The sequence below is a fragment of the Argiope bruennichi genome, chromosome 6 (assembly GCF_947563725.1).
Source record: "Argiope bruennichi chromosome 6, qqArgBrue1.1, whole genome shotgun sequence".
NCBI lineage: Eukaryota > Metazoa > Arthropoda > Arachnida > Araneae > Araneidae > Argiope > Argiope bruennichi.
Window position 1 is genome coordinate 86,289,857 of NC_079156.1, and position 67,106 is coordinate 86,356,962.

Here is a 67,106-nt window from a genome sequence, read left to right on the forward strand (position 1 = left end):
ACTGAATTTATTTGTCATCCTTGGCGAGATTTTGACGTTTAATTTCTGGCATGTATTAAATAGTATCCGAAAAAGGAATTTGTACATTAGACATGTTTTTTTCAACTAATTGGACATGAAACTGCACTTGTAGCCACAAAATTTGATGCATTTACATCATTTAGTTTTCGAACTATAGCTTTTAAATGTTTCTGAAAGTAAAGATTGGCAGACAATAAACGAGTAGTTGGATTTGGCTCAAAATTTGATTGCTGTCTACGTTATAGATTATAAAACTGTATACCGAATCTTATCTATCTAGATTTCTTCGTTTTATAGTTATTGTGTTAACTTATATTCGAGCTGACGGACTTCCTCTCAACAGATTTTACTCTTAATGTAACAGAAATGTGCCAAGAAAACCGTGTACCAAATTTCAACAGTCTAGCTCAAAGCGTTTTGGAGTTATCTTTGTCACAGGCGAACATTTTCTAAAAATGTGTTTTTCGAATTAAGGTAGGCCAAAAATGTAAAGATTCGTAAAAATCAAGAGTTCAAATTTTTTACTATTAATGTGTTTTCACTATACTACTTATATGAGAAAGTAATAAAGGGTAATATTAATTTCAATCAATATTTTTCTGTGGAGGAGACGGCAAAAATTTTAAGTACAGATCTTTAAATTTCTAATGTCTTATTCTTTGTGATGGCACATATCAATAATGTATACTAAAATTCAATTATATTGGAGATTTAATACAGGATTAGGTAATTATAATTAGATAAGAATTTGGTAAAATTCAATCCTTTATGTAATGTTAACATAAACCGATAGTCCAATGTCCATTCTGCTACATCTGTCTTAAAATTTGGACCCTCATCTTTACAATGAAACCATATCAATTTCGAATTGTAGAAATCCGAGGAAGTTTTGGTCGAAACATCCGATAATATCAAATAAAATTGTTACAAAAACTACTTTAGATTTCTTTACTCGCTTTTTCGGAAAAACAAATTTCCCTAAAAAGATGGTTGATCACCAGTTCTTATCCTGATATTGGTGATATCAGAAGAGTAATTAATGTGAGGATTATACAAAGGTAATCAGCAATCATGTCCAAAGAAAATTCTGAATGAGAAACAAATGATTATCTATTTGCGTGCATCATATAAACACTGGAAAACGCAACGCTCTTCTAACATTATCATTTTTCTAGTATTATAAATCTGAACTGGCATTATTTTGTAACCACTTATGCCATTACATCATTAAAGATTTTCGCTATAATTTAATAATTATGTGGGGATTAAATCGAAAATGTTCATTCCAGTGTTATTATATGGTTCAATAACATTCATTGCTCATATTGATCTTCAAATAATTTATCTAGTGCCGTAATTCTTCTGTATTATATTTAATCCTAAATAAATCGAATAGAGTGATTCTTTGAAAGTCCTAATCCATTGAAATCTGTTCTGAAAGATAGGTGTTTAGGATAAAAGGAATGGGTTTGATTTCAAAATAATTTTACTAAGTAATTTCCATTCTAATTTAAACTCTAAAATTTTCAAAAACTTGATTTTCTCGCAATTTAACAGGCTTAAAAAATTTGTAATAACAAAATTTCTTATATTCAGGTAACAAACAATCTTATTAAAAGCTTATTTTTTAATGGTTTTTCTAACCTCTACTGTAATATACAAGTTTATTAAAGAGTGAGGGAGTAATTTATATTCGAAATTTTTTTTAAAAACTGCTTTTTAGTACTTTTGTTTTTGGATTTTATTTCAACTTAATGGTCGGAGTTGAGGTGTCGGTGCACTTTGATCGAGCTTTTTAGGCATTTTCAGCCTTAGACGCCGGTAAGTTTAAATTTCATAGTTACACCTGTATTCAGGATTAAGTTTAGTTTTTCTCCTTTCGATTTTAAAACAAATCTTTTGGAATAATGTTTATATTTTCCTTGCATGTTTCCTTTACAATTGTATTTGAAATTCAAACTTACGGTATTTATTAGTTTTAGGGTTTGATACTGACCTCTTGTATAATTTTATTATACCTTCGCATTTAGCTTTAATTGTTTAGATTTGGATTTGAATTTTTGAAATAGTTTGTATAATTAATTAGTAATTTTGTGTTTTAATGGTTGACTTTAATGTCAATGCATTTATATACTAATTCTCGTCTTCGAAAAACCTCGATTTCTTGAGATTTTCGGATCACGAGGTTCAATACTTTCAAGAAAGTTGAATCCTACACAGATAAAATCCCTGAATTAAATCCCTCTTGAAGGTGATCCTTCAGGCCATATTCATCATTTCATTTAATTTTTATTCCATTTTATGTAATTTAAACTTAAGGTTATTGATTATTTATAGTTTAGACAATCGAAATTAATGGCATAGCTTTATACTGTCAGAAGTAATTTTTTTTAAACGTAAACGTAGAAAAATATCTCATCTGGCAAAAAAAAAAAAAAAAAAAAAAAAATATAATCCTATTAAATTAAGTGCCACACTTGAGGCAATATCGAATAAGAATTTCCAACCGTTGTCTGAGTTATTTTCCAAAAATCCATCCTTGTCGAAAAATGTCTAAATACTTTTCTATCTAAAGGAACTCGCAGAGAAAAGAACTCGGTTCTAATATAAGTGTTTTTGCCATTCCAAATGACACCAATAAAACACATTTCTAAAAAAGTTGAGAAAATTAAGGTTGAAATTAATATTTTGTTTCATTTATTATATCTGAAAGAATTTTTCAAAGTGGGAAAATAATTCCATGGCTCAATTCAATTCTATTAGGCTGAATTAAGAATTTTGCTTACAAATCCATGGATTCGGAAACTTTGTTTAATCATTTTTCTTCCTGCTTCTATTTTTTACAAGTGACTAAAAATTTAAAACTTAGAACAGTTTACTGACAAATTATTTATTTCCAGTAAGAAAAGAAAAATAGTTATCATGAAAACAGACGGTGTAAGTGTTTGTGGCCTTAGGCAATGAACATCTATTGGGGACATCTTTAAATGAGTCGTTTTAACTATACAAATTACTACATTTTTATCTTAAGCAACATATCAATTATGGGTGTTTTTTCACATCGGAAAAAAGGAATATCTTATTACATATTCATTCATAACTTATATTTACGAGACAACTATGTTCGTACACAATATTATTCAAGTAACAGCTGGATATTTATAAACAATATATGGTAACTATATGAACGGAATAAAAAAACAAGCATCTGATTATTTACATTTGGCAAAGTGTTAATAATATCTTAATATTTTATAATTAATAGAATTTGTATTTTTTATAAATATATTGATTTGTAAGCTAGATCAATAATGTCTTTTAAATGCATCTAGCTGCGGTGCGTTCTTAACCTAACGATCTTAACAGCTGCTTAGACTACCTAGTTGGAAATCCACTGCTAATCATCAAATAAGTAAGTAAACTCTATATTTCAAATACATGTTATGAAGAGGATTAAATACAATTGATATTCAGAAAAATGTTGTTATATTTCTAAAATACACTCTTATAGGCTTAGAGATCACTAAAATTTGACAACTAATCAATATGATTTAAGAATATTGCTTATTCATTGATATCAGAGAATAAAAAAATGAAATTTTCTGATAAGCTATATTTTATCAGGTTTTGCTTATTCTTACTTAATTTTTTGTCGAAACATAAATTTTGAAATATAATGTTGATTTAGGTTTTTTTTTTTTGTTTTTTTGTATTTTATCTGTTTTTGCATTATTTTTTTATTTGATAAGCATTATCGACGATTTTATCGAATAGTTCTCAATATGTGCAAATAAACTTTAACGATTAAGAAATGTCTGTATGACTTAAAATATGGTGCCTTCTATATCCATGGCACCAATAATTGTTTTTGTTCGAAAATGGTGTGGATTTTTTTTTTGTTATAAAATATTTCGAGTAGTTAAAAATAAGAAGTAATTGCAAAGTTTTATATTTCAAAAGTATATGAAAATAGTACTTTTTATTAAGTACATATATTAAAGTAAGTAAACATTATTTTTACACAGAAATTTGTAATCCATATTCTATATGTATTGGAACGCGTATTCTTAGGTAAGAGGTAGACATATGCGAAATACGAGAAAGCAATGTCGGTAAAGAAAGGAAAATGCAAAACATTTGGACTTAAAATGAAAAAAGAATTCGAATCTTGTTTCCTCATGTTCTCGCTTTTAAATAATAAATATTTAACACCTGTCATGAACACAAAATTTCGCAGAATGAGGAAATGATGAGAAAAAAGGATTCGTCTATATTCGAAATTTATTCAATAAAAACACCTTACCGGATTTAAGGATTGCATTGAAATTGTCTTCAATTTGAATAGTTGATTATCACGATGAATAAATGGTAGCATTAACTGAATTAATGTCAAATTATTGCAATGTTGTTAACATTTGCTGTCAAATGAGGTGATTGTTTTATACAAACCAAATGGAATAAAGTATCATATGAAAAATATATTCTACAAATACCATAAAGTTAATTTAAGTCGTTTAACTCAGACTAGACTAGATGTTATTAATGAAAATGTCTTAGTGCTGATAATGCTTAAAAAATACTGAAAAATAAAAAAAAATAAAAAATGATAAAAAAAGAACTGATGTTCTAGTAGCTATCCGTCATTGTTGCAAAATTGAGATCTTCCCGTAACGCTTACATTACCTTTATAGTTCATAAAATGAGAAACCCAGAAATTATAACCGCGGCTTTACACTTGTTACTTTTGCAGTAGTATCGTCTAAAATTCTAATGTTTAGTGACAACAAGTAGAAGTTTTGCTTCTGTTTAATAATCAAACACTTTTTGTGTACAGCCGATTATTCCGTCACCACTGAACGAAGGAGTATCGACATATAACCAAACACTGTAAGTAATGTTGCTGCTTTCTCCATTCTGCAATAATTCTAAATATTTTTAATGATAGAGAGTTTCAAGAATTACAATAAAGAGAAAACATCGTAATTTACAAACTGAATGGTGAAATAGTTCAATAGAGTAAGTTGAAATACAATACAGTTCCAAAAGAAGATGACTGCGAGGAATCTATTAAGGTGTGTTTCAAATTTTTAGGGACACCATATGAAAACATAAAATCGGAATAATTTTCACCTAATATCTGTAAAAGCTTCTTTGAAAAACATGAAAAATTATATATAATAAAAAAAATCTAAAATAATTAAATAAATATCAATTCTAATAAAAGAAGAAAATAGAAAAAAAATGCCAAATTTATGTTTCAAATTTTTAGGGACAGCTAGATGAGATGGTATATAAATTCAAGTTAAATCTTTATTATTGCTCATTTTCATTTACTACCAGTTGTTTTAATAACTTAAAAAGCTTATATTGAAAACGTCCACGTTAGTACTTAATTTTTTGCCGAAGAAATATGGCTAAAGGTAAATGGTTATCAGATCTTGAAAAAGGCCAAATAAAAGCTTATTACAACGAAAAAAAGTCTTTGAGAAATATTGCAGCCCTCATAAAACGTTCAAAACGTGCTGTGGAAAATTATGTGAAGCAGTTAAATGGGAAATAAACTGCCATTCAAAAGCGAGGACCTAAGCCAAAGCTCGATTCACGTACCCGCAGGAGAATTATTCAGAAATGTGTAAATGGAAAATCATCAGTACGAAAAGTAACAAAAGAATTGAAACTGAGATGTTCTTACACTACTGTTTGGAAGTCAATCAAGAGCAATAAAAACATGAAATATTCGAAAAAGGCTTGCAAACCACCACTTGCCAAACAACACAAATTACAACGTTTATCCTGGGCAAAGGAATACATGCATTTCAAAGATGAGTGGATAGAAGTCATGTTCAGCGACGAGAAGAAGTTTAATCTAGATGGGCCAGACGGTTGGAGATATTACTGGCATGATCTAAGAAAAGAACCAGAGATTTTCTCCAAAATGCAAATGGGTGGTGGATCTTATTACGATTTGGGGAGCTTTTAGTTTCAATGGTACATGCGAACTGGCATTTGTGAATGAAAGAATGGATTCTGATCGATACCAAGAAATGTTACAAACACATTTATTTAATGCAGGACCTGAAATATGTTGTACAAATTGGACTTTTCAACGGGATAATGCATCTATCCACAGCTCAAAATCAATAAAAAAGTGGTTTAGAGATAACAATGTGAAAGTTATGGATTGGCCAGCTAGAAGCCCCGATCTAAACCCCATTGAAAATTTATGGGGTCTTTTGGCAAGAACAGTTTATGAATGAGAGCGCCAATTTGATTCGAAAATGCATCTTCAACAAGCAATAATGGATGCTTGGTATTCTCTGAATCCAACACTTCTTCAGAACCTAATATATTCCATGCCAAACAGAATATATGATGTCATCAGAAAAAATGGAGCTAATATTGAACGGTAAAAAAGTTTAATTTGAAGTTTTGAAGCTTTTAATTCCACTGTCCCTAAAAATTTGAAACACAAAATTTGTGCTACTCGTTTGTTTAGTTATTTCAAAGTTGAAATTTATTTGTTTAATCTTTATTTATTTAATCTAAAGTATCTTACAATATTTATTTTTGTTATTTATCTAACTTGTTTCAGAAATAAATGTCAAATATTTATTATTTACGCTTTTATTTTCATTTTTACTGGTGTCCCTAAAAAATTGAAACACACCTTATCTTAAAAACCAACTTAGTCTGATTGATGAGAGTCTGAAAAATTTTGATTTATCTTCTGGGTGATGATGATATCCATCTAAGTATTTTAAAATCACAAAAAAATATATGCCTACTATAACAAGGCAATATATGGATATCACACCTCTAACAATTACCAAGACCGCAATTATTATAATTATCACTTTACTATTTTTTTAATCAATGTACTTTAAGACACATTTAGCTTCGCAGTTCTGTTCGCTATTTTGAATAAATAAAGTAAATATAAAAATATACACATTTTAATTCATATTCTAAAAGTCGAATGATTTGACACAGAGCAACATTGATTTAAATTTACTTGTTTAGGAATAATTAAGATTCACCCTCTGGGAGAGCTTCTGGATTTATAATTAAAAACTGTAAAACTGACTAATAAAACTTCCATAAAAATGCATGTTAAAAATGTACATATCTTTCTTACAGAAAATCACCAATGACCTTGAATTCACAGAATCAATATGAAATTCTCTGATTTCTCAACTTATCTTTCCATAAATTAATTTAGAATTATCGTTGTTCGGAAACAAGAGATTAAACCTTTGCTCACTCAACAGCACAAAACATGCTCCTTTCGTTATCCGTCATTTTGAGATATGTAATGCCTAAAATAAATTATTTTCTTCCTTTTAATGACTAATTCTCAACAGAGCTTGAACTGCATTGGAAGGCTGAGGAAGAAAAAGTAAAGGAACGGAAGAAAAAAATTTAAAATATCTTTCTTATCTTCCCCGTTTGTCATTGAAGAGCATAGTTTATGTTTCTTAAAATTATACAGTTTCAATCTTTTCAATATTTTGTACGTTCACAATACTATGAATACTTAATTGATTAACAGAAAATATTATTTCAAAAATGACAATACGGCATCGATTAATCTTGGAAATATTTTTAAGCAACAATGTCGTATTCAGACATGCTATTCAAATAGGAATTTCAGACTTGGAAAATAAGGCTTTGCTTTATTATATGTTGTATGGGCATCACTACTGCAATGGTGCAGTACAAATGGGAGAGCATGTGTTACATTCCAAAAAGGCCAAAGTGAAATATTTCTTTACTAGTGTACTGCTTTAAATCTCTAATGGGCATATATATACACGGTTAGCTATTAGAACAGGTGTACTTTCTCTATGGACAACAGATTTTTTTAATTTAGTTTAGTTATATTAACGTCCCGTTGTAAAGAAACACTAGGGCTATTTTTGGAATGGACCTCGTAATTTTGAACCGTGGTCAGATGACGAGGACGACACCTCAGCTGACACCCCCCCCTCTCCACACCACACCAGCGGGAGGACGATTGGCATGACGGATTTAACGTGCAACAGACCCCCTTACACAACGGTTCTTCGGTGGAATCGGGTCTCCAACCTGAGACCCTACGGCTCACAAACCGAGACCTTACCACAAGGCCATCGTGGCCTCCATGGACAACAGATTAAAAGCAGTGAGTGACTGAAAAGATAAACCTATGTTCTTTGAAAGTAGTAGCAGTATCTAAGTAGTCAGCTTTAAAATAATGATAGTGATTGTGATATCTCGTGCAGGCTATTAAGGTAATTAAGTCAAGAAGTGTGATCCAAGTTTGTCCACCGAATAAGAGTTTATACTGAAAGGAAGTTAATTTTCGGACTTTTAAGAAAGACATTTTAAACTACAGTTCACGTGTGATTTGGTGAAACTCACTGTCACTCAGACACTACGTTGTTGATTTTTTTCCTTGAATTCTAAACGCATTGACACCATTGATGAGAACTGCATGCATTTTCCATCAAAAAATTTTTCCACTTCAGTAGTTGAAACTTTTCCTCTAAGTTACAATTTTTTTGTAAAATGGATAAGTAAATGAAAATAAACTGAGAAAAATTTGATTTCAATGATGATCAGCTAGTCGCAAATTATATATGTTTGGTGATGATAGTTGCTTAAATAATCACATTAAAGTTGTGCATTACTGAACGAAATACTCTAATCAAATGCCAGTATTTTTATTTATCTTTATCCGATATTAAAATTTAAATTAATCCATAAATTTTTGTTCTAATTTAATTTCTTTTGACCTTTTAAACTTGTAATTTTAGGGAAATGTCTAGATCTAATAAACATCGTTATAAAAAAACGTATATTAAATTCATATTATCTCCAGTAATTGTTTTTGTTGTTTTAATATTTATAACTTTGTATTTGTTCACTAATATAATATTTCATTTTCGCATGAACAAAAAAATCTGGAACAATGAACTGCCGTTGTTTTTGTTGAAAATTGCCAAATTTTGTATGCCGCTCCTTATCAACGATATCACATTTTCAAATTTGAACAAGCAAAAAAAAAAAAAAAGTTTTCAGAACATGATAATATGAAGTTATCTCCGAATTGAATATCATGATTAACATATTTTTTTAGAGATATCACATAAAAGAATCATTGATATTCCAACAATCATTTATTCTTTGAAATTTGATAATAAAATCTTAGTTTTTGAAGAACTAACAGCTTCTGTACAGCACCATTTTAAGAAAAGAGTTTGCTTATACAGGGAAAAGCATCAAGTAAGTGATTTTATTATTACATTATATTTTTATTTACAATAAGCGTAAATTCGAAAAGAAAAATAAATTATAAATTCAGTTGGAAAGATTTCTTGTTTAATTATCATTTTTTGCATTTGACCCTCAAATACTGAATAATCTACGAATATTTATTTGAAAATGTCCCAAAGAAATTTGATAATTTCATTGGCGTTTTAACCATTAAGTTTATTCGAATGTTAATTTAATAGAATCTATTCTTTCTGTATTAGAATAAATAAAGGATAAAAATATTAAATTTTTTTACTACCTCAATATGTTTAGTTCTGTACATAAAAGATTTGTGTTATACAAAGTGTTTACATTCACTGTCAAAAATCTAAAAGGTTGTTAAAGTGTTAGTAAAAAGAAAAAATAATAATGAAACATCTAGCTGGTGAAAATAATGAAAATTTGCATGCAATGGGTATTCCAAAATTTCTGATTTAAAAAGGCTATAAAAAATTGTTATATATATCATCATTAGGAAATAAATGACAAAAGCGTTTGAATATTACCTATCGAAATTAAATAATTAAAATAATGTTTACCTTGAGTGAAAACAACTTACTGTCAAAATGTGCATTTTGTCTAGATCACAGTTTCATATGATCATAAGAAAATGAAATTTATTCAGTTATCATAGATATTGCTTTAAATGTCTTTAAAACACATCTCATAATGTTATTTAAAACAATTTTGTTTTTTAAATCTGAATTTTGGAATTTCTTTTTGCCTAATTATTTTCCGATTATATGCCGCTTATACTGTATAATAAATAAACTGATGACTAACAATTCCTTGACTTTGTGATTTTCAAATTTGAATAACTATAAATAAGATAATATACATAAAATTAAAATATAATTCGAATTAATTTGATTTAATAATGATCATGCATCGATGCTGTATCTTTCAAAATTATTTTAAATTACTTTAAAATATTTTCGAAAATTCGAAATTATGAAAATAGTTTTATTTTATTTAGTTAATTTTTGACATTGCGAGTTCGATGGTCTTTGAAATCAAAATAATAAAATAAAAATGAAAGAAAAGAAAGAAAATGCGTCAATTAGTAGGTAAACACTGAATGAAGCTTTACAACCAATAGAATTAGAAAGTAGCAAAATTCACTCAATAGACAATAGCTAAATAATGCATTAGAAAAGCGAAAAGCGACCTTTAAGCGACAGAGGTAACAGAAATTTTCGGACAACAAAGATTGAGCAGATTCTAATGCTAGTTTTGATTTATCGGCTGATGGATTGTTGCCCCTCCCATTTTCTCCCGCTGTTATTTTTTATTTGTTTTTCTATGCTTTTCCTCTTTCCTATTTTTTTAAATTGGTTTCGAAAATACAATTAAAATTTCGGAACTTTTTAGAGGTAATTAAAGTTTAATTGTATTTTCTCGCGAAATATTTTTTCTCCACTGATGATTTCTGATCTGACCAGCTACCTTTGAGTAATAAATTCAGGTAGCTTTACCCATTTCAAAAAAAAAATTAATTTGCATTCTCCATTAAAATTATTTATGCAAGTCTTCCAAGAACAAAAGAATTTTAGAACTTAAAAAGCAAATTTTTATTTTGACTTTTAGCATTAACCGGAGCAATCGCGATACGTTTAATGCTCATTTCAATTTCTATATACAGATGTAAATTTATCAATTAAGGTTTGATATGTAAATGATTTCTGATTAATATGATGAAATATAGCTTTAAATTTCTCTTCAAATGATATATCTCCCTCAGATTTAGCACACTTTTAATTTTAAGATGTGTAGAATATAGTGCAAAAATATAACATATTTTGTTAACAAAGTATATGGTATGTAACATTTAAAATCGATTAAACAAACTCCTGATAAAAACCATCTGCTAATTTAGCATTTGGTCGAAACAGACAATGCTCTGTCTTCAATTTAATCTTACATTTCTATGTATGGACGTTAGTTATGATATATGTACTCAAAAACTTTTATTTTTTTTTTAAAGTTTACCGCAAAATATTTTTGATTTTGAATAAATTTGCTCAAAAAATCTCATAAATTTTCTTTAATGTTGACGATGGTTTAACAAAATTGCTTTTTAGCTGCATAATTTCAATATTTACTGGAAATAACTTCGGAAATTATTATGAAACAAATCATTTTTACACCAATCAAAACAAGAAAGCTATGCAATGAGTCAACTCAAATAATGATTCAATAGCTAATTTCTAAACTTTTAGAGATAGCTTTGCGCTTCCAAATGGAAAATTCCTTTAAAAGATGCAAATAATTAATTTTTTTTGCTTGAAAATTTATGTTAAAATTAATCGTACTCTTTAATTCACTCTGAAAATTTACGAATTCTAATTTTTTTATATATTTTCCCGGTCCTATTAATTTAATAAAGTAATAGTAGTAAATTTAATAAAGTATTCTTGACGCATTTACATTTTAAACGAACACTGTTCCACTTATCTGCGACCAAAGTTCACCGAGTTATGAAACTAAGAAGTTTATTATTTTAGAATAATCAATAGACACTCCGAGAGAAAGCTATTATGTTATTTGCCGTATTTATCTCGAGGTATCCAATTAAATGTCTAAAATTTGCCTTGAAAAGCAAGATTCAAACAATTCGATCGCTTTTAGTTGGAAAAGAGTGAAGCTTTGTTTCGGAAAAAGGAATAGGATGAGAGATCTGTATATGAATAAGAATTGTGAATTCGTAATTTTTACAGAAGTACATTTCTTGAGTCAAACAGCCTAAAATATAATTATTTTCATAATTTAGATCATTTTTCCAATTAGCAGTTTATACTTATCTCATTAACAACTGTTCCTCGATTAAAATGAACACTCTGTATATTCAGCGAAAATTTGATTGTAGTATTATATTTATCCTGTTTTTAAAATATATTTAAAAAATTTTATTGTGGAACAATGATTTGAATGTAATTAAGTATATTTGATATTTTCAATTGAGGTAATGGAATTATATATGTACAGAAATGCAAGAAATTAGAATAGTAATAAAATATCCGTGAAATTCTCTAGGTAAATGCAACTATCGGAACGGTATATAGTATTTTCACTTAGTTTGAATTTCAAAATTTAGGCTAATTGAATACAAACTGAGAATTTTTCTAACATTGCCCAATTTCGCCTTACTTCGTATGAAACAAAAAAATGCAGTGTTTCAGAAATCCTTTGTCGTTGACTGTTTTGATCAAGGGTGGATATAATTTGTTGCAGAAGTCACATCTGATTTCATCAGTCTCATTGGATATTTAAGTTTTTTTTTTTTCTTTTCATATAAACACAGTCATATAGACTGGTCAATTATATATGTTGTAATGTTAGGTACAACATATATAAGATGTTTGATGCGGACAGAATCAAAATAAAGTAATTTGTGCTCGCTAGGTAATTTATAGGCGTGACAAACTAAATAAATAACATTTGATATTTGCCCTTTACATCAAGTAGCGATCTAAATAAATAGATCAATGGAAAGAGGTATTGTTAAAAAAGGCATATTTCATTATTTCTTCTACACGATGAATCCGAGTTCGGAATTTTTGTAATATGACCAAAACTGACTTTTATGCCATTCATTCAATACAACTAGCCTAATTTTAGAACACACCATATTCTGAAATAAGATTAATACAACAATAAATGAAAGAGAGAATAATCCAATTGGTCTTTTTTTATTATCTATACTTATAATAAAGCTCAATGTGTGTGTGTGTGTGTGTTGGCGCTCTACAGGCCAGACCGTTTGACATACAGCTACCAAATTTGGTGCATGTATACCTTGGAGGTTGGGAATGTGCACCTGGGGTTTCTTTTTTCGAATTTTTAATTAGAATTTTAATTATTAATTAAAAACTAACTTTCACGCCAAAAAAATCTTCCATTTTCCCCACCGCCAACTTTTCCGCCAAAAAAATCTTCCATTATCCCCAGCGCCAAACGAGAAAGGCTTCAGTTTTTTTTTCTCCCAACAGTAATGAGGCTAGGGTTAAAATTTTTCGGCGGATTATTTCAATCGGTTCTGTTTATTTTCTTAATGTTTGATGCATTTAAAATTAAACATTGTTAATGAATCAATCTTTCAGATTCATTCTGAAGTACTTTTGAATTAAAATAAAACAGAATAAAGGAAATTAAAAATTTCTAATCCGCATAGCGTTACCCCAACTGGCGTAGAAAAAATCACGTATTTGCGTTACGTAACCGGCGAAGAAAATTCACGCATGCGCATTCTGTTCTGATTGTTGCCATGACAACGTTATCAATGGATGATTTAAATTATTTTTGGCTTAGTTGCATGCTTTTGTAAGTAAAATGTATTTATGTTAGTTATATATTTTTTGTATATGCTTATAGTTTTAAGTACATCGTTTTTTAAGTAGTTTTTTTAAAACCTGTTTTCAACCGTTTATTTTAAACGATTCGTTTTATTTTCTTAGTGTTTGATGCATTTAAATTTAAACATTGTTAATGAATCGATCTGCTCATAATGAATCTAAGAAAATTTTGTTGACCAACTCTTGAGATATTACATAAATTAAAAAAGATATTCTTTAGTGCCCATAAAGTTTAAACGCTGAGTGACTCTATTTTCAGTAATCAGATTATAAAAAAATGCTTTGTTTCAGTAAAAAATATTATTATATTAATTGAAGATAAATTCTTTCCACTTTAATTTAAAGCATAAATTCTACGGGTGCTAACAGAAAATGAGAGAGATACATATTACGTTATGACTGAAGGCCTTTATAATATTATGAATGAATTATATGATAATCAAAATTTGAAGTTTTAAAATATTTTGATGAAGATGCTATTAAAGTAGAAATTGCATAAAATATTTAATTATTAAAATTTTAACGAACATTAAGATTGGCGAACCGGCTGGTCGCCAAAGGCGGCTAGTAATTAAATATTACAAAAAAATGCACGTTCATTTTCTTCTTTAACATCCATGAAAAATTAACTCATACATTCAGTTAGCAATTAATTTCTATAAATTTTTCTCTTCTACTTATTTTAAAGCTTCAAGAAAATAATTCCTATTTTATTTGCACAGTAAAAATAAGCACCGATTCAGGTGGTATAATACCGAGAAAAAATAGTTTCATAAGTAAATTATGTGCATCGAACAACAGATACTCCCATTGAATATAAAAGATAAAAGAAATGCTTTATCTTCATGTTAAATAAACTATTGGAATTTTTTTTATAAAGGTGAGTCAGCAGTCGATGATCTCTGCTGCAATAGCACTTTTTGTCGAAAGCTTAAGTTTTAGAAATGAAGTATACAATAAAAGTCGTAAAATTCCGTCATTTTTCTGGCTGATAGAATAAAAATAAAAAAAATTTGTGCTCGTTAAAAGTTCCGGAATAAACTGTATTCCAGTAATACTCAGCTCTCTGTTCAAATAACTTTCGTAATAAACGCCGCGATACATCTGATTGTAATTGGGTAATAACCCATTTGAGAATTGAGACAGATAAACGACCTATTAATATAAAAATTGAAGCCATTTCAGGTTCTAATGAAATTCTTGGACAGTATTTCATTTTGGATGTGATGTAAATATGCCTTTCTAACGTTGCCTGAATTTCTTTTAAATTTTTATAATTTCTGCAAAAGTTATCTAGATTATAATTATCTCTTTTTTTTTTCAGAATTGCGCATGTGTAACGTCATGAGTGAAATAAATGGTTTTGAAAAGAATGGAAATATCTATCGGTTACTATCTTCAAAATCCTCTAAAAAATATTATAAAACCTTTTACGATTACCTTATAAGCAATGCCAAAGAAGTGGTAAGTTCATTTTTCTATTGAAAATGCATTGTGAGATTTATCATTATAGTTAAAAAATTTAACAGCTCAAAAATATTAACAAATGTTTCATAATTTATTGATTATAAATTTATCTCAGATAAATTTTTCATATAAAATAGTATATCGTAACATTATTTTATTTTAAAAAAATGCTCATAATTCACTATAGATGGCATCAGTGATTTTGATCCTTAACAAAATTCTTTGCATGGCTGTTTCAGGGGGAAAAAATGTTAATGGAAATCTGAATTCAATGTATTATTTTCAATTAATATCTTATTTGTATTCAAAGTATTCTACAATATGTAAATTAAAAATTCATTTAATGATATTCCTATAATTACCAATTAGTACACAAATTTATGGTACAAGGAAATAATGTGACCCATGCTTCATTTAATATATGATAAAAATGAGTTTTCATTGCGGGATGTTCATTGTATGTGTGATATTTAAAATTACTAGTTTAAAACATTTAATAAATATCATTAACTAAATAATAAGCACTTGTTCTGAAGTATAAATTCTTTATTTCATTAACTATTTATCTTTATATGAATTAGAATCAATTTTATATTATTTCATTTCATTCATAAATTAGATAAACACATAAATTATACAACGACAAGTAGTGTTAATTTTGCCCATTTTGATATTAGGATGAAATATATTAACTTTTCTATTATATTATAATGCGTTTGATTTTTTCCCCTAAATTTTCATTCAACGCTTATTGTGTTAAAGCAATTTCATCTGTTTTTGTATTTTTCGAATTTTTTTCATATCTTAACAATACCAAATTTTTGATAAATGTCTAGAAACACTAAATTGAGGGGGGAAATCGATAAAAAAAAAGATACTAGCTATCTATTTACAAAATTAATCAATCTGCAATAAATTTTAAAATATTACATGAATTAGGTGAATATGAATTCATTTTATACAATTTTTGTAAATTATAAAATATAAAGATAATAGCATTCGGTGACATGCAATTGATCAAGTTCATATCTGTCTCAGTACTTTGTTTATAATATCATTTACAAACATCAAGCTTTCTGCTTAAATGTTTAACACAAATGTGGATGCCACTCAATGATGGATCACATATGCTAATTATTAGGATTCATGTGTGTGCCTCTTGGCGCTCTACAGGCCAGACAGTCTGATCTACAACTATCATATTTGGAGCATGTATATCTTGGTGGAGGGGGGGCGATGTGCACTTTGGAACGATACTTTTAAAATTTTAATTAATTAAACATTAAACTGAATTTTGATATTTTTATAAGAGATAACTTCTAAAAATATCACTGAACAAAAGTTTTACTCCGTTTAATATAACGAGTTGTCTCTTTAATGATACTTACTAACTTAAAAGTTATGCGAATTTTTGTTGAATTTTGGCAATTTTTTTTAAAAATATTTGTTTCCTGATTTTTGATAATAGATTAAATTGTTACTCTGAAATTCAAACTGTTTTCATAGTTTCATCAAATAGTTTACCCCATGATTTTCCTTAATTGTTGAAAGCTAAGAAAGAAGGCTTATAAAAATATCTGGGAAGACATATAATATAGTGAATTTACAATACCACGAAATTTAGAAAATGGATGAACCGGATATTTAATATAACATAATGAACAATATGAACCTGATAGCATATTTAATTGGCTATGATATTATGGAAATAAAGTAATAGACAGTTAACAGAGTAAGTAAAACAATTTAAGACAATTAAAATAACACGGCTTTAATGTCAGACAATTCGATGGGATCATGGACATGGTTACAGTTAAACAGTTTATCTGAAGTCAAATATAACCAATATTCCAAGTAAATCAGCTGGTCACCTGAGCCTACCAGAAGTAAATAAATAAAAATATGCGTTGCTACAAAAAAACGCTTATACAAATCGTTAACATGCCATTAAATTAAAAATGTATTGAAAAATGAAACTAATTATTTCATTTAGGTTACTTAGGTTTCATTATGCATTAGTTAGGTTTCGTGAGGCACGTTAATTAAAGAAAAAAGTACTTATAGTGCACTGGTTAGGACCACAGAATACTTAAATTTGACATTTGTTAATGAGAAACTTATAATTTCATACAAGTTTTTATCAAAAATGGATTAATGTCAAATATTAATTAAAATATTGCTTTATGTACACATATTTGTTTTTATCTATTTTTTATTATCTATTTGTTTTATTTATTACATATGATACTGATTTTTTGATTGGTAGATGTTTCATGTTTAAATGCGCAACATTCATTTTATAAAGAAATTTAAGTTATTTTTTAATATCAAGCAAAAAGAACTCTATGTGTAATGATAGAAGAAACCCTTGTCTTTTCAATTACAAAACTCGAAGACCGTTATAAATTTCAGTTTGTTTATTTTTCTAAAAGAGGAAAATATAAAAAATTTTGAGTTTTATAATAATGTGATAAATTTCAATAAAAATGTTTAATTTTTGAATAAAGTCAATTTTTTTTCCTTGCTTATTTCAATTATTTCCTTTGATTTTTTTAAAATTCTTTCTTGGAATAACTTCTTAACAACAAAATTACCTACAAAAATAAAAACATACAATCCAAAATATTACATTAAACATTATTTACAAATTAAAGAATTATTCGTAATTAGCCTGTATGCCGATTTTATTTTAAAAATTTGATCGAAATACTAGTTAAAACAAAATTTATCAAAATTATAATCAATAATTCCATACTCTTTTTAAGCCTCATTCTATGATAATAAAAAAATAATTGAAGATATATTTCAAAGTAATTTTTTCCTGCAATTAAGCTTCAAAATTTATCAGTACATGAAGATCTTCTGTTTCTAATGCTTTTGTTTTTCAAAAGTAATTTTCTATAACCGAATAAAAATGCCTTTATTTTTCTAGCTGTTGCACATGCCGAAATATAAACATATTTATCAGATCTAGGTATGAATTGTAGCCCCATTAAATGGAGTACACAACAATAAACTCAATATATAACATCGCGTACTTTATATTTCTTTCTTCGTCTTATTTACAAATGTCTCTTTTGATAGAGCAGAGTGGCTATAATATTTCTCCTGTTTGGAAGCATCTGCACCTAAACCATTTGTAGAAATGAAACCAAATTTCATTTAACTAAGGAGCAACAAACCCTACAAAAAAGAAATAAGAATCACCGATAATAGGGACTTTGGGGTTGACGAAAAGAAATGTCATACTGCACTCGCAGAAAATGGATTATGAAAATTTTCTTTAATGCTCTAGTGATAACAAAATTGAACATGCAAATATGGAATACAAATACTCCTTATAGGATCAAGCAATTTTTAAGTCAAATATTAAAATATCAACATTTTATAAAAGAATTTTAATTCGTTTTTCAAAAGAAAACATATACATCTTATTATATAACATATTGAAGACAATTAATCACAATATTGATGACAGCTGATCCGCCAGAAATATTAGAATAAAAGTCTTGCAAATTGTCTGTAGATAGAAAATAATTGTCAACATTATTTAAATTTTTTAATCGGTATAAATAAGTTTAAAAACATTGATTTTTCTATTAAATAATTTTTTTTTTTTATATTTGAGAAAAAAATTCGGTCTATAAAGAGTTAATAAGACAAGCATAAAAATAACAGAAACTCAGAAATTAACTTTTTACTAATAAAAATTAGTTTCCCCTGATTCACGTACAGTATTTTCATTGCTCTGGCCTCCTCAGTGTATAAGATATTATAAAATCGGCAACATTCAATTCAGTTTTTTTTTCTTTTGTTGAATTTATTTTCTTACGTATTTCACAATTTACATATATATTTTTGGTATCATTCCGTTTGTTGGTATTAGCTGCAGATACCTTCAAATTGAGAAAACTATTTCGTGGTTATCTTATATAAACTCATCGTTGTTTTGAATATGTCCACTTTTTTATCTGCCTGAGTTTCTATACCTTTTAAAGCGATTATTCTATTTGATTTGATTTAAAAATTAATAATCAAAAAGGGGGGAAATCAATTAAATTCTGCTGATAAATCTTTGCACCAAAATAGTTATAAGCAGGAAATGTATACCCACTCTGCGAAATATCATGAAACTTACTTGATACTCTACAGGACATATCCAGAGCTTCCAAATTGAATGGATAGTTGCTTCTTGGTTATTGATTGGTCATTGAGATAAAATGCTTGTCAAGATTTTTATTAGATTATTAATTAAAAACTAACAAGTTGCCAAGATAATTCTAACTAAATTCAAAGCTATAATCACTTAAAAATTATTTTCGTGCCGCATTCAAGAATTCAATTGCTAAGCGATACTATTGATGGCTAAATTATTTTTGTGCAATTTTTTTCTCCATATTTAATCAAGTGTTCAAAATATTTTTATGTACTTTTTACAATAATACTTTTCGTTCCTTTGGTATGATAATATTTACTGCTGGCATACCACATGCAAATTTATCTTGATGCAAATAATTTTTTAAAATACTCTACGGGATAAATCATTGTACCTAAAGTTACTAAATTTAACAAATAATTAATTTTGGGGTAATAGGTGCTCATTAGAAAAAATTTTTGAAAAATCTAATTAGTGATTTAATTTTAAAAACTCAATCATAGTTTTAATCTTTTCTGTAAAAAAATTTTTGTAATAATTTTCATGAAAAAAAACTTTTTCATGCAACATGTTATCACATTCAAATTGAAGAAATAAACTTTTTCCTGAACAAAATTTTAATTCCTCATAATTTTTTTCTTTATCTCTAATAATAAAAAAATTAATAAACAGGGTAATTAAGAAATAACAGGAGGTGTTTGGAGCCCTGTAGCGTGTTATATACTGGACGAAATATAACAAAATTTGACTACCATACATATTAAAGTATGCGGCTTCGATTTGTTAAGGAAAAAAAATTAGTACTAAAAATCACCAATAGGGAAAATTCTGGCGCTGCGATCGAAAACTTCATCGTGTTATTTTCATATACGGATATTTTGTGACACGATATCGAGGATAAAAGGAAAGGTTATCGCAATTCAAGTCATTGTGCAAAAATTCGCCCATCGATGGCGTTGTCACTATGTGAACGCGCCTTATTAGTCAAGCCGTTTTATCAGCAGGTTGAAAATGCCAGTGCTGCTCTTCGTGAATACCGCGGTTAAAACAGTTAAGTAGAGGACCGATGACCATAACAAACTTACGAAGAATGGTTGAAAGATTTGAAGAAACAGGAATTCTTGGTGTGCAACCAGGCTGAGGGCATAAAGTTACCAAGCAGGAACAAGTTGAAGAAGTTGCACCTCCGTTATGGATTATTCGATAGCTAATAAACAGGCTACCAGCAGTGCATGTTCAATATCATGACAAATGGCTATCCGTTCTCGACAGTGCAGAAGATACTGCGTAAGATCCTGAAATTTTATCCGTATAAGATAACACCCATTCAAAAATTCCAGGGGACAGAAATACCCAGTTTGAGTTTGCTCTGAGATTTTTGGCCCGATTGGAAGTTGATGACGAATGACCGTGGTGGATATTATGAAGCGATAAAGCTCACTCTCATGTGCACAAACGAATAAATGCTGATATGCTGCGAGCCACCTTCGAAAACTTTCCAATCCACTTCCAATCGCGCTGTAGTGTGACAGCGCTATTGACGAGCGAAATTTTTCAAAATGACTTGAATTCCTATAAATTTTTCTTTTACCCTCGATATCGTGTCACAAAACAACCTTATACGAAAATGACATGATGAACTTTCCGATTGCAGCGTCATAATTCCCCCTATTGGCTTTTTGGTACTATTTTCCCCCCTTCACAAATCGAAACCGCATACTTCAATATGTATGGTGGCAAAATTTTGTTATATTTCGTCCAGTACATAAAACGCTACAGGGCTTCGAACATCTCCTGTTATTTCTTGGTCATCTTGTATTTCATAGCAGTACTTTTCACAAATTTTGTTATTGGATATATACGTGCTTCCGTTTATGACGATAATAATGCGTTTGTTTTAGGACTTACCGTTAGTTAAGAATAAATTTTTGAAAATAATATGAAAATAGATGAATCAAGCATAGACATTACTTTACTGCAATATTTCAGATACAATTTTACCCTTTTATGTCTATTTATTTGCTTTTGTTGTATTGTACGAAAAAATATTTGTATACTTATAGTTTATAACACTTACTAATGACATATAACTTAAAAGAAAAAAATATGCAATTTAAAATTTGCATATTTAAATGATCTATATTTCAGGGACAAGATCAACCGTTTTATGTTTTCGACTTAGCCGATATTCTCTATAAAACTCAACTCTGGTATGAAAGATTTCCAAATGTATTTCCTTATTATGGTAAATAGGAATTTTCAAGCATTCTTTTCAATATGTTTTTCCTTTGCATTTATATTTTGTAATCGGAAAAAAATTTTTAACTGGCTATTTTCTATTTTATTAAGCCGTGAAAGCGAATGCAGATCCCGTCTTAGTAAGGCTCTTCGCACTGTTAGGATATGGTTTTGATTGCTCCACTGAGGTATAATTTTTTTTTCGTTCATTTATACAATATTTTCCATTATTATTTATATTAATTCGGGTATTTTTACAATGTTATTCTTTAAAATTATTATCAAACATAACTAAAACCTAGAAAAATATTTACCTGGACTAGTAGTCAGGTGAGTGGTATTTCCAATTCTATGATAAATTATTAATTACTTCGCTTTACACTAGCACTCCTCTTATTTTATTATCTTAATTCTTAACTATGGCAATATGCAAATAAAAAATGAATGTTTATAATAAGGAATGCCGATATATAAAGGAAATTGTTGTTCATACATTCAGCCAACCAACAGGGAACCTTAATGGCTCCGTATTCGGGGTTCATTGGACATAATGTATGTATCAAGGGCAAGCTAGTACTAAATATTTAATGGTAGTTTCGTTCTGTGAATGTCCTGCCACACATTCTCCAAACAGAATATTTTAAAAAAATCGATATTTGCAATAAAAAAAGTGTACGGGGGACTGATTGTTTACTAAGTGCGGTTTGCTGATGACGCAAAGATTTTTGGTCTAAGTTTGCTAAACCTGTCCATAATATCCAGCTGCGTCCATGATAAAAATCACAGTATAATCAGAAAACCGCACTTTAGTGGCATATACCAAGTCTCGTACATATTCTTCATTCATATGTAGATGTCAATTCTTCTAACACTTTCTCGGTATTAAATTGGACTTGTACGAACTAAGTGTATTTGGAGAAAATCATGGTTGTGGAAAATCTGGGCATTTTGCAATTTTATACTGTGCACATGCATGCGACCTTAGAACTTGGAACCCCTTGCTTTTTAAAGTAGTCGATTCGTTTTCACATTTCGATACATTTTTAATTTTATCAAAATGTTATTGTTTTATTATAGATCAATTTTTAATTTTAATAGCTTCACAAAAATGCCGGTATTGTTTATAATGGCACTTGCCATAGACAAGCTCGCTGATAAAATCAGCGAGTTTTCAGCCAAGGGAACGACTCTTGTTTTAGCAGCGCCAACTAGGGCCAAGAGTACGTCTTAACTACTCACGCATCACATTCGCTTGCACAACCCCTTTTTACATGGGGGGGGCACATTCACACATAGAGCAGATGAAGAACAAGCATGCCCGAACCGGGACTCGAACCCAGGGCGCCCAGATCACAGGAAAGACGCACTACCCCTACGCCAGAAGGCCGTCGTGTGAAGATGTAAATGTTCGTATTTATAACTAACTGGTACTCGACACGTTGCTGTCGAAGAAGAAATAATTTTGGAAATATCGTAAATTTGAAATAGCTATCTTGTTTAATTAGGAATGATAGAAAGAAGGACATTTATTTTCTTGTCGACAACGAATGCATTCATTGAAATTAAATGATATATAAAGGAGAAGTATAAATATTATTTATTCTATTTTTTGACTTTAGATATAATAATTGTATTATGCCTATAATCTTCACGCAAGTGCAAGCAATTAGTTGGCAAAGTTTTACTGCAATCGAATAGACGGTATGGCATCGCATGAAACATGAACAAACAAAAATTCACTTTTATATAGTAGAGATTTATGATTTCGTGGGATCTAAGTTTAAAGGCAATTTTATTTAAACTGAAGCTCGGTGTTTATAAATATTGTAACTGCTAGGTGAATATACTGAAATAAGACCAATTACACTTGACCAAGTATTAACATTTTCTTAATATTTTATAATTCGCAGAATTTGTATCCTTTGCGAATTCATTAAATAGCAATCAAGCAAAAATATCTATTTACTTGATCTGTCTTTGAGCTTCCTCAGCTAAACGGCCTTGAGTAGCTACATAGTTTAAAATTCGCATATACATCTCATACAGCTCGATATAAGGCTTCTCTGTACATAAACTGCCAGTTGCAAAAAACTGATGCTATTAGAACTTCAGTCATGTTTTTAACTGAGTGCCCTTATATTTTACATAGTTTAATCGAAATAAGTAAATCTCTCGAATTTTTAGAAAATGGTATAGAAAATTTTGTGATCTTTTCTAGGGAGAAATACGGTGGGTGTTAAAAGCTGGAGGAGATCCAAAAAAGGTCATTTTTGCTCACACCGTTAAAAGCCACAGAGCCCTTAAGTATGCCTCGTCTGTCGGCGTCGATTTAATGACTTTCGATTCTAAAGAAGAACTTCATAAAATTAGTAACGATTATCCTACAGCCAGGTAAATTTCGAAATATATCTTTTTAAGACATGTTTAAATCATAATATTGCAAATAAATCACTTCTTAATAGAAAACATTAATTTGTTAGCTAAAGAATATAGAATAGTAACTCTATTTCTAATCGTCTAGACTGCAGTATATTTCTGTGATGTTTACTTCATTTCTACTGTTTTAAGTACTGCTTATTTTTAATTTAAAATTGCCTAATTATTTATAATCTTTTTACAAGTAAGTGATTCACTTTAATTTATTCTTCTCATTAATAATTTCTAAATATCATTAGCTACTTTATCATCTTGGCTTATAACCTTCAAATCTTTTACAATTTTCTAGCCATACTATTCTTCTGAAGTATTTATCACTAGTAATTTACAAACTTTTTCATATAAACCATTTTTAGTTATTGTTATATTTCACTTTGTTTTTTAGATCAGAATCATCAAAAGATAAGAAAAAGTTGCTCTTTAAATTTTAGAGGGGAATTTAATTTTAAAAAAAATTAAAATATCAAAAACCTTTTATATCAAATTCTTAGTAAATTTATTTTCATTCAAATGGACAGCTATGAAAGAAAATATATTAATATATGAAGAAAATATATTAATTTCTAAAAAAATTATGTTTTGATTCATTTCACAATTTATCAAAATGTTATTGAGCAGAATATGACACATTTTAAAATTGTTATAAAATTTTTATCAGTATTTAGTTATCAGTCTCTTACTACAGGTGCAATAAAAAAATTTTAACTTTTTCATTTATGGTTATAAAATATAGTGCAGATAAACACAATATATATACTTTTGATACTGATAGAAAAAAAATGATACGACGCTGTCATCTCATTAAACGGTGATGTGTTTTTTAATATTGTGTTACATTTCATAAGATATATTCGTTGCACACTGCATTGAATTCAAAATATTATATAACTTAATTCTGAAAGGCCTTGATAAAATTGCACAGAATAAACAAAAGGTGAAAGGTAAAAAAAAGATAAAATGTAAAAAAAAGGTAAAAAGTAAAAAGGAAAGGTAATAAAGTCGCTATTTCCACAGCTCATTGGTTTTCCAAATGTGCTTCAAATATTGAAATAGTGCGATTCAAGTCCATATTTCTCTTTGAAAATAGATATACAATGATTTTAATAAATTTATTAAAAAGTCAACATTTATAATTTTTATAAGCAAAAGAGAATATTTTTACAAATATCCATTAATAAAGGAGGGATATAGTTTTATTCAGAAAAATTTAAAACAAAAAAAATTTTTAAAAACATTTTCATATTTTTATATAGTTCTACGGTGTTACAATGATTAAGGATATGAAAATTCAAGAGATAAGTAAATTAAATGTTGCCTTTTTGAATGATACAATAGTTACGGTATGGTCGGGTTGGCCATATCATATCTCCTAAATGAGGTGTTGTTGTTTCTTATGGCACTTGCCATGGACAAGCCCGCTGTTACGAAGACATCGATTTTTTTAAGCCTCGGGGGAGCGTCTTTTGTTTTTTTATAGTAGCACCATCTAAGGCTAAGAGAACGACTTAGTTACACACACGTCACAACCCTTTTTACGGGGCGGACTTCATTCACTCAGCCACAGATCATAATTTAGATCTGAATCAGAGAACGATCACCCCTGATCCAGTACGCCCAGTGGTATTACTCTCGACATGGAGGACTTTGTGACCACGACAGATTTATACGCGGAGCACAGAAGCACGCGGAGAATCTTCGGTCGGCGGGGTTTGAACTCGCAACCTAAGGGACGCGAATCCAACGCTCTACCAACCAGGCTACCTATCTCGGCCTTAAACGAAAGGAGGTGCTCATTTGTGGACCATTAATGATTATTTTGATTCTGACGTTAATACACGCCTTTGCAGTGACAGGTCATTCAACAGCACCTAATAGCTTACCATTTGAGTATACTGTGATTTTGCCTGAAGTACACTTTCTGACAGTCACTTGTTTATATCACTTTTCAATATTCTTTTTTTGCTCAGAGGTTGAATACCCATTGTGTGTGTGTGTGTGTGTGTGTGTGTGTGTGTGTGTGTGTGTGTGTGTGTGTGTGTGTGTGTGTGTGTGTGTGTGTGTGTGTGTGTGTGTGTGTGTGTTGTAATCAATTAGTTAAGTAGTCCCTGAGATAAATTCTGCTGTTATGCCTGGAATAGAATAATGAAGATTTTATTTCTCTTTTTGGTATGCCGACATTAGGCTATTAATTTTTTCACAGATAGTTTCTTACTAAATAAATTTCTTAAGATATGACAGGAATTGCCTTATTTTTATATTTGTCTAATCATTTTGAAAAGAAATTCATTCTTTTTTTTAATGAAATGTTTCCTGCTGTTGAAAGTTTGAAAATGAAACTTTCCAATTTGAATGCCATTTGAATCGAAGGTTAAATGCAGCTTTATATACTATATCTGAAATAATTCAGAGAAATAAAATTTTATTTATTTATTTATTATTGAAGGTTGGTTATAAGAATTAAGTCAAAAAGTCCCCAAAATGTCTACAATTTGAGCAAGAAGTTTGGCTGTGATGTGTCCGAGGCAGAAGACTTATTACTGCAAGCAAAGGCTCTCAACTTGAATGTGGTTGGTGTAAGGTACGGAAGTTTTTGTTAGTTTCTTGTTTTAAAAAACTTATCCAGTGAGGGACCTTGGCAAACTGACTGACAGCCGATGAAATAAATTAACAATATGTGTTTTTTACAAAAAGCTAATACTTTACAATATCATTGAAATAATTAATGGAATTTATACACTGCTAATAAAGAAAATTTAAATATGAAAAGGAACTTTAAAAACTAGTACAAGAATCATTGCAAAATTTATTTTCGTCACAGCAGTGAAAAATTTAGATTGTGAGCTTCATAAACTATGGCGTAAAAAACAATGGGGCTCTTTTAAATTCTCCTTGTTGTTATAAATTATAAAAATGCTTCATTTTATGTTTAATAAACCTTCACAATGCTATTAATTTAATTCAAAGAATAATGTATGTGCTTAGTGTATTAATATTATACAAAGCTTACAGACTAATCTCCTTTCCCTATACAAATCTAATTAAATTTCTGCTTATGAACTGGAATCACTCTATTATCAAAAAACTCGAACAAAAAATAATGGTTTCTATAGCTTAATAGATCTCTCACATCTCTTCTTTCCTTTACAATTAAAGACATTTAGGGATATACATGAAAAGTTACAAGTATGTGTGCGTAGAATGCATTTTATTGATTAGTTAGCTTTATGCTGTTCCTGAAATTAATCCACGTGATAATTTCGTGTCACGTGAAACATTGAATCTTTTGCGTATCTTATAACTGCCATTTGTAACCATATGAAAGATTAACTCATAATTCAAATATATAAATTAAATTAATGTTTAAACTATATTAATGCGTCTTATATTTGGAAATAAAGTTAGCTTATTTTACTTAAATTACTTTTTATTTGTTGGATCTTAGTTAATAAATATGCATGTCAGAATTATAGTTCCTATTATAGTATTAATCCTAAAAGAATAGTTTGTTGTAAAAGAAAGTTCATTGGAGTCTCACAGTCCATATTTTTAATACTTCAAAACTGTTAAAAGAGATTTGAAAAATGATTAGTTTTTTTTCCTTTATCGTTCTGACGGCCAAATGCCAAATTCTAGAATATATTTCCTCTAAAGAATTTCGTAAAATATATAAATTTAGCGTTATAGATTAAAAACAAACATGTGCATATTAAATGATGCAATTATATATTTAGAAAAGGCTTTTGCCATGTGACTATGAATTTACTTGAAATAACCCCATTGATTTCATTAAAATTCTTTTTAAATATTCTTAAAATGTCCATAAACGGTAAACGAAGAGAATGATTTGATTCTCAGTCTTCTAAAAAGTGAATTGCTTTTAAATGGTTGTCAGTTAAGTCAAATTGTTAATATCAAATTCATTTAAGATCAAAACTAGCTTGTATGGATCTTGCTGAAGAAACTCAACACTAATAATCCGCTTCATTCGTAATATCGTTCACTTGGAAAATTATTTTCCTTAATAAGAAAAAACTGAACTGAAACAAGAGAGACTTTTGCAGTTCGTTTGCTTAAGTCGAAGCAAATCACTGTCTTTGCAAGAATACAAATTCTGTATTGCAAGAATACACCTTCTGTTCTCTTACAACGTTAAATATTTTAATTGAAATCGTGACATCATGTCTCAAAGAAAAATACTTGATCTGAAATTGTTCAAGTAAAAAAAAAGAAGAAAACAAAGTCTTGTATAATTACAGTTTTCTTCCAAGTGAAAGACTTGTTTAATTGCAATATAATTTGCTTTGAATAACTTTTTTTAAAATTAATAGATTGATTCTTTCATTTTTCTGTTCTGCCATAGCTTCCACGTCGGAGGTTTATGCGACGATCCCAAGGTGTATACGTCGACAATCGACAATGCCCGTTTAGTGTTCGATGCAGCCCAACAATTGGGTTACAAGTTTACTATCATGGATATCGGAGCAGGATTTTTCGGATCGGAAGAGAGGGAAGATTTTTTCTATGAAGTAATCAAACATTAATTAATTTGTTTAATGGTATCAACATTCAAATGTAATTCAAACTGTAAATACTATAAAATGAGTATCAATAATCTTTAAAAACATTTTAACAGCCTAAAAATTACCTAAGATAAAACTTTATCAGTCTTCAGTAATGATGCCCGATTTCTTTTCATTTTAGCTTTTTTCTAAATGGAAGGATGAAATAAAATGAATCAATAATTTAAAATATAATTTATTCATTTAATTCAGCAGAAAACTTCTATCTTTTGTTTTGAAACTCATTGTGTGCCTGAAGTCCCCATATAATAATTTTTTTAATTAAAATTGTGAAATCTTAGTTCTAGTTTTGAACGAAAATAAAATCACTAAATGTTGCCAGGAAATTCATCCCAGCACATACGATATCTATTTTTATCTAAACATTCCAATCTGTAAGACATGAATTGATAAAATTTATTTTCTACAATAACAAAAATTGGCCAAATTCAGTAGTATGATCTATTTTTATTGCTTATTACCAAATACTTGGCTTGTTATAGAATAAATCACAGATTATTATTTCATATATAGATGTACCATATTTATTCTAAATGCAACTATGAGAATGCAAACATTTGTTGATTGGACCGAGAACAATGCTCTCATTCTTTCTGCAAGCTATCTAGTTCGCTCCAATTGCCAACTTAAAATACGCATTTCTTGTTATGAATTGACCCAGATTTTATATAATAAAATTATAATATTTGAAGGAACCAATCTAATAAATCCAAAGAAAATGGAGATAAATCGTTGCTTCAGTAAGCTTTTATCGATGTTAATTAAAAAGATCTGGTTGCTTATACATATGCACAATAATTCTTCCTCGGGCTTTGTAAATAAAATCTTGATATTAAAACACAGAAGAAAATTTTATAAAAGAATTTCGATTAAATATAAATAAAAAATATAATTTTTATTCTTTTATAATTAAATTTAATTAATAATAAAATAAAATAATAATAATTAAATCAATAAGATAAATAAAATTTTTATTCTTAATTTATTTTTAAGAACATTTTGAAGCTAAAATAACATTTAAAAAATAACCATTTCAAAATGTTTTCCTTTTTATTATTTTGAAAGTTATTATTATTTCCCATTGCTTTGTAGCTATCTCAAGAAATAAATTCATCTTTGGAGAAGAATTTCCCCGGCGGAGATGTCGAGTTTATTGCTGAACCTGGATGTTATTGCGTAGCTTCTGCAGCGTCTTTGGTTACCTCAATCATTGGAAAGAAAAGCGTCCCAAGTTCCGGTACATTTACAATTTCTTTAATTTGCAAACAGATATTTTAAATTTAAAAAAATTTCAAAGAAATGCAAAATTGGTCAGGTTTACTTTTACGACCCATTAAAGAAAGGGATGAGCTGAATTTTAGGTGATAACCCAAAATAATCTTCGAAACCCAAGGCTGCTTTTTTTTGTTTGTTTTTCATCAATAAAGAATAAAAAATATATTCTACATAATTTTTCATGACTAAACGAATTTTTAGCGGAAGGATGAAACGAGCTAGACGGATGAAATTTGATAGGTACTCCTAACACCTAATTCGTAAATTTCTGTTCAAATTTTGTTGATGGAAGTATATTTATCGGCCTGTGACTACTTGAAAAAGCAAAAAGATAGAGGGTGAAATCAGAATGGGTTTTATCATCAGAACTGTAAATGCATGATATATTTTAGACCAAATAATTTAAGGCGTGATCATTTGTCTATCCGCATATTCACATATATATGAACGAAAAAAATGATCAATGAATTTATTCCGATCAATGAAACCCGATATGCTACCTTGTGACCAAAACTGTAAATATTGAAATTTGTACCCAATCGTTCAAAAGAAAGATGCTTAAAATTAATACCTGATTTTCTTCAACTCTACGAAATACAAAAATCGATGCATAACATCACTACAGAGGAACTCGATAAAGAAAGGAACTGACTCCCATTTGTAAACTTTATTATCGAGGATTTGTCACCTTCCCCTCTAAACCCCCGCGATACATTCAAGTGATGCAGATTCTGATAAAGAAAACCAAAAAGAATATGCTCTATTTTGGAAATATACGAGATAATAGAGGGGAAAACACTCCCTGAAATTAGAGATTTTATTATGTAATAATGCGAAACAATGGCCGAATCAAATGTCAGATGGTAGATTTAAAACGAATTTAAATGATTAACATTAAAATATTGTTATTGATCTATTTAGAGATTTATGCAATTGTAAAATGTACTGAAGATGAATATGTTTAATGAAATCGCTTCTAGAAGCACACTTTTGTTAATGTCCTAAAAAAGAAGACATTTTTATATCTTATTTATTTTCTACACCTTAATTTTTAATTTAATGTTTATGATTATAAATACTATGGGAATTAGAAGCTGTATTTTTTCTCCTTAAATTTACTACCAGCTGACATTATTTGTATCGAATCCACATTTGATTTTTTTTATTGATTAATTGATGATTAAGTCTTTAAAACAATAAAATATTATTATTGAAATCCCATACATCTTCAAAATTTCAGATTATCAGAAGTGACTGAAAATTCCAAAACAAAATTCCTTCTTAACAAACATAAAACTTATTAAGTTAAATAAAAGTATTTAAAACCACACATAAAAAATGAGTTTGATTTACTTTACAGTATTAATCAAATTAATGTGTGGTTATTGATATGAAGAAGTTCAGCTTATGCAGTCATTATACATGAGACTGGAAATGCTTTATTCCTTAGCAAATTATTATTTTTTATTGCGGTCACAGTTTATGACATGCAATCAATAACTGCCAAGATTCACTATTCGAGTTATTATGACATTATAAATCACAAAGCATGGTTGTTTTACTACCAGCAGGCAGTAAATTCTAGTTGCTTTCCTTCACATTTCTCTCTGTTCAAATATGTGAGTATGTATGATTTATGTGTTATAAACTTCTTACGTAATATATTTTCAGGTGAAAGCGGGATCCAGCGGGAATATTTTTTGAATGATGGTTTTTATCAATCTTTTTTTGAACATCATGACATTTATGATGTCAAGCCCTATCCTGTACTTGTGAGTCACTCCACAATTTAATTTTATATATGATAGTAGAAAAATGCATTGAAACAAAAAGTAATATTTAATTAGATAACGTCCAATTCTGAAGTTACATAATGGCTATTTTAAATCTGACCTTGTTTTTGGAACCGTAGTCAGATTCTACGAATTACAACTGAGGTATCAGTCAACTCTTTAAAGCATTAATGGCATGCCAATTTGAGGACTCAAAACAAGGAAAGTTCGCGCAATTCTCTTTCTAAGAATTCAAAATTAAAACTAAAAAACAAATGAGATATGTATAGAATATGCCATAAAATAACATATAAAAAATAACGTATTTTATCATTGATAATAATTCTGACACTATATTAATCTATTGTTTAACTAGCATTAATATATTGTTCAAATATCTCAAAATATCAATAAACTGCAATTTTTTCGAACTTTTTTTAATTGTAATAATTTAAAACCTTATATTTCAAATAAAACAGGGAATGAAGTGAGACAAAATATTTTCAATTGGTGAAATACTTTTTTATTTATATTCGTTTATATCAAAACTTAGTTGTAAATTAATTGGAAAATGCATATTTACATCCTCTCCAAGCCCAATTTACTTACATTCATACTTTTTCTTGGATTTTGAGTTATTTCACACATTATCCTAACCTATAACTTCTGCAGTGAAAATTACGACCGTGGCATTACAATTTGATTTAGAATATCGACCGTTTTAATCAAATTTCCTTAAAATGTGCTACAAATTCCCCAGCTTCTCAAAAAAATACAGGGTGTTTATAAAGTCCCGGACCCATTTTGATGTTTAATAACTCATAAAATAATAAAGATATAAACAAACTTATGGCATTTATTGATGGAATAACTCATATATTTTCCTTTTCAGGTTTGAATATTTTTACTTTTGTAAATATCGTCTGCGCGTGTGGTTAATTTTAGATAATTTCATTTTCCAGTCTAAATATCTGTACTTTTCTAAATATTGTCTGCTTATTAATTGCATTTTTCTCTCTTCTGTTTTTGGCAACTATTGCAATGTTATGTTTACTTTTGATGTGTTTGTTCTATCTAGTACTTTTGTATGTGATGTTTTATTCGAGCGGATATTAAGGAGAATGCATACACAAGAGAAAGCACAGATTTTATGGTGGTTCATAGAACTGAAATCGATAGTGCAAGCACAGAGAAATTTCAGAAGAATTTACCAAAAAGATCCTCCATCCAAAAACAGCATCTTGCGGTGGAAAAAGAATTTTCTAGAAATTGGAAGTATCGAAGATAAGAAACGTTCCGGACGTCCTTGCACAAGTGATTTTGATGTTGAGCGTGTCAGAGAGACATTTTTACACAATCCTAGAATATCTGGGAGATCAGCGGCAACAGAATTGGATATGCCAATTTCGACGGTGTACAAGGTTATTAAGAAAAAATTAAGACTGCATGCATACAAAGTTCAAATTGTTCAAGTTTTGGAACCGAACGATAGGCCTAGGAGGATGGCCTTTGCAACAGATATGCTAAGGGGGGTAGAAGATGCTGCTGATTTTCTGAAGAGCATAATGTTCTCCGATGAAGCATCCTTTCATGTTTCTGGCATTGTTAATCGCCATAATGTGCGCAAATGGCTCTGTGGATGCCGACATGCTTGTCGCTACCTGGCGTGAAATTGACTATCGACTTGATATTCTCCGTGCGACGAAGTGGGCACACGTGGAAGTTCATTGACAAGGGTCATGTAACTTTTTGAGTCTATTTAACCATTTATGTTATTAATTTAAATCTATCTTTATTATTTTATGAGTTATTAAACATCAAAATGGGTCCAGGACTTTATAAATACCCTGTATTATATTTATAAAAAATAAACGTTTTCGTCGTTTTCTTGGTTATAATTAAAAATATGTCTAAAATAAAACATTATAAAAAAATTCAAATTTTCAAAAATTGTATTCTGAAAGTAGTTACCTTAAGAAAGCGATTAAAAAAATATACTTTTCCATTTACCAAAGTCATTGCAATTCACTGGGAATAAAGATATTAAACCTTTCAATTTGCAAGTCAATTTAATATTAATCGGTGATTGCTTAGTGAAATATTTAATCACTACTTATCATGATACATCTCACGATCGAAGCTTTTGATAAGGATTATTATTTAATTTATTGTATTTTGACAAGAAATTTATATCATCCCTATTATGCGTGAAAATATATAAATTTTCAAGATACAAAGACATTTAAACATAAATCTTGTCAACTATCATCAATCAAGTCGGAACAGCAATCAAAGCATCGGCCAAGATTCAAAATGAAGAAGTCCGTCTTAAGATAATCTTAAAATTACTTTAAATTAGGGTTTGTTTGTTTTGTTTGTTTGTTTCTTATGGCACTTGCCACTGACAAGCCCGCTGTTACGAAGACAGCGATTTAAGCCTGAGGGGAAACGTCTCTTATTTTTTATAGCAGCGCCAACTAGGGCCAAGAGTACGACTTTGCCACTCACGCATCATTCATTCGCTTGCACAACCCCTTTTTACAGGAGGGCACATTCACACATCTCACAGATAGAACAACAGAAGAACAACCATGCCCAAACCGGGACTCGAACCCGGGACGCCCAGATCACGGGGAAGACGCGCTACCCCTATGCCAGGACGCCGGCTAAAAAAGTGGGGGGGGGGCCTCTTGTTTTTTATAGCAGCGCCAACTAGGGCCAAGAGTACGACTTTGCCACTCACGCATCACTCATTCGCTTGCACAACCCCTTTTTACAGGAGGGCACATTCACACATCTCACAGATAGAACAACGGAAGAACAACCATGCCCAAACCGGGACTCGAACCCAGGACGTCCAGATCACGGGGAATTTGCGCTACCCCTATGCCAGGACGCCGGCAAATTAGGGTTTAAACACAACTAAAAGTTTTATGTTTATATTAAAGCTTTATTTTTTAAATCTAATTTTAATTTTATTTTTTGATAAAAAAAAAACTTTAAAATTTTTTTTCCTTTAGACTCCACAAGAGTTAAAGCAGCGAGCTAAATACAAAAGCAGAGTGTGGGGTCAGACTTGTTGTTCTGAAGACATTATTGAAGACGAATGCATATTACCAGACATGGAAGACGGAGAATTCATACAGTGGTCAAATATGGGAGCTTATGGCAGAGGTGTCGCTAGTGCGTTTACTATTGTACCTTATCCGGCCGACAGATATGTCTTCGTGCAAGATCCAAGGTAAGAAATGGTTGGCAATAAAAGTTCATTTTATTTATGGCGGGCCAATTTGATACTATCTTAAATGTAAGATTTTCGATGTATTAACAAAAATTCTCAATGTTTTTCCAACAAACAAACAAAATTAGCTACCTAGTTAAAAAAAAATATTTTTTTAAAAAAGAAAATATTTTTTAAAAAAATACTGTCCGCAGAACAGTTTTTTTGAATTTATTATATAGTTCTTAATTCATACAATGCTTAAAGCCTATGTAAAAAGTTTGCGAAAATCAAGGCTCCACTATTTTATGTCAAAAGGCTGTTCGAAAATTTTGATTGAAATTTAAGAACAAAATTATTCTATGAAAAACAACGGAAAGAAGAATCTTTCTAAGAATCTCGTCCTTTAATCATATGATATTAAAATGTTTTTGTTCTACAAGGAATTTTAATATTTTTATGATGCTTCAACTAAAAACTACTTCTGATGCGTTTTTTTAATTTTCTTATATATAAAGTATAGAGAAAATATTGCAATAGTCAAAGTACTTTAACCCGAGTATTTGACAAATCTCTACAATTCGGACCTCTCTGAGTTCGAAAAGCGCATTTTCGGCATTATGTCTGTCTCTGTGAACAACATGATTACTCTAAAATGCTTTGAGAAAGATGAAATTTGGTCAATGGACTGTAGACCAAATTTATAGATTTCAGCTAAATTTTAAACAAACCCATACAAAGGAACCCATAAAAATAAACTTGATAATAATAAAATGCAAAGACATTGGTTCATAAAATTTGGTACATGTATTTAACATATAAGATTCATATCAAATTCTGAACTAAATTTGTCAAAATAATGATCATCTGTATGTCTGTATCTTCGCATGGTTAACAAAATGATTTAAATGAAATTCAGAATATTATCTTATGACTGCAACTATATTTCTACGTCAAATTTTAGCATCAATCGGTCAGAAGAAAAGATATTCAAGCTACAAATCCGTGTGCTCTCTGACATAATATTATTTACGACCTTACACAAAGCCTAATTTTATGAAGAGGGGGGGGGGTGATAAGATTTTATCGGAGAATATTGAGGAAAGTTTCGGGGAGATGACTCCTATTGATTTATTTTCTTTACTTTATACTTCTAGTCTTACTACAAATTAAAATTATCATTTCAAAACAGTGCTCTTGTATACTTCCAGGATTATTAGAAGCTAATCAAGATTTATAAAAGAGTATATTCACAAGCAAGCATACAGAAATATTTAACAAAACAAAGTAATTTTTTTTAAATCGTCTCTCACTCAATACAATTATAGTAATAATTTTCTTTTTAATTCGCCTTATTATTCATTGGAAAAAGTATGCAAAAGTAAAAGTTATATTCCTATAAAAATGTGCAAATGGTGATATTATATACCTATAAAAGTTTGATGGTGTTTATATTTTATGCATATAAAGCCCTTTTCATAATTTAAATTATTTGACCAACATAACTAAATAATGCTGATTTTATTTTAACTATATTCAATCAAATTTCAGTTTTAATAAAAATTTTCAAAATGCATAAAAATTTCAAAAATAAGACGGATCACATAAAATATAGATTTCTTCTATCAGCAGTTCTATCTTGTTATCAAATAAAATTATCTATTCGATTAAAGCGGAAAGATGGTTGTTACCTAGCTCTTGGATAGAATTTTCAAACTTTATTTATAAATAAATAAATTAAGTATTTCATTTATGTATTTTGAAGTTTTTTTAATCATTCCTTTTATTTCAGATTGCGATTAGATTCCATTCCTAATCTGAAGGAGGTGACTGATTACATTTCCGAAGTATCAGATTTAGTTGAAAATAAAAAGAGTGAAAATGGTTATATATAAGGTCTAATTATAAGCTGATAAAATTTTAAATGCGTTCTAAGATTAAAGATTTATATTTTAGTGGGTATTATATTACTTTTTGGTGGCTTATACTTTAAGCAATCATCCTAAATATTCTCTCAGAAGAACGTGGAATTCAAGTATCTGAATATTATATGTACTCTTAAATATTCAGCAAATCGTTTTTTCTGAGACTCACTCAGGTCAGAATTTTATAAAGAATTGTTGTCTTTTTTAAATCATAAGAATCAACTGATGGAGGTTCAGGGCAAAGTATACCTTTGGTATTAATTTCAAAATTTTATTTCCTTGTATGGAATGAAAGTTTGAACATGAAATCAGTTTTATGGCATATATAAATTACTATCTATTTCTATTCCCAAGAACGAAAATAATTTTCATAAACATTCAGTATTTTAAAAAAGTTTTGTACAGTTATATTTGTTTCATGCTTTCTTTATGCATTTCATAAATAAAATATATTTTCAATTTTGGTAGAAATGAGTTTTTATTATCAATATATAAATGTACCAGGATTCTTTAAGTATCATATTAAAAATGCAATCCTTTTGTAATTACAGACCATCCACTCAATTACTATTGTAATGTCTAAACGTCTTTAAAATAGTTTCTATTTTGTAAAATTATCAGATTCTTGTTTATTTGAAAACTAATATTCTAATCTTTTTATCATATTGAGATCCTGTATATAGCATTTAAACATTAAGTTCTTTATAACATTTACACGTTAATATTATTATTGTATTTAATAATAGTAACAGAAGATTATTGATGTCATAAATACCATGCATTAAGCACTGTTTTCTAAATTTCATATTTAAGAAAAAAAATTTATCAATTAATTTTTTTTTATTTATGTCGCCTTTTTTTTTAAATTTTAACAAATGTAAAATTTATGGATGTTCCTCTATGCAAAGAAATTAAATATTTGTGTTATTTAGTTACAAAAATATGTATATGCTAAAATTTTTATTTAACAAAATATATTTCATATAATAAACTTCAAAATTTTGTTGTTAGTCACATTATAGCTTGTTATATATGTTTTAAAATTTTGAAGCACTTCTCAAGCCCTCATTTAACCCCAAAATAATAAACAGTTTAATATGTAGATACCACGAATCTCATGTGATATAAAAAAAAGTGCTACTTTAAAAAAAATTTTTTTAATGAAAATTGCTTTTTTTCTACTCTCTCTAAATTTCGTTTTTCATTCAAACTTAATTTTTTCGAAATTACTAAATTATGTGAAAATTATTCTGATGATATTTGTAATCAAATTCAAATTAAATTTAGTAATTAAAATTATAATCAGTTATATAATTGTGAGCTCTAATCATTGGCGAAAGAAGAAAAAATTATTTCTAAGTATGTTTTTTCCCCATCTCAAGAATGATATTCCACGAAAGATTAAAGAAAAACTTTACTGGAACTATTATAACTATTATATTTTATGAATTTTAATTCAAACAATAATTTTAATCTTTATAAACAACTTTAATCTGCTTTTGATATTATTTGATAAATTTTCATTTTATGTAAACGATAATATACAGATTTAGATATAGATATATAGATATAATTTGAAGGAAAATGTTGCAAAAATGCATGTGGTATTACACAATGCATATAGTTTAAATTCACCTATAGCCTGAATTTATTCATTAGAAAGTCGTTAAATTTGAAATACTTCTATTGGAGGAATTGAAAAACATTTAGCCAAAACTAAACTCTTATCCACCAGTAGACATTTCGCTCTTTTATTCAAAATTAATGATTATTGAATAATAATGAATTAACCATTTAAAGGGCCATTTTTTCCTAGTCATATTATGTTAAAATATTTTTAGGCTTGAAATTAGAATAAGAAAAGGGATTCATTTAATTTATTAGATAAATTTAATTTTATTAATTAATTAATTTGGTTCATTAATAATTAAGTAACAAATCAAGACACATCATTTTGTCTGAGATGAAGCATCAACTGAAGCATCTAAATTTCTGACTGACTTAAAAAACTTGTCTGAACTTATACCAACTTACATAATTTCATACAAAGATTGATAAATTTGGTGAGAAGCATACTTCCCACAGCCCTAGAAAGGGTTAATTGATTCTCCAAGATACGTCGTCCTAATTAAATCGGTCACCATAGTGAGATATCATTTAAAACAAGAAAATATTACTTTGAACAAAAGATACGAATTCTTAAAAATTCTGTTCTTGGATACTGACAGAGTTCTAATTCTCATTACTGACTGTTAGTTAGTTCTAGAGCAAAAAAAGTCATAATAATTCTGTTCATAAAACAGACAAAATGAAAACGGCTATGACTACCGGGTTTTTTTAAATAATGGAATTTTTAACATCATCTTGAAAACTGCAATACTGAGATACTTGCTTAAGAAATTATTATTATTATTTTAAATATTTATAAGACAAAATAATGATAATTAGAAGTTTAAAGTTTGCTGAGATTAAAAATAACGACTGAGGCATTGCAACCTCTTTTTTTCGAAATTTCATTAATTTCAGTCACACTCAATTAGTATCACTCAATTAGAGGCTTGATTTATTTAATAACTAGCCGCCTTTGGCGACCAGCCGGTTCGCCAATCTTAATGTTCGTTAAAATTTTAATAATTAAATATTTTATGTAATTCCTACTTTAATAGCTTCTTCATCAAATATTTTAAAGCTTCAAATTTTGATAGTCATGTAATTCACTCATAATAATATAAAGTCCTTCAGCCATAACATAATATGTATCTCTCTAATTTTCTGTTAGTTCCGGTAGAATTTATGCTTTAAATTAAAGTGTAAATGATTAATCAGCAATTAATATAATAATATTTTTTACTGAAACAAAGCATTTTTTTAATAATATGATTACTGATAACAGAGTCACTGAGCGTTTAAACTTTATGGGCACTAAAGAATATCTTTCTTAATATATGTAATATCTCAAGAATTTGTCAACAAAATTTTCTCAGATTTATCATGAACAGATCGATTCATTAACAATGTTTAATTTTAAATGCATCAAACACTAAGAAAATAAAATGAATCGTTTAAAATAATCGGTGGAAAACAGGTTTAAAAAAACTACTTAAAAAACGATGTACTTAAAACTATAAGCATATACAAAAAAATATATAACTAACATAAATACAATTTACTTACAAAAGCATGCAATTAACCTAAAAACAATTTAAATCATCCTTTGATAATGGTTGTCATGCCAACAATCAGAACACAATGCGCATGCGTGAATTTTCTTCGCCAGTTACGGTAACGCAAATGTTTGAATTTTTCTACGCCAGTTGGGGTAACGCTATGCAGATTATACATTTTTAATTTCCTTTATTCTGTGCTATTTTAATTCAAAAGTACTTCAGAATGAATCTAAAACATGGATTAATTAACAATGTTTAATTTTAAATGCATAAAACATTTAAAAAATAAACAGAAACGTTTGAAATAATCGGCCGAAAAATATTAACCCTAGCCTCATTACTGTTGGGAGGGAAAAAAAACTGAAGCCTTACTCATTTGGCGGTGGAAGAGTTTTTTGGCGGGAAAGTTGGCGGTGGGGAAAGTGGAAGATTTTTTTGGTGGGAATGTTAGTTTTTAATTAATAATTAAAATTCTAATTAAAAATTAAAAAAAGGGACCTTAGGTGCACATTCCCGACCTCTAAGGTATACATATACCAAATTTAGTAGCTGTATGTCAAATGACCTGGCCTGTAGAGCGCCAACACACACACACACACACACACTTTGAGCTTTATTTATAAGTATAGATGGTCCCTTTAAGTGAAGTTGATCATAATGATAATCATGAGAAACGAATGCATGCAGGAATTCACTCGGGATCAAAAATGTTATTGTTATTCAAAGAATATGTAATTCGCATGGTCTTTTAAATGCACATTTAATTTCATTTAACTTAGATTTTTACCTTTTAACAACTAATTTTCAGCTTAATAAACTGTCACCTGTTGACATTTTGTAAAGTAGAACCTGTCGCTGAGAAATCATAATAACAGAAACTCCCACTCAAATTAAGTCATCATTCAATGAATTTATTTTTTCTTCGTATCATCTGTAATATTATAATGTTGAGCTTCGATTATTTATTATTTCGACTACGATTATTAGAGAAATTATTCTTTTTTTACGAGCAGAAATTTTAATAATTATTGTTAAATGTTAATAATTATTGAAACAATTTTGAAACTACATTAAGGATGTAAAGATCGACTGCATCTTGAAAACTATTGAACAAGACTATTTGAAACTATTGATTAAAAATGAAATATATATCTTAATTGCCCTTCAATTGTTTTAGAAACATATTTATAATCGATCATTTTAATTTCCATTTACCTTCCATTACATTAAATAAACCGATGAACTTCATAGCAAAAAAAAACATCGCAACTGAAAACTTATTTGACAAAAATCTATAAATGATGCTAATACAATACTGATTATACAATGTATACAGAACAATTCTAAAAATGCATAAATTCCAAACCTTAGCATAAATACTGAGTTCTTATATTGCAACTTGCAACAATATATTGAAATAAGCACTTACCCTTGATTTTTATTAATTATTCCAAAAAAAATTGTCTGACGCATCACATATCTAATGAAAAAAAATTAAAGCCTCAGCATAAAAATAAATATTAATTAGAATTATTAAATATTTTTTACAAAATGTTATAAACTCTTTAATATAAAACATAATAGATGCTAAAACGGCGAAAATAATTTTAATTCCATTTCATAAAACCAAAAAGTTGATCGACTGCTCTAATATTAATAATCCTGATTTAAATAATGCGAAAACCGAACTTATATATTGTAAATTAAAATCGAAATATTCTCATTGCTTATTGTAAATTAAAATTTAAACAGACAATAAATAAAAAAAAGTATTTTAAAATCCTTTGCTTTTGCACAGGACAAATCATAACTTATATGAATTTTTTTTTAAAAAATAAAATAGCTAAAATAAAATATTTATTCGAAATTTAATTATAAAGTTGATACTGATACCGCTGAAGACGAATTGCAATTTCAAAAAGTTTTCATTTAAAAATTAAAAGAAAATTTTGGCCTTCTTACCAGTTTCAAACGATTCTGCTTGTAAAGATATTACTTTTTTATAGTTCTCAGAAAAAAAAGAGAACATTTCAAAGTTCATTTGAAGTTAAAAAGAATAAAATTATATAAGAAAACGTTAAAAAATCAATTTGACTTTTTTCTAAAATCCTAAAAAGTGTAAGTAATCGCCTTTCGAATATTTTTTCAAAAATAAAACTGAAAAATAATTCTTGACAGCAAGTTATTGCCATCTGTATGTTAATAAACTTATAAAATTTAAATAATCTTTAGCAAAACGAAGTTGTCACAAAGAAATTAGCACTTAACGAAATTAGAATTTAGTATGTTTTTAAATTTTTTATATATCGTTTGCAAGATCATAATAGATTGAATAATTTTCGATTTAATGATGTTTTCACAAATAACTAAATACAAAAAAGAATAAATAAAATTAATCTTTTGCTAACTTCACATGCTCATAATAGAGTTCTAATTATTTCAGTGATATAGGCATTATTTTCAATCGTCATAACATAAAAAGAACAATTTATAGAAGTTTTTCTATTTCAGACATAATTTATTAAGTTCAAACTTCATTAAAAGATATTGCCTAAGTTGAAATTAATATTACGCTTTGTTCTGCCAGATGGCATATATTAGGTGAGTTCTTTTAAATGAAATCTCTTTTTAAAGCTTACAATTTTTTGAACTAAATGAAAGAATATGAAATTATTGACCCATTTTCCCTAAGCGTACTTGTATAATTAAATTTTTATCAATATTTTTTAATCATTATCTAATTAATTCCCTTCAGAAAAAAAGGAAATTGTATTTCAAAATATAAAAAAGATATTAAAATTACAAAAAAAATTCTAAAAGTTAAATTTAAAAATAACGTTATTTTTGGATTTTTATTTATTTTTTCATTGATTTTTATTCTTTTAATTAAATTTATTCATTTCATATAAATCTTTTAATTTCATTTATTGCTATCCGTTTTATTTTATTTGAATGTTTACTTTTATTCTTCCTATTTTTTTTATGTATTATTTTTTCCCTTTTAAATCAATCAACGATTTTTGCTAACTATTCACACCACCTTTTTTCTAAATTGAAAGTGAATCAATTATAAAGAAAAAACTCTTATGGATAATGTATATGTTAGTACTGTAAAATCAAGATTAAATTTGCTTATACTGGTTGTATAACCTGAACATTCCGTTCCATATGTCCCGATTATTATATGCTATAAGATATATCGAACAAGATTATTTTTAATAATCTAAATATTTATCTCGAATTAAATTAAATTTCGGTTAAAATAGTTTCACCTGCGTTTCCCAGCTAATATGAATGTTGGTAAATTCATGCAGAAGTTATAATGCCATAATATCAGAATATTTCATGATTGTGTGTAAAATACAGAAAATTTACAAAAAATAATTTTTCTAAATGATATTCCTGAAATAGAAGACCCACCGACGTTGAAGTTTTATCAACTATATTGAAATTTTGTATTGGAAGTATATAAACCTCATGTCGCATACTTTAATTCTAAATATTGAAGACAATTATATATTTTAAGACGTTTTAAACTGTCAAAATAATCTAAAATATAATACTAATTCCTCCAAAATTATCTAAAAAATTTTCTTGAATATTAATAATTAAAAGTTTGTTTCAAATAATCGAATGCATTCCCAAGTCAAAAAAGTTTAGTTCGGCAATGCACAGTTCATTTATAAATAATAATTCATAGTTTTAAATAATAATAGAACATATGCCATCCATATCAACAGCATTAAAAATGAACAACAGAAAATGGTGGATTATATTTAAGAACGTTTCGAGTGAGATCAGATATTTTTTTAATAAATTAAAATTCTCGGGATTCAGCCTAGAAAAGTTTATCAAGTGTTTCTGAGTTAAGTTACATTTTATAAAAACAGTATTTAAATGTTTTGAGTACAAAAAATTCTATATTTAATTACTAAAGTTTTTACAAAAGGAAATTAAAATCTAAAACATTCTATATAAAATATATTAAAGAACAAATCTAGAAATTTCTTTTTACACTGACTGATTTCTTTAAATTTCGATTATTTTGAGAAGTTTCAATAATAAATATATTTTATTCTAATAAGATTCAAAATCCAATCATCTACCTCATTGAATATCGATATATCTCTCTACAAATAACAAATACAAAAGTTCTTTGAATTTACTTGGAAATATTATTATTTGGCCTTTACATGCTACTAATATATAGTGTGAATGATTGTGCGATTTTTCTTACTGTAAATCTACCTTTTCTAAGTCGTTGTTTAGTTTAAACATTGTTTCATTTTTAATTTTTCTTTTATAACACTTTAAAACTTAATTAAAACTTTAATCAAAGATTCTTAATTAGAACATTTCTTTATTCATCTCAAGTAAGCATTAAGTTTATACGTTTATGTCTAAATGCAATTTTTCGATAAAATGGAATTTCCTTTATTTCAACCACTTGCAGTATTATTTAAATGTAATACAAAAATCATTAATATTTGAAACATTTTTTGTATACATATGGCTCATTGACAGAGACAAAATTTTCCCACTTATCTGTAATTGAAGGATGTCTAAGAGCATATATAGGCAAATACCTATAAAAGGACGTCTTTTCTCTTTTCATTTAATTTTACTTTTTCAAATACTTTATGTGATTGAAAATATCGGACATTTTCGGTTTTAGATAATTTTCTGAATTTCTTCAGAAAGGCTTGAAGAGCTATCTTTGAACATTCAACCATGAAAAAACATATTTAGTTTCACCGTAAAACTTCGCTCAATAGGTCGTTTAGGGAAACCACCAGAAATTGATGAAGAAAAAAATAATTTTGGCTCTTCTCGTTTTACAGAAAGCAGATAACTTGAAACTTTCAAAAATGTTTTAAATTTTTAAAGGTAATATTTAGATATATTTTCAGGAAAGCAGAGCACATATTAAGGACGAAACAAAAAAGTTTTGAAAATGCAGACAAAAATTCACGTTTTAACTCAGTTATTTCTTAAAAGATAAAGAGTTTTCAGTCAAATTGTACAAAGTTTGTAGAATATAAAAAAACTGTTAAAGAATCATATTAATATCTGAATTAAATTCTATAAATATTCGAAGAAATATGAAAATTTTTAATAAATAAATTTTGAGCATGCGCGAAAAATAGCACTTTTTTTTCTTTCATCAATTTTAAAGCCCTGTATATCAATTTTAAAGATATACAGGGTAGCTTATACAAAATTACAACTGAATATTATTGAGATTCAGAAAGATATTTTCATTGTAATTAATTGAACTACGGTCTCTCTTCAAGAGAAATTAAAGGACGAGTGGTTTTCCAGAATTTGGTATTCTTTAAACGCAAATCTGCAAATAATTAAACTAAATTCTATAAAAGGTTACTAATATGCTATATATCCTTTCATATTAATCATGTACTTAACATAAATTTTCGTAAATTAGACATCGTAAATAATAAAAAAAAAATTATTATGTCATTCATTTATTATTTGTAAAAAAATTACTAAAATTTTATAATTTTATTTGCAATATAATAAAAAATTAATTTTCATCATAATTTAAATTAGCCAATATGTTATCATCTCAAGTCAGAAATACAATTTTGCTTTCAGATTTTTTTTTCTGCTCACAAATTCGTATTGACAGAAAAGTACTTCTTCAGATTTTATTTCTCAGTTTATTTCGACAAACCCGAATATTTCAAAAAAATATTGCAGATATCGGTAGGAATTTTTTAAGATTTGCTTACGTATAAAATAAACATAACCAAATAGTAGAAATCTACATAATATACATAAGTAAAATTTCAAAAATTATGCTCCAATTTTGAACAAAATTGCAATTTTTTTTCAAACATACTCTTTTCCAAATTTATTCCTAACTTAATTAAGCTATCTCAACTTCCGACGAATCAATTTGTATGTCTTTTTTGAAATCTATAATTTTTAACTTCAATTTTTCTTTTAAATTTTATCAAATAAATGTTAGATTAGTTGATTTTTAATTAAAATACTTAAAACTGATATTTGAACTTCCCTGCATTCCCTCTCCCATTATCCAGACAGAAATCCATATAGCGACCAGTTTTAGATGGATAATCCAAAAATTTGAAAAATAAAATTGCGCATATATACTTTTTTCTCAGGTCAACTTAAAATTAGCATGAATTAAAAAAAATTCTAATTCTAAGAATAAAATTCTCTTCTTGTAAAAGAAATTTGAAATTCTACAGAACAAAAGTCTCCACAATAGAAAAAAAAATCAAATTCTACATAATAAATTAGTAGAATTTGATTTTTAATTGATTAATAAAGATTAATAAAGAATTTGATTAATAAAGAATGCTCCACACTACCTGGAAATCATAGTTTAAAGAGAGAACCGAAAATTGATAGTATCCAGAAGTTGCAAGAAGCTTATATTTCAATTTTTCAGATTAGTGCTTATTCTTGCGCGCTGATTTCTCGTCAAAATTTTTTAATTCAGTTATATCTTTATAGAAACAATTAATATCAATAGAAATTTCAACGTGACATATAACATGTGTAAATTTTTTAAAAATGTTATTTTCATGAAGAAATTTTACCATCAGGTAAAAGGCACGCTTTTAAATTTTATTTTTAATCATTTTAATCATTGTTTCAAGAATTTAGCGTATAAATAAAGCAGTTATTGATTATTTATTATTATCTTATTAGTATACAACATTATCTTTATTAGAATTTAATGTTCCAAATTTTCCAATTGTATATGAATATTCTTATTTCATACTAGATTATAGTTTTCCATGGAATAGAATCTATAGCTTCTTTTTTACATTTTAGAGGTTTGTTGTAGAAAAGAATTTCTAATTAACTTTATCAATAACATATTAGAATTGGAATTAACAGCTTGTTTTGTGTGTTATAGATAAGAGTACTTATCTAAATAATTGTTTTTTTAAATAAAACTTCACATTGTAATATACTCACTTCTCAGTTTTTAGCATCTATTTGATAGCTGATAGGCTTCCTCGCTACAGGAAATATCAGAAGTTTAATACACTCCAGACCTTCATACATGAAAAAGGTTAGAAACAGGTGAATGTATTCGAAAATCATTAATCTTTACTAATATAATCAGAAAACAAAAATTCCTCTTGAAGTCTTAAAATAATAATACTTCATTGTTTAAGTTCTTAAATTTCCTCACGTAATACATCACTAGGTATTGTAATACTGCATAATAACAAGGCAGGAAATAAATGTACTAAAAATTCTGAATCCATGTAAAATGGATGAAAACATAGTTCATTCAGCTTGCTTTCTTAGAAAAAATGAAAATGAAAACATATTTCCAAAACTTTCAGTTTTCTCTGTTACTTCATTTATTGTCATTTTAATTTGCGAAGCACGTTAATATTTATTCAATTAGCTGTAATGAAAATTATTTCTTTTCATAAACGATTAGTAAGCCTTAAACATTGATCTTTATAATATTCATAAATTAGTAACAATTAGAATAACTTACAATTAGAATGTAAATATTCAAATCAGTAAATTTAATATTTTTTTGTATGTAAAATAAACATATACATATACATAAATAATATACATACTTATAATAAATATACATACATAGTAAATATACATACTTCCCAATCTTTATAACATTTTCTATCATTTCGAAAATGACCATCACAGATAAACCTACCCATAATCCTATCTCATTGCCTATAAAACAAAACAATTCTGCCAGTTCCCATTTCGCTCGTTGTTCGTAGAGGCGATTTTCTAAAGACGAGAAAAATATATTTAATTTCATGGAATTTCTTAAATTATAACAAGATTGGGAATCTTCACAATATTCACTTAATTTTAAACGTGAAATTGAAATTATTTTGTAGTAGTAAACAGATCTGCAAGGCAAATTACAGTTGCATGTTGCTCCATTCCTGGACATAATATCCAGAACTTCGTCCAAACAGCAAGATTCCGTCTTGTTCAAAAAATTGCATGGTTTCAATTCCTTCATTACACCTAAGGTTTGATCAATGCAGCCACACCTTTCGAAATTCTTCTGTTGAATGCATGACCGGATACATGTATTTTTGCTACTCATAGCACTTCCAGCCTCTGAATCATAGTTGAAGCAATTGTCTTTATATGGTGCTGGTAATCTGTGGAAAACCGTTTGTTTCAGGGACACTGTGAATTCGTATCCAGGACTGATAATGAACCCATCTTCTTCAGGATTAGGATTCTCAGATGGTTCATGAATGAATATTTTTGCCCCACTGGTACGAGTTGTATTTATAAAATCATTTATCTGCAATTTCAGCTTCATCCGCAAACCACTCTTCTCCCCAGTTTCTGATATTAATAATGGTTTTACACCTTGAATTCTTTTATTGAAAGTTATGCAATTTCCATATCGATAATTTGTGAAATTCGTAAACTTAGAGAGAGAACAAATTTTGCCGTTAAATGTGCACATATTCACAAGATACGAAGGATCTATACCAAATTCAAAACGTGCCTCTTCGTTCATTCCGTAATAACGCATTAGAAATCTCAATGTCGTCTCAACATTTTCATTCCTCACATTGGAACTATTTTTACAATAATGCAAACCTCTACTTTCGGAAAGTATCAATGGCGTTCCCGAAATATCTTCATCATGGGGTGATCTGCTGGGGAAATCGTGACATCCGATTCAAATTGCAAACCGTCACTGCAGGAAATTTCAAACTGCGTCTCAGTTCTATTCGAAAACCAACAACAACTGGATATTGCCAGTAGAAATAACAGTAATTATGAATATTATAAATACTTCCTATAGCACATGCAATGAGAATCATAATCCAGATAATACGAAATTTGGATTGACCGATTCGGGAAAAAACAAAAATTGACGAGTTACTGAATATTGTTGAAACAATATTTCGACTGCTGTCTAACCGATTGTTATTCTGTAAGACATTTTCCTCAGAAATAGTTTTCATTTTGTTAAATTTTCTCCGGAATTTTTCCCCAGTGATTTGTGCTTTGCGAAAAAGTTTTCGTTATTTTTTTTTATCCAACTTTTTTATTAAATCGTATTTTTTGAAGAATCAAGCATAAAAATAGTTTGATTGAATCTATAAAAAGAACTTTAAATATTTTTATATTCATAAGTGACCGATGGTTCTAAATATTATTTTAAAGCTAAAAATTCATATATATCAAAACACTTTCATGGCACTTTAGTATTTTGTTAATGATATAAATTTACTTAAGAAACCCAATCTTGTTGCTCAGAGTAAATGTTGAAGTTCCTATTGAGAGAACGGAGAGTGATGAGTCTTTTCCAGTCAAATTTGTCATGTTAAAAATCTATATGCCTGTAGATATTGTGAAACACAAACAATATGAAACAATTTATCCATTCGGTTATTACATTAGAATCATTTTTATTGATATCCAACAGAAATTTTGAACTTTTTATTGTCATCTTATAGTCATTGTAACTGGTCATATAAATAATCTACTTTCTTATTATTTTTTATGAGATTATAGATTCCTAGATATCTCAAGTTTGATTATGCTTATTTTCACTATTACTCCTTTTTTTTCTTGTAGCTATTATAGTAGATTATATTTATAATTTATTTTTTATGTTTTTTATGAAAGATTATAGATTATTGGATATTTGATTGTAGTTTTGTAGTTTGTAGTTTGATTGTAATTATTTTAACCATATAGTTAATTTCCTGCTTATAAAAATTCTGCAGTTTTATAGGAAAAAACTTTTAGCGTTTTTCTAAATCAGAGCTTTGAGCCAATTTTCTGTCATTTTCTCATGACTCGAAAAATGGGCAAATCCTATGTCTGTGCACTTTGTATTTGATAATATTCAAATACCTTTTAGCTGCAATATTTTACTTAGTCAAATTGAAGTAAATGTTCCAATTGATAAGAATTATTCTGTAAGAGCAATTAATCTCTTAAACAAATTACTATAAATCATATTTTTCGAGGATTTTAATTCATGCTTTGAATGAAATTTTGTATGTTCTCCCAATTGCAAAACATTTGATTTCCATCATTTTGCTGCCTATTTATGCTCTCATTTTAGAATAATTAGCTATTTATATATATTTACATACATCATTTTTTAATCATGTTAATGAGTGAATACTTTTAGGTAACAGCCAATAAAAGTTTATGTGGTCTGCAAACCTATACGAGGCACATTGCATGCTCTACTCTTCTTTATATATATATATATATATATATATATATATATATATATATATATATATATATATATATATATATATATATATATATATATATGCTTTTTTATAAACATTTAAATATATTATATGAAAGAAATGTATAAAATTAAGTGAACCTAGGAAAATTTTGCAACCCAAGAAAATAATTAAATAAATAAAATCCAGGCATTTCTTATCTTTCATTTGCTTTTGCAACAAAGGCTTCAGTTATTTCTTTTTGAATCATATTATTTTATGATACTATTTAAAAATTAGACAGAATATGGTTTTATTAAATCTGTAAGTTAAAAAGTTTAAATTTATGAATTGCAGAATGCTATATTTTTGGTAAATGGTTCTAACTGATATAATACTACTAAGCTATGTCATAAACCTTTCCTACAGTATAGTAGCCCCTATTGGAAAGGATATTAATGGAAAATGGAATTCTGAAGTGTTTTCATAATATTGATGAACAGTGAATTGGTAAACATGTTTTTAATTATTTGAAATAAAATTTGGAAGCTTGGAATTTTGTTTTACGAAGTTTTAAAATTGCAACAACTAAATTCTTACTAATTAGCATTTCACAACATTGCGAAGGAATGCTATGTACTAAATGTAGAAGAGTAATCACAAAGCGTTCATTTCGGATTTTATATAAAAAGCATTAAGCACAGAACAGAGAGGGGGTTTAGATATACATAAATATATTAAAATTCAAACAATTTTCCATATTGATTCAATCTGTTTTCTGAAATAACCTTGAAAAAATGAAAAATTCAATTTTGAAAATCAAATAAGAAAAGAAAAAAATATAAATTAAAACAAATAAAAGGATGAATTACTTAAATGCGCAACATCTCTATATATACAAAATCTATACATACAATATATACATATCTCTATATATACAATATCTACATCTCTATGAGCTACAAAAATATGTTCTTGAAGAAGAGAAAAAAATATAATAGTAATACTTGAAAATGCATTTTTCTTAAAAAGTTGTAAAGGGTAATAGTGGACAAGTTACACATCCCTATATGTATTAAGAATAGCGTAGAGGGATGAAATAATCAAACCCAACATATTGAAAAACAAACTTGAAGAAAATTCTTAGAAAATTATTAATGACAAAAAAGGATTATAAAAATAAAAAGCAATATCTATAGATGTTCAAAGCTATGTCACAGTTTATGTTTACTTAATGATGACAAATTAGATTTTAACATATGAGCAGTTGCGCTTATTACAATGGCTGCATAATATTATTCAATCTTTTTTGTATGAGGATTTCGGAAAATATTTCTAAGCCAAGTATTTTATAAACAAGTGTTTGTAAAAGTTTCAAAGTGGTGAAGTATGGTAGCAGAAGATTGCATAGGGAATGGAGCATTGAAAACTCATAATCCCCAACAGATAAATGATTTTTTAAACATTTAGTACATTCAATAACCTTTACTTTCATCATTTAATCTTCTTACGCAATATGTAGATTGGAGAGCACCCAATGGAGCAAAAAAAGATGAAAGATTTATCAAATCACTCAATTTTCGCACCCTAAAAGAAATTTCAAATTGATATGATGAAATTCGAATGTAACCATTAGATTATAATATTAGTACAGGACTTATTGATAGCTGTAGGAAATTTTAAAGCATTTTTTTGTTATTTATTTTGCCCTTTGTAGATTTATAATGAAGTATAATTATATTTTACTTTTTGCATTTATTTTAGAACAGATAAAATCCGTTTCTTGTATATTTTAGATTTGATTATATTCATTATACTAGTAAATTAGATGTTTCTAGATAGTTAATTTAGTCCTTGCAAAATTTCGATCATTCAATAGTTTTAAAAGTTTTTTTTTTATTTCCACTTCTTTATAAAAGAGGTAAAATAAAAAAAGTTTATGACAATTTACTGTCATTTCCTTCGTTCTGTAACCATAAAATGGTCAAATCACATTTTTGCGTCCTTTTGTTTGATAATATTCAGGACATTTTTAAAGCTCCAATATTCTATTAAAATATATTTGGAATAAATACTTGAATAAGATTTATCTCCATAGGAACTTATTCAAAACAATTTATAAGTTAAGCAAATAGTTATAAAAAATATTTTTGAGTGCTTTTAAATCCCCTTCTGAATGAAGTTTTAGAAATTGATCCAATAGCACAATGCCCGATTACCTTTAATTTTCTGCCTATATACTGTCTAATTTCAGAAAAAAAAATTACCTCTATACATGCATGCATTATTTCCTTGATGATGTTAATAATAGATTAGTTTAGGAAAATTTGAGTAAATGACTACAAATTTTTGAATAAACTTTTGGGCATATAATGCTTAGTGATGAATACAATACGTTAACATAATAACACATAATATATGCTACGAATTTTTACATCTTTTAGATAAATAGAATAATTTTTTATTGAGAAATAGTACTTTAGGGTAATTGAGAACGAGTGTAAAATAAATTCTGACGCAATGAATAATAGTTTCTTACCATCTTAAATGCATTCTCTTCAAATCGGTTTGTTATAATGATCAAAACCTAAAGCAAATGATTAATAATTGCTCCATAATCTCTGGATTAAATGGGAATGAGACAGCACTGAGAGTGACTAATTAATAAATTAATTTGGAAAAAGGGATTTTTGATAAACCCTCTAAAATATATTTATACATTCAAATAAATTATAGGCTTATTTTTCATCTGATACTATTATTTCAATTCGTAGAAAATATCCAAGTTTTCAAAATTCCTTCCCGATTATCCTAACCGACCCTAACAATTCCTTTCTGATCCATCCATGCTTGTAGAGGTAGATAATTTTTTTCTTAGTAACGAGAATCGTATTAGTTTTTCTACGCATACAGTTGATATAAACTGAACATTTGTTCTCTCTCTCTCTCTCTATCTATCTATTATATATATATTTTTTGTAAGCATTATTTTTTGGTTGAAGCAGTATGCAGGTTCGTAGTAGTTAAAGAGACATGTTATATTTTTTAAATTAATTTTAATATCCATTTCGTGAAAGCATAATTATTTACAAGCAGAGACGTGGACAAGACACGTCCGTCACAGCGCAGCACAAAAGCAGAAGTCAAGAAAGCAAAAAAAGCCAAAACAAATGATCACTAGTCATATAATCATATAACATGGGATTTCCGGCCACGTGCCGATGGAATGCATATGTTGACCTTTGACAAGGGTAACGGAAATATCACTTTCATTTGATATGTATTCCTCTGTAAAACTGATGGCGCATCAGTTTTACAGAGGAATTAATTAAACCGAAATGAAATTGGATCACGAAATAAGAGAATATTTTACTTTGAACTAAATTAAGATAAAAGTTTGTAAATTAATTAAATTGAAATTAAAATTGAAATATCATTATATATATATATATATATATATATATATATATATATATATATATATATATATATATATATATATATATATATATATATATAAATGTTGTTCAATGTAATGCTTGCAATCATCCAACCTTGAAACTATTTTGGATAGTATTTCACAAATGTAGTGAAATTTAAAAATTAATCTTATCAATAATTTGAAGAATTAGAGATTCAGGAAGCAAGTTTATGGCTCAAAAATAACAGTTTATCCTTATTGCCGTAGAGAAATACAAATACGTGTCATTATATTATCATTATATTAAGTGATATTATGCGCATTACGACTTCTTGGATTTTAATTTATAGTTACTGGAGTATAGCATGAATAATTGCATAGATTTCCTCATTTCTATCGCTTCAAGAAAAACAGAAAAAGACTTTCTCTCTTTTCTTGTTTTTACTTAATATAGTCCTTGTTTCTTACTTAGAAGTAGTTCTTTTTTTAGACCTTAGTTCAAGATCAATTATCTCAGCTAAACAATTATTTTGTCTTACTGTTGATAGTAATAAAAACATATAAATGATACACCTCTGGATTCATGATAAACCGCGGATAACCCTGAGTTTATGAGACAAATGGCCTTGGAAGCGATCAGTCACATTCCAACTGACGCCCTTCAAATGTACACTGATGGTAGCAGGGGTGAACAAAGCCACTCTGGTAGTGGTTCTTCACCAGTACTCCCACTTCTAAATATTGCTTCAAATACAGAAATTCTGACTACTGTTCTGTGTTCAGCTCTGAGCTTATCGCAATTGAGAATGGCCTTAAATTTGTCGGGGGTATTGCTGACCATGATTTTACAACTATATGGATACTCACTGACAGTAAATCATCAATTCAACAATTGGAAGGAGGCTGGTGACAGAGCTGGGTTGTACATCTTAACTCGTATCAATAGACTGTGGTAATTTTAAAGTTCCTTTCTAATGGGTCCCATTTCACGTCGGTATTTCTGGCAACGTGATGGCTGATACCCTGGCAAGGTCTGCTGCTCTTGATGCTCCTCGTCCAGATAAATGTTACACCTTCAATGACGTTTTCTCGGAACAAAAGAAAACGAATAAGGACTTGTGAAAACTCTCTCTGGATCACCGTTGGTATTCTAGGAAGAGCCCTGGTGGTGTTCTTCTTTTCAGGGGTAACAGATGTCAGCATACTTGTCTCTCTCGTTTTGCCGGTGGGCACATGAGGTCTTTCTCCTTTGAGCAGGGACAGAAAGTTTTTAAGACTTGCACCAAGTGTAAGTCTGCCCAGACTGGCCTGAGCATATTTTAATTTGCATCGATTTTTAATTAGACGAGGTGTTTTCCAAACCTCTATTGTTTTTAGATTTTCTGAAGATTTTCGACTTATGTAATTGGTTTGACATTGTCATACCAACTACTATGACACACCTAGTAGTAACCACAACCTAGTAGTACAACTAGTAGTAACCACAACATGATACACCTCTAACGATCAAGCTGCTTAAGAGCATTGCTGTGATTCAAATTACAGCACTTAAAATTCAATAAGTCTGCTTTAATTTTTTTTTTTTTTTTTTTTTTTTTTTTTTTTTTTGAAAACAGAAAAAGAATCTAAAATTTTCAATTAAAAATATCTAAAAATTTTCTGTGAATTAATGAATTATTAAAATTATTCTCTCAAACTGAAACTGGGTTAATTATACTTTTCTTTTTGTGCGTATATAATTATATTTAGTAATAATAACTGTAATGGTAAATTAAAAGTTACTCTATATTTTCATGTATAAAAGAGAGAAATATTTACATTTATAAATAAATAGAAATAGAAAATTTATTATTTAAAATTATTGTAAAAATTTAGAAGATCAATGTATTACTTCATAAATCATAGAAGTAGATGCAATGTTTATAACTGCAATACTGAATTAACTGTATGAAATTTTCTTACCAAAGCATTTATCTTCACATTGATTATATATATATATATATATATATAATCAAAGTGAAGATAAATGCTTTGCATATAGAAGTAGATAAACATTGCATCTACTTCTATATCTTATATATATATATATATATATATATATATATATATATATATATATATATTGTTACGAACCTGCTATGCTGCTTCCCAGCATAGTTGGTTCCATAGGAAGTCCCAGAGCTTCGCGACCATTTGGCGACTTGGCGACGAATTTGGCGACTTTGGCGCCAAAATAAATTATACCCGAAACATCAAGAATTTTCCTGATCCGTCAAGTAGGAACGGAGATACGCCTCGAACGTTCCTGATTGGTTGAGAGGTTTCTAACCCCGCCTCCTGAGACCTATAAAAGGAAGCACCCGCAGCTTCCCGGCAGTGGTTTGCAAAAAACCAGGGCATATCGCATCCTTTAGGGGTTGCGGGGCCTTCCCAAAAATAGCTAATAAAAACAATAACCCAGAAAATATCACTAGTCACCCTTTTAGGCAGAATCAGGCGTTAATACAGCCTAACAAAAGTTTCGCCCAACTATTTAACGGCAACAGAGCCCAACAGATGGCGCCACAGAAATCAACTGCAACCGTAGAAATAAACACAAACAAACCAGAGACCATAAACAAAGATGAAATAACCAGCAGCTTCACTGCTATAATTGAAATTTACAAGGAGGTTAGGGAAATAATTAAGCATGTCCCTGAAATTTTAACTATAGCCAAGGAACTCAAACAAGCCGTGAAAATAGAGGACAAACTACAAATTATTTTCAGGACCGTATTACAAGCCATAGAGAAGGGTAATGATTAACATTCACCCGTGACGCCCTAAAAACTGTGTACTGGAACGCAAACGGGATAAAAGGCAAAATTAACGAGCTGAAACTGTTCATTAATAAGCATAGCCCCGATCTCATTTTATTACAAGAAACCCACCTGAGACCCGGACAAAAAATCCACGTTGCAAATTATGCAGGATATTATCAGTATAGGTTAAATCAGGACGACCACAGAGCGAGCGGAGGAACGGCAATTTTAGTGAAAAATATAATACCCCATTATCAAGTAAACCCTCTAACTCTGCATCATGTTGAAGCGACATTAGTTGCTATTACCCCCAGAAATAGTGATCCCATAACTTTCATCTCAACTTACGTCCCCCCAAGTGCCGACCACAACTTATTCATTTTCGATATCGAAAACCTGCTACAAATCAGTCCAAACCCCATCATCTGCGGTGATTTTAACGCGCACCATATCTCCTGGAATTGCACCCAAAATAACCCCAAAGGAACTGCCCTCAGGAATTTCGTCGATAGTGCAGGGCTTGAAGTCCTGGCGCCTAGCGAACCAACCCGTTATGGACCAAATTCCGCGTCAACAATAGACCTCACCATAATTAAAGATTTCCTCTTCCCGTATTACATCCAATCCCTACCTGAAATGAGTTCCGACCATAATCCGATAGCCCTCACCTTCTATTTTAACTATTCACTACCCGAAACTAACTCAAAAACTAGAGTAAATTGGAAAAATTTTGTTAATGATCTCAGAAAGTCGCACTTCCAAGTAAACAACCTTAATCACCCAGAAGGAATAAATAAACTGGCCGAGGAAATCGAAAACGCAATAGTGACCAGCAAAAATATTAACTCACTCCCCATTAAAAATAACCAACCGTACATAAACCCCCAATTAAAAAATTTAAATGCAGAAAGGAACAAAATAAGGAAATTGTACCAACTAAATAGATCCCCCGCGACGAAAGCAGAGCTTAATAGACTCAACAAGCTAATAAATAAATTAGACAGTGAACTGAAAACCAGGGAGCTATCCGATAAGTTAGCCAGACTGAACAACGAGAACGGTGAGCTGTGGGCCTTTGTGAGACCCTTCAAGAAGAAAAAACACCACATTCCGACCCTTAATGGTCCGGCTAGTATGGCACAAACCGACCTCGAAAAAGCAAACTGCCTAGCGAACAGCTTGGAGACCCAATTTAATCTAAACAATTTAAGCCATGAGGGAACCGAAATCGAGGTCGAAGAAACTTTAAGTCACTACCGCGACACCCAGATGGCGCCACTGAAACAAACATGCCCCGTATCTGAACTCCCGTTACCATCTGAAGTAATTGAAAACATCCATAAACTTAATGTAAACAAAGCCCCCGGAATTGATAACATCTCCAATAAAATTATTAAGAAACTACCACTAAACATTATCATGATTTTTACCCTGTTATTACAAAAGATTTTGGAAGTAGGCCACTTCCCAACAAGATGGAAGACAGCAACGGTGGTTCCTATTGTTAAGCCAGGAAAGGACCCCACAGACCCAACCAGCTATAGACCAATTTCACTACTTTCAACCTTAAGCAAAATTGCTGAAAGTATCATACTCAAGAGGCTGAACACACACCTAATAGAAAACAACACCCTGCTCCCAGAGCAATTTGGTTTTAGACCTAATCTCTCCACTACACACCAACTTGTCAGAGTAGTAGAGTACATAACAGAAGGATTCACTAATAAACAAAAGACAGGTGCTGTCTTCCTGGATATACAAAAAGCATTCGATCGAGTGTGGATAGATGGACTAATTTACAAGATGATCCAAAATCGGGTTCCAGGCTACCTGATTAACATCTTAGAGTCCTATCTCACTGGCAGATCCTTTAAAGTCAGGGTACAACACGAATACTCAGACACAAAACTTATAAATGCAGGAGTACCACAGGGCTCCAAGTTAGGCCCAGTACTCTTCTCACTGTACATAAACGACATGCCTAAACAGTTTGACACTATGCTATGTTTATTCGCAGACGACACAGCGATACTAGCCAGAAATAAAAACGTAAACTATGTACACATCGCCCTCAATAGACATCTCAAAATTTTAGAGGACTGGTTCCAAAAATGGAAGATAGAAATAAATGCAAATAAAACTGAAGCAGTACTGTTTCACAAGGGCCAGCAGCAACCGAACTTTCCCAAAGTAAAAATTAAAAACAGCCTAGTGCCGTGGTCTCAGGAGGCTAAATATTTAGGATTAATACTTGACTGTAAACTAACTTGGAAAAAACACTTTTTATCTATTAAAGACAAGTTCCGAGCTTTATCCCGTAAATTCTACCCCCTATTAGCTCGAAACTCCAAATTGAATAGGGACATGAAATTGCTTATTTTTACAGCCTATTTGCGTCCAGTACTCATGTATGCATGCCCTGTCTGGGGTTATGCCGCGAAAACGCGAAAAGCAATATTAAAATTATACTTCAACAATATAATAGAATTATTAGGAATATCTGTAAAGCTAGATGGTACATGAGAACGGCAGATCTTAACAAAGCCCTGAACTATAAATCCTTCCACGAAGTATTGCATAAGTTGTCAGTAAACTTTTTCAACAAAATAGATACCAACGACAATGATGCTGTCAAAAGTATCCCCAAATACCCTCCCAATATTAAAATTAAAAGACCCAGAAATAGCACCATCCCTCAGTAAATTAGAAACACACCCCAACTAACTTGATCCTGTACATCCCACCCGAAATAGACCTGTACCCCATTGGCTATCAACGAACAATAGTTTCCACGCAGCTTTAAACCACTCAACCACAAACTAATGCACACTTCCCAGGTTTTGCACACGACACTAGCTTCTCCCACCTCTTCCACACCTGGCTGAACGAGACGTCCCCATTGGTCAAGAGATCTCACCCCCTCCACCACCCATGCTTCCACCAGGAGACCGGACGCTGAAGAACGTCACTCAGCAGACTGCAGCAGTACAAGGCACATCCGCTGTCAAGTTTACATCCTACCAGGAAGGAGATAGCCCGGCTTCGCCGGGCGGGTGCTCCATAACCCCAAATCTTGTTCCCGGCAATGGTGCCCCATTGGTCAAGAGCTCTCACCCCCTCCACCACCCATGCTACCACCAGGAGACCGGACGCTGAAGAAAATCACTCACCAGATTGCCGCAGTCCAAGGCACATCCGCTGCCAAGTCTACATGCTACTAGGAAGCAGATAGCCCGGCTGCACATCTCGGCTTAAGATAACCGTCTTCTGTGCTGTATATAGTTGTCGTCTTTGTGCTGTCCTGTGTGTCTTCGTGTAAATAAACGTCGTTGTTTTATTTTCTACTGGTGATTGAGCGTTCTCCACACCATATAACTCCCACTATCAAGCGAACCCCGGACAATTTTCGTAACAATATATATATATATATATGTATGTATGTATATGTAATGTATATATATATTATGTAAATTAACTAAGTATTATTTATTACATAGAAACCCTTAAACTATATTATAAATAAACAGCATTTCCATTGTCCATAGAGCAATCACGCATAGAAACATAACTGGTATGTGCATAATGCTTTTATATGTGACTGAGTGTCACAAAAATTAATTTCATTGCATACATGTGTCTTGCATTACAAGGTTTTTATGACATATAATATTGTAGTGAAAATACGATTTGGAAAAGAATGTATCCCAGTCAATATTAAAGATTTGTTATAGAAAGGCAACACTTTACTATTTAAAGGTGCATGACTTACATTTTATTCATAAGATGTTCATCTTATGACTGTTATTCAGGAATTCAGCACATGTACACTTTAAACTAAGGTTAAAATTGTAGAAACAGAATATAGTTGTTCACACAATAACCATTTGAAACTCTTTGATGTTACTCCGATGCTCTTCATTGTCAGTGTCAATACATCCAATCTTGAATCTTTTTTCTACAAAATTGCCCAAAAATAGTGCATTGTTGTCAACAGTTTAATCAAAGTCAGAGAATATGTCGAAAATACAGAAAACAGATCGTTGACTGAAACGTGGCTGTTTTTTTCTTTTTTTACATTTCGAAAACTATTGATATTAAAATCCTGTGCTGCAATTCGACATTTTACTTGGATTTTGATTGAGAATATTTCCAAAAGAGTATCTAACATTTTCAACTATTTTCAAATTTTTGCCAGAAACAAGACTTGAAAACGTCTAAAAACAGGTTAATTCTCTTACCAAATTGGCGTTGTTGTAGTAATGAATTTCGTCTTTAGTAATTTTAATTACTGATTAATGTTCTTATATGCTTAATTATTGCATCTGGCATATTATAATAATGTTAATAACGTTTTGAAAATATACCTCTGATGATAAAATTGGTTCAATGGTATTGCAGTTATACATATAGCAGCATTCGTAATGCATGAGTACTGTTTTATAATTATCTTCTAAAATACAGAAAATGTACAATTAAATATCTTATTGATATTGATTGAGGCTTTAAACGGCGACAGGGAAACTACATTAAAAGTTTTCCACTTTTGTAAAGTAATAAATTATATTGAATATCAATTCTTTAGTTGCAAATAAAAGGTGGTTCTCTAAGTGTACAAAAAATATTTCAACAATTTATATTCAATTGCCAGCAATTTCAGCAATATTGGAAATAAATAAATAAAAATTTATTTCCATTTTTTATATAAAGTTTCGCTGATACTTTTTTGAGTCACTGAGACCTTTCTCCTCAGAAACAATGCATATAATTGAATAAGCAGTTTGAATAAAGGAACGGATCCCAAGACAATAGTTCGAAGAAAATAAAAATTATTTTTTATTTATAATTTTTTTCTTTCTTGAACTTTTTAGGCGATTCTTTTGAATAATTAGTTAATCTAGTGACTTTAAATTAGATTACCTTGGAGTGCCCCTATGAAAAAACAAAATTATTCTAAATTTTTTTTTTTTCCTCACTTCAAATTGATTATAAATTAGGCATGAATATTTTTAATTATGAATCTAAATGTTTTAGAATTTTAAAATATTTTCTTCTGTAAATTTGAAAAAAATTAAAATACCTTTAACATCCATTATTAGAAAATTACAAATTGCTCATCTTATCTTCGCCTTTTCTCTTTCGCAAAAACAAATTATTTTCACTCCAATGTGTCATCACTTTTAATTGTCCTATTTAACCTGATTGTTAACCATTGAGCCTCAAAACTTTGCATATCAATATTATATCTTTCTTATGCCAGATTTTAGTGTTTAGCATTAACTACAAGAACAGTATACGTGAGTAAAGTCCCAAACACTGCAAGTACTGTGCTTCGTTTAAAAAATATGATGTCACATCCGCTCAAAACAAAATCTGGTTTTTCAAACAGTTCCCTCTTTAGTTGAGGTTCTTCTAGATTGCCAAAACAAATTAATCTTAAGTGCGCTTTCTTACAGAATATTTCTTTGAATTTCTGCACCTGCACTGGTAATCCGCCTGCGACCCACAGGATACCACTAAGACAGAACAGAACGCCGTCTCATACCCCCGTATCCGTGACCATTCTGGTCACTGAACGGTTTGGTAGGCATGTTACGGGAATTTTATTTAATTAACAAAATATTTACAGTAGGAAAACGAAACAAAAATAACTATTTACAAAATTTACAATTATATAAGAAATTATATTATGATGAGACCGTTTACATAATTTTTCAACTTAGAAATATAATTTGTAGTAATTAGCTTAGAAATATAATGCAGATTGAGAGATAAAATTTGTAAAAATATACATATAATCTGTGTTCACATTTTTTATGTTATAGTAGATCAGGATGCAGTTAAAAAAAATCAGACGGAAAATGATTTGAGAAATAGAAATGAAGACAATCTCTGTTTGATTGAAAAGTGTGACAGGAGACTGCAGTGCTTGTTTTTTCCCTTAGTCTTTTTTGGTATGAGACTTGATGTTGAGTGCTATGGAGGTGACCACTAAGACAGCCGAAAGAACTCAGACCATAAAACAATGATTCATAGAATATTTGATTCACTTTATTCATTTTATAAAATTGATATTTACTCGAGTCATCATACAGAAACCATCCAAGCACGGTAGCACATGACAAGAAATTCCCAATAATAATAAAAAGAATTGGTACAGAGAAGGCGTTTTGGAGATTCTCCAAGACATCATCAATTTTTGCTTTGAGTCGTAGAAAATGAATTTGCTTTTCTGTGTCAAAGGTCTGGGGCGGTATGTGCAGAATTTCGTCTGTGAGAACTTGGATCAAAGTGCAGCAGCGTTGGCAAAGAGTGCAGTACAAAAGTGCAACAAGATTGCCTAGCGTTGGATGAACAAGAAAATAAAGGAAACATTTAATGCATATGAGTAAAATTTGAACGGAAAGATTTTCTATTTTGTATCCATAGGCTTCAAAACTGGCACTTATCTTTTTGTCAGCGGTGAGAGTCATTGAAACTGAATACATAACAGGTATGACACAAAGAACGAAAGTTAAGCCATTTATTTTTCTGTCATGAAAAGTTATGGAAATTTTTTTTAACTTGCGCAAGGTTGTAGAAAGCTCTTTCCTCTTATATCTCATTGAGTAATATAAACATAACGCTAATATATAGCCAAAAAGATCAGTTAATGTTAATTTCAGTTCATAAACGTTGTAGTAAATGATACATGAAACCCAAATGCTCACACAAGTGTAAATTAATATGATATTAAAAACGGCAGTAGTTTTCCGATATAAAGAATGCTGATCAGATTCTTCAGCGAGTCCAGTTAAGCAAATGATCTTTAAAAAAAATTTTGGAACCACAGAAAAACATCTTCTTGTATCAGCAGTTCTTAGCAACATATCAGTACTTTTTCACTCCAAACAGCATTTAAATTTCTGAGATAATTTCAATTTTTATTTGAAACTGACATATTCGTGAATTTTGTTTACACATGGAATTGCTTTTCAGCTTCCGTGACGAAGAAAAAGAAAAAAAAATCTCTTTCCAGTTTCAAAACTGGACTCATATAAATGAATCGCAACATATGTAACTACTTAGTATAAATTTGATGACAGTTCTATAAACTTTTCTTAAATCCATACAAGACCAATCATTTTAATGAAATCTCGTCCTTTTTCTTGCAATCAAGTATTCATTTTAGTTTTTTTTAGAAGGTAGAATTTTGATGAAGTGTGTATACAAAAAAAGAAATGTCACAGATTAGAATCTCCCATTTCTATAACATAAAAGAAATATGACGTCCTCCTCTCTCTTTCACGTGTATTTATATATAAATATACTATAATTACTATAATTTTAATCTCTTCAAATACTATACTTTTAATCTCTTCAGATTGTAATAATCATTAAATCCACAAAGCAAATTCTTTGAAAATGTAATACAATAGGAAAAAAATCCATTATTCATATTCTTAACATATTTTGTTCCTTTACCTCAAAGTTGTATACACAACAGGAAAAAAATCGTTATTTATTTCAATGCAAATATTTATCTGCCGTAAAGATTATAATTTCTTTGTTGAAAAATATGTAAACAATTGCTAAATTCGTTATTTCTTAGATTTCTTATTACCCTCAAATTACTAGTATTAAGCAAATGGAATTATTTCTTTGTTACATGGTATAATGATTGGCATTTGTCATATTTGATATTGGAAGGAATGCAGTAAACAATTAGAATAAAAATGTACATCATCTTTTTTCACAAATATGTTTTTAAGACAACATTTTTCCTTTTGTACTTTAGAGAAACTAAACATTTAATAAAAATCTAACTTTCTGAATGTTTTTACACTAGTCAATTTGAAAGCAATTTATTTTACGAAAGGATAAAAGAAAAAACTATAAATCTTTTAAATAGAAATCTCAAAAGGTGTTTTTTTTATTATGATGATCGAATTCGTAGTTCCTCATCATACTGTATGAAAAACAATTTCTTTTTGATATTATTTTTAGAAAGCATTATTATATATAATATCCAGATAATCCAGCTGATAATATCCAGCAAGGAATGGCTAACCTATCCCTCCCCTCACCGATTTTATCGGAGATCTACGGAGAAAATCTCTAATTTCATAAAACAAACTTTCAATTGAAAATCAACAAACAAGTTACTTCGAATATTTTACTTTTTAAATTATGAATTTAATTTAATTTTAAATTATGAAGTCTATGTATAAATACAGAGAGTGAGAGACTTAATAATTTAAGATTGTTGATTGTGTATGTACATGTGTATTATGTAATATGTGTATGTGTATTATGTAGTATATTATATAGGTGTGTGTGTGTATGTGTGTGTGTGTGTATGTATGTGTGTGTATGTGTGTGTGTGTGTGTATGTGTGTGTGTGGCAAAATAATACGCATGAAAAGATAATACGAATGCCACTTAATGGTTATGAAAGGTAAGATGTCAGTCACTCAACATCAGTCATAGGTGCTGCATGTGTCTACTATACTCTCTGAAAAACTCAATAATAACTGATGTGTCTAAGTTAAAAAAAAAAATTGTTAAAATAGCGAGGTGATTGCTCAGTAACGGATACAGTCAATCATTTCAGACTCGCAGAGGGTACTGAGTCAACCTTTAAAACAGCATACACGAAATGAGATAATATGGCTTCTGTGGAAGCTCAACAGTGGACTGAAATAAAAGCTTACTGAGAGGGATAAAAGAGTGTTGACTCGTAAAGGTGGCCCGAAAACCAAACAATATTTATCTCAGATAATTTCTGAGATAAACAATCGACCCATTTCAGCAGAAACTGTCCAAAGGGAACTTGATGCTTCAAACGTTTATGGAACAGTTGCAATCCGTAAAACATTAATAACATCACTTCATGTTTTTCAGTAACGCCAATGATGTAAAATACACAGAACCTGAACCCCACAACAGTGGCAACAAGTCATCTGATCTGATAAATCAACCTTCCCCGTATTTCAGACAATTGGACTCGTTTATGTGGGGAGAATATTCATCGAAGCATTTTTTCCTGATTGTCTCGTGCCGTCTGTGAAGCATGGACTTAGTTCCGTTATAGTATGAGATGCGATATGTTGACTTTGTCTTGGACCGTTTGTTACTATGCATGGAAAAGTTACAGTTGCTCACTAGATCGCTATTCTGGGAGATCAGGTGCATCCTTTTCTCTACACTTTATTTCTCGGAGAATGGCCACTTTATCAAGACGACAACGCTTCTATTCAAACTGCTAAAATCGTAAAACAATGGTTTTAAGAGCATGAGGAGCAAGTATGACTATCTTGTTTGCCTCTACTAGTCTCCTGACTTGAACATTATTGAACATTTGTGGGGATATTTGGAGTCAAAACTTCGTGCTCGATCCCCACCCCCACCTTCTACACTTTCGGAATTGCTCTTAGGGAAGAATGGCTTCATATTCCATTAAATGTTATTCATGACACCTATGCAAGATCCTTGTCGCATACAGTTTGTGATTAAGTCAAAGGGTACTTCAGTCCCCTATTCATAAAGGTTTTCTCTTATTTCATGGGTATTCGTATTATTTTGTTGCCTTGTCTCCCATGCATTTAAACTAATTTCTTTTTTTCAAAATTTAAATTGAAGAATAAAAGCACTTTCACTTCAACAAACTGTTGGAATTAATATTGCAACATCAAAATAATTTTTCCTATGTCTCTCAAAATCTAATATAAATAACTTATTTCTAATCCAGGGGAGCCTCTTTTGAGTTCATAAATGTTTTGACTGCATCTCTTATTGCCTCTTTTTTTTCCTTCGATGTCTTTACCTACGTTAAGTCGATAACTTCCTGGTCATAGCTGCTCTTACAAAACTATCATTATTTTTTTTTAATTTTGAGATAATGGAAAAATTGTTTTCTCTAATAATATTTTTCGAAGAGAATATCTTGGAAAACATCAAAATTTTGGAATCGAAAAAGCGACATTATAGCAGTTAATTAGTGAAAATGATGGAGAGTATTTTCATTGACCCCAATCAAGAGCATTAGACTGTATGATAGAGAAGCACGGTCACTTTTGATTAAACATTATAGATATCTTGATGTGTAATATACACTAGAATCAAGAGCAGTACACTTCCAATCCTTTAACTTCGTGTACAATAGAGGCATATAGCAACTATATTTTACTGAATTTATTCTAAATCTGAAATGTAGTTCTAAGAAAAAGCAAATTAGCATCATTACTCTAATAATGCGCTTAAATCATAAGTAATGAGTTAAAGAAGTACACTTTCATGTCAAAGCTTAAGTGATAATTATCTATAGAATCTCTTTTTACTTAAACAGTTTGTTTTCAGCAAATGATCAAGCTGGATTGAATTCTTTACTAGAATTAAAAATCTTTATTTTTGCCACTACAGATAAAATGGCGACATAAAGAAAACTAAAGAAATAATATGAAACAAAATAGAAAAGTGAGCATTAATTTTTAATTTTTTACCAATCCGAAAAGAGATGAAGTACTCATTTTACTTATTAAGAAATGCACTACATTTTGAGCTATACAATATAAATTAATTTAAATACAACTATTTATATTTTGTTATAAATTACTTAAAGCTCTATTCAGTTAATGAAGTAATTTAAATAACGAGTCGTCTTAATAAAATGGAAAACTTAATTGTGACTCCAAATAATTTTATGTAAATCTCTAAAAAGTGCTGTTGTGCATGCGTTTAATTGGTATTCATGATAAGTACAGTATAGGTAAGTAAAGTTCCAAGCAAAGT

The 67,106-nt window shown here is 29.2% G+C and overlaps 2 protein-coding genes across 3 annotated transcripts; one reads left to right on the forward strand and one right to left on the reverse strand.

Annotated features, from left to right (window-relative positions):
• The first annotated feature begins 9,187 nt into the window (after positions 1–9,187).
• On the forward strand, positions 9,188–37,205 carry LOC129971485 (ornithine decarboxylase-like). Of its 2 annotated transcripts, none has more exons than XM_056085302.1 (11): positions 9,188–9,285; positions 14,992–15,131; positions 21,439–21,535; positions 21,640–21,716; positions 23,747–23,919; positions 26,408–26,542; positions 28,325–28,490; positions 29,637–29,781; positions 31,491–31,591; positions 34,612–34,832; positions 36,604–37,205. In XM_056085302.1, the coding sequence occupies exons 2-11, from the start codon at positions 15,000–15,002 to the stop codon at positions 36,704–36,706; spliced, it is 1,350 nt and encodes a 449-aa protein (XP_055941277.1). In that variant the 5' UTR covers positions 9,188–9,285; positions 14,992–14,999; the 3' UTR covers positions 36,707–37,205. The 2 variants fall into 2 exon arrangements, with proteins under 2 accessions (XP_055941277.1, XP_055941278.1); XM_056085303.1 differs by lacking the exon at positions 9,188–9,285 and adding an exon at positions 14,804–14,895 and having other exon boundaries at positions 36,604–37,204.
• Positions 37,206–46,878: 9,673 nt separating this feature from the next.
• Positions 46,879–48,433, reverse strand: LOC129971812 (degenerin mec-10-like). Its single transcript, XM_056085788.1, has 2 exons — positions 47,818–48,433; positions 46,879–46,919 (listed from the first exon to the last, which is right to left on the reverse strand). Exons 1-2 carry the CDS (start codon positions 48,431–48,433, stop codon positions 46,879–46,881), a joined length of 657 nt encoding a protein of 218 aa, XP_055941763.1.
• Between the last annotated feature and the right edge of the window lie 18,673 nt (positions 48,434–67,106).

Coding starts and splice junctions, on each gene's coding strand:
- LOC129971485 (XM_056085302.1), top strand. CDS start 15,000: ATGTGTAACGTCATGAGTGAAATAAATGGTTTTGAAAAGAATGGAAAT. Junction 29,782..31,490: donor GAAAAGCGTCCCAAGTTCCG/GTACATTTACAA, acceptor ATATATTTTCAG/GTGAAAGCGGGATCCAGCGG. Junction 34,833..36,603: donor GTCTTCGTGCAAGATCCAAG/GTAAGAAATGGT, acceptor CTTTTATTTCAG/ATTGCGATTAGATTCCATTC.
- LOC129971812 (XM_056085788.1), bottom strand. CDS start 48,433: ATGAACGAAGAGGCACGTTTTGAATTTGGTATAGATCCTTCGTATCTT. Junction 46,920..47,817: donor GAATGGAGCAACATGCAACT/GTAATTTGCCTT, acceptor TATTTCCTGTAG/CGAGGAAGCCTATCAGCTAT.